At 46.3% G+C, this 50,638-nt stretch overlaps 1 protein-coding gene across 2 annotated transcripts; it reads right to left on the minus strand.

Annotated features, from left to right (window-relative positions):
• Positions 1–1,739: 1,739 nt before the first annotated feature.
• On the minus strand, positions 1,740–45,860 carry KLHDC4 (kelch domain containing 4). 2 transcript variants are annotated; one of them, XM_067539972.1, is made up of 12 exons: positions 45,689–45,860; positions 42,378–42,469; positions 41,215–41,293; positions 38,472–38,570; positions 30,432–30,568; positions 20,671–20,763; positions 19,562–19,721; positions 10,524–10,605; positions 7,527–7,735; positions 6,077–6,485; positions 3,017–3,139; positions 1,740–2,175 (listed from the first exon to the last, which is right to left on the minus strand). In XM_067539972.1, the coding sequence occupies exons 1-12, from the start codon at positions 45,785–45,787 to the stop codon at positions 2,000–2,002; spliced, it is 1,758 nt and encodes a 585-aa protein (XP_067396073.1). In that variant the 5' UTR covers positions 45,788–45,860; the 3' UTR covers positions 1,740–1,999. The 2 variants fall into 2 exon arrangements, with proteins under 2 accessions (XP_067396073.1, XP_067396072.1); XM_067539971.1 differs by lacking the exon at positions 45,689–45,860 and adding an exon at positions 44,911–45,054.
• Positions 45,861–50,638: the final 4,778 nt, after the last annotated feature.

Consider the following 50,638-nt stretch of genomic DNA (forward strand, 5'->3'; position numbering starts at 1 on the left):
ACCTCAAAAGGTGAAATCGATGGCAGTCGGGAGCCTAAATATCTTTGAGGATCTGGGCCTAAACCGTTCAGTGCCGGTGAGAGACAGCAAGCCAATGAGACCCACCTACGTGTGAGTCAGTCAGTGCTTGAGGTGTTTCACCCAGGCTTGAGAAGTTCTTCCAAAGAGAACCGTAGACCCCGGCCACTGTTACCTCCGTCGAGTGTTCCTGTGATGGGAACTGTATGTTGGACAGCCTGTGGTGACACATTTGGTTCACTCACAGACATTAAGACCATTAGGACTATCCAGCCTGACCCCCTGCACAACACAAGCCATATAACCTCAGCCAGTATAGAATTTTCACTTCCACCCGCAGTGCTATCTCAGGATTTGGGCCTGTACCTCTGGCACCATAATCAAGAGCCAGACCCTTTGATCACCAAGCTACCTCTCCTTTTGGTTTTCAAACAAAGCCTCCTCCACTCACGGCAGGGAAGAGAGACCATTAGGCCAAAGTGACACCGTAGGGCAGCTACCACTGGTACACACTGCTGTTGCAGATAACGCCGTAATGGCACCAAGTGGCCGATTACATATCAAAGACAAGGCCTGTACACAGGGTGCTGCATCTGTTGAGCTGGCCTGGATTGTGCTTTAGGGTATTGAGGAGCGGACTACACTGAGACGAGAAGCTCGGCCTCCCTTCCTTTACCCTGCCGTGATGAAATATAGGTAGAACTCCTCGAGCTGGGAATTGTCACGAGGCAGCGGGTCTGGATTCAGGGGAGCTTACACTAGATGGTGAATTTGCTTGTGTAGTCAATCCTCTGCTGAGGGGTGGACACCTCTGATAATGAAGGGATGGTGTCAACTCCACAGTGACTCTCACCCAGCCTTTCCTGGATAAAGCCTTGGTGGTGGGAATGAGAAAGGCACCCATCAAGAGATAGATGAAGAATCCCACTTCAAAAAGCCTCGCAGGGATGTTGGGCATTTTTATACTGATATTTCTAAATTAAAATAAAACCTTCAGAAATGGAAGCAAATGCAGGAGCTAGAGAGAGGTACTTAGGAATGAGCATATGCAAGAGAGGGACCCTGTAAAGTACACCTTCCTGTTCTGTGCTCTTTTATTTATAACACACTGTCCCTCGAGATCCAAATATCTTCTGGAAATAGATGTGGAGAAGGAATTAAACATGGCTAGGTGAGGTTGCAGCCCAGCAGGAAAATAGGCTGCACAATAAAAAGAAGCAGCTCACAGTAGGACTCCAAAGAAAAAATTCTCAGGAACAGGAGGAAAGGAAGGGGGGTGCCTTCCAGAGAGAATCCCACCAAGAAATCATAGGGTTGTAAACTACCACACCAGCTGGTCAGCTCTTGTTGACACCAAGAGAACTGCCAATTCAGTCCAGAGACAGGACTATTAGTGACTGAGCTGTCTGGTCATCATTCCACAGGAGGCTTTCCACTTCGAGTTGTCCAAGCACTTGGGGACAACAGACCCACAACAGGAAAGGGATCTTTGGTTAAAGCTGGAGATGAGTGAACTTGTGGGGGTCCTACATGGAACTGTTTTGCCTATGAGCCTTAAGTGGATGTATAGACTGTTTTGCCAGTAAGAAAAATGAATGATATCAGTGGAGTAATTAAGAGGATGCTGGTGAATTCAAAGGGGACCCCCCCCCAAATTTTTTTGCAAGACCAAAGCAAAGGAATTAAAAGTTAGGCAGGTTAATTGAGAAAAACAAGATGACTCAACCAAGCAACTTTATTCTGAAAACATTTAGAAAAAAATCAGCCCCAGCCCCTGGTCAGACGAGGGATATCTGAGGCGAGGAACCTCAAGCGGTGTTCTGATTGTATTAAGCAGTTTGTCGTCATCCAAATTAAACAGCTGTCACCAAAATTACAAATGTGTGTATTCAAATCTCAGCAGAACACATTCCTGGCCAGCTAGCCATTGTCCCCGTGAGGTGTCTGTACTCACACTGCTTATTCTTCACAGCAGGTGCATCTAGACCGAACCTTCATAAAAAGTCTTTGCCATCGCATGTGCCAATTTCGCCACCTTCTTCTCCTTTGCATCAGGGCCCATATTGTGGCGGGCTAGTTTAATCCAGTATTGCTCAGTCCTGGGCAGATAGTCTGTGTATTTCTCATCAAGCTGAACAGATGGGTGCCGCTCCTCTTCTAGCACACGACAGGAGGGAGACAGAAAGGAAGAGAGAGGTCACAAATAGCTGATGAATGCAATCTGCTCGCTCATGTGCCGGGCCAGGTGAGAGAACGCTGCAGCTAACATATTTTAATGCAACGGTTTAATAGCCTATCAATAGACAGGGAAAATGGTTTTCTCCTCAGGACACAGGCAAACATGGAACAGAACACACAATGGAAATGTGATTATTTCTGGGAAGCACAACTTGCCACTGGATTTTTGCCTTTTTAAATTAAAGGACTAATAGTGTTGGTTTGAAAGACATCCAGGTGCAGGCGTCATGGAAATGTACTATCTCCAAGACCTCAGTCCAGATTGGAAACATGCCCTCTCCTCACTTGTCATCCCCATTCTGAGCCCACACGTAGCGGTGTCAATGAACCTCAGCCCTGACCTGCAAAACTCCCTGCATCTTCTTCTGAGATAAGAGTTGGGAAGTAGCGATCTGAGCACAGGACCGCAAAGCAAGGAGATTTCCGATCCCTGGCACCGCCTCCCTCCGTGAGGACTGACGCTTGTAAAAGTGCCCTGAAGGTGAAAAGCGCTGACCCATTACCTGTTCCCAAATTCCCTGTAGCTTCTCATTGCTGGAAAATCCCAGTGGGCTCAAGCTGTCGTTAAAAGGTTGCTAATAAAGCATGGCAGTTTCAAGTTCTGAAGCCACTTAATAAAATCAGAGACTGAGACGCAAGGCTGAAACCTTTCGAACATCACAAACTAGAGAAAGGCAGCCAAAATTGCAGATGGGGGACAAAAACCACCCCAAACAACTACCAATCCATGTGTTCTTCCCACTCTTTTTTGCATAATTACCTTCATCATCTTCACTCTCTTCATTGGAGCCCTCCTCCTCCTCCTCCTCATCACCTCCCTCTGCACCTTCCACATCATCCCGCTCTTCATCTGACTCGGATTCTTCCAGCCATTCCTGAGTTTCTTCAACAGTAAAACAAACAAACATACAATGAGTAAATAAAACACAATAAGCCCCCTGGGGGTGCCCAGAATTGTTATGGGGAGAATGAGACAGAGCCAGACAAGTGTCCCGTCTTTCCCTTCCTTGTCTACACAGCAGCAGCACAGGGAGGCACTGAGAGAACGCAGAAGCAATGTAGCTTCTCTATAAGGCCACTGATGGAGGAAAAAAGAGAGCGAGTGAGCGGTAGGGAGAACAGGGAAATTCCACCCAAATTATCTAGTTACATGGATGTGAAAATGAGAGGCGGTGCTCCTTAGACCCACCTCAAAATCACATGCCAAGGTTATTCAGTGAGAACCAAGGATCTGGGGTTCAAAGCTTTACCCTCAGAGGTATTTTTGAACTGATTTGGCTGGTACCACAGGGACGCATCGGTAGTTCTGGCTTCTCTGAGGGCCATGGGGACCAGGGTGGATTTAAGTGAAAGCTCAGAATAAACATGTTGTAGGTGGCTTCATTAGGGGAAAGACCTGGATTAACTTTCCGGACGCTGTGCAGAGAAGCCTCAGTCAGTGTTGCCCGCCAGACACTGCCCCACGTTGTTACAGACTCCTAGAGGATAACCAACAGGCAATGGGCTCGTAAAGCTACCCTGAAAATCTGGACCTCCAAAACTACCCTGAAAATCTGGACCTCCAGATCCCTTTGGTGGTGCACAGGAGATGCTACAGTTAGTGTAACCATCACCTACCTCTGGATGGCTGAGAAAGCAAGGGGCAATGAGTTCTGGAAGCATGGGTGGTGTCAGGCAATCATGTGTGGATTCCCCTGCATCATGCTCGTTGTTTTGGCACACCTGTTACCGAAACATGCTCAACACCTGTCCCTCCTGCTGACTGCAAGGTGACCCCACTGATGATTTTATCACCGCCGCACAGTGCACTGGAAATGGGAACCCCTTTATTTCTGGCTGCGGAGTACCACTACCAATGGGAAAAGAGCAGACTTGGGTCATAAAATTTCCCAAATTCCTTACCCTCAGCGCCTTCACCCCCAGCAAAACCTACTTTTATGACTAAAAGCACGCAGGGCACAATGCGGTACCATTGGGAGAGGACTTAAACGTTCTTTCTGATCGGGGGATTAAGTGAAGAATTTGTGATCCCACAATAAACAATCAATAATGCCAGCTGGCTAGAGGTCAAGGGGTAAGGAAAGCTTGGAAATATTGGAGTGAACTTCACCACTATGGCTGCTATCCTCATCATCTCCTGGGACACCAGGGCTTTCTTGTTCTAATCCCGAGAGATGCCCTGAACCAACTGAGCCAGAGAGATTGAGTCAGGTGACATTGTCACCTTTACTGGCTCCAGCTGAATCCCAAACACGACCTGGTTTTGAAACAAGATCAGACTTTAACAGCAGCAGCTACAGCTCCCCTCTGCTAACTTCTTCTCTTTTCCCAAAAGGAGAGTTATTACTATCTTTGATCCCACCTAAGAGACTGTCAGACAAGAGGTTTTTTTTCTTTTAAAACTCTCTCTAAAGGGAACAAGGGCTGTTGTTAAAACGCAAGAGGTTAAAAGGATTTATGATGATGTGTTTGTCGTGGAGCTAAGCAGCCTGAAGTCTCGGTATAGCAAACACTGAACCTTGTTTAAGGCTGTTTAATGTTGGACAGTGACTTGGTTATATTAACACATTAGGACCATTTATTCCATCTAAATTAATACAACAGGCCAGATAAGTACAGACAGAACAATGTGATATGGTATAAAGGTTATACTCAGGGCATTTCCTCTCATGAGCAAGGCAGCCATTCTGCACCAGCGCTAATGAAACCCATACACCACACAGCCCCATGCATTCTGTTCGTGCCACGTTTTTCTAAAAAACTACTCTAAATTTGAATACTTTTTTTTAATTGACATTGTGTGTAGCCCTCCAAAGCCAAGCTCCCGAGTTCCAGGAGTCCAGCTGTACAGCCCACGAAGGGAGAGAAAAAACTTTAAATAAAACAGTTTAGAAACCTCTACAACATTATCAAACACAGCATTATTTGCACACGATAATGTGGTGATTTTAAGGTCGGATATCCTGCCATCTACCAGAGTGGAGTATATCATATTGGACAGGGGGATTATTCACAACCCCCCAGTGGTACAAAAGCCCTTCTTTTTTCACTCTGATGCTTCATGAGATAATTGGATTTTAAACAAGCAGCTAGTCCAGGAATGAGTTTTGTCCGTCCAGCACCTTCAAACAGCACATATTTGGAAGGGAGAGTGGGAAATAAATGTTCTATGGGAGGTAGTTTTTAAAAATGGCAGCTATCTGAAAACTGCTCAGAGGTTTAGAACTTTCGAATACGTCTGGGGGAAGATGGAGCAAGGGGCAGAGTGCACGATAAATGCATTAGTCACCTGGCTATCACCAACACCTACTCTCTGTGGTATAAATATTGTAATTAACTGGCGTGTGTGCACAATTCTGTATGTATGTGCAAACCACTGCCCTCTGCTGGATGGAATCAGACCTCCACACACAGCGCATCATAGGACCTATATAGCTATCGGCTGACTGAGATCCTCCTTAAGCTTACATGTTAAGTGCCTGTGTTTTCAAAGCAGGAGGATCTGAGTTCCATCCCTACCATCCCCAGCATGGTGATAACTGGGAAGTGCCTCGATGCCCAGAGATCTGTAATGACATACATGCCTGCATCACCCTGCCGGGCCACTGTCCCTCTGGAAAAGGCCAGCCTTCTAAGGGTTCATTTCAGCCAGAAAACCACTCCATTTTTTCATGGTGCCACTGCAAATCCCACTTCCCCAAGAGCCCTCCTGGGCGGTGCAGGCGTGACACCTTTTGCTTGCAGGGCTGGCCTAGGCACGCTGGGTGAATGCCGACTACGCTAACTGCCTGAAATGCACATCAATGCGGCCATAACTTACTTGGATCCATCTCCACCAGGACCTTCCACTCCTCCATCTTGTGGAGGTCGATGCTGTAGAGGTCGTTGAGGGTGAACTGGCGGTCCCCCACCTCAAACATCCCGCCGTAGACGTAGAGGACCCCGTGCTTCACCGCCAGCATAGCATTTGAACGTGGGCATGGCTCCACCTGCTGGCCGGAGGCTCCCTCACCACCCTCCTCCTCGTCTTCCGATTCGGACCCCTCCGGTTCCACTTCCGGGGCAGAGACCAGCTGCTTGATCGTCATGACAGTCCCATCCTCTGCCACCACCTCTTTGACAATCTCCACGGGGCCCTGAGGGAGCTGGCCCTCTGCCTCTCCATCCCCGGCACCCTCTGCCTCAGCCTTTTTGCCTCGCCTGCGTTTCTTCTTCTCAGATTTAGGTCCCTATTGATTGAAAATGCATTGGAAATGCAGTCAGAGACTCCTGTACGTGACTGTGAATCTGAGCAACACCATGTAGAGCATGGCTAGCAGCATGTACAGCAGTGCACACAATGCACTTAAATACAATTTGGGGATTCAATTAAAATTCATTAGTGTCATAACTCTCACACACACACTCACACACACACACACACACACACACACACACACACACACACACACACACACACACACACACACACACACACACACACACACACACACACACACACACACCCCCCCCCCCCCCCCTCACTAGTTTGTGGCTGGCTGGCGCAAAAGAAAATAACCCACCATTTTGTGAAATCAAAACACGGTTACTGGGTGCTGAATTACATTGCATTAGCAGGAAGAACTCCAGGTCTTCAGAGTGCTATAGCAAAGGGCTGGAAAACAGTTTGCCAGGAAATCAGAAGCAAACTTGCTCATGAAGTTTTGTCTGTTGTTATATGACTGACTTTCCCTCTTTGAGAGCAGACTGAGAAGCACTGGGGTAAGGAGGAAGGAAGTTGAGTCAGGTCATTTGCACCTCGTTTACTCCTCGAAAACAGTTTGAGTAATGCCCAAACCTGGGGCGACGTGTCTGAAGGTTTAACATTCTATCGCCCCCTTCATCAGCCAGCAGAAGGCTGTTTTCACTGCAAAAAGAGGTGTGTTTTTATATCAGGTTCGCTATCACTCTGTAAAATCTGCCATTATGGTTTTTACCTCAGTGTAACTGATCTAGCTCAACCCTAAACCTCTATGTCCTGGAGTTCACCTTGACTAGCTACAGTGAGATAAAAGCTACATTGGTTTGTTAACACAAGAATGTTATAATGAGATAGCTACCTCAGTGTAACAAACATGCCTTTATTTTGCAAAGAAGTTGAGACTGTAGCTACACTCTGAACAGAATTAGATTTAAAACCATAACCAAGTCGTAAGTCAGAGAAGGGGATGCTTCTGATTCCATGGGCTCAGATAAACAGGGTGGGTTTACTGTGTATATTGTCCCAATACCTTCAGTTGTCCAGGAAACCAGCGGTTCTTTCCCATATCATAGAAATAAATATCACTGAAGAAGTCTCCTTCAATGCTCTCTTCCTCTTCTTCGTCATGCACACCTCCGAACAGAAGAGACCGGTTATTGGGGCCTATTGCTACAGAGAAGCCAGACCTGGGAGTGGGTTTCCCGCCCGATGGGCTAAGCCGATTCCATGCCCACTTGTCTGGTAATGGAAAAAGAGAAGGAAAACAAGAAAGTCAATTCACGAAGGGGGTGGCTGAAAATTCCAGTCCCTTCAAATCTTCAATTCTATAGCAATATCAGCACATATCTCACTGACCTATTTTGGTTTCCTTAGATATTTCACAGGGTCCTCAACGATTTCTTTAAATGCTAATCAGAACAATTTGCATTTGCCAGTTTAATCACCCAGCTAATCCATATGTTCCATTTTCCATTCTTTATTCTTAGAAAGCAATTGTGTATGCAAATAAAAATTACACATCTGCTCTTTAATACAGAAAGCCATCTCTGAGACATGCTTTTCAGAGTGGGGAAGGGAATCGCAGAGCGCATGTGTGTGCGTAAGGAAAGGACGGAGGAGCTCGCATTTCTGTTCATAGCACAGATAATGCACTGGCGGGGCAGGACTAAATTCCTCTGTTTATTTGCAGGCCTAGAATTCCACAAGTGGCCGCAATGCAAACTTTACCCGCAAAGTACATAGCAAGTCGGGTATTGGCCCTAGTATACAAAAAAAAGCTGTCTCTAGGGATGATTGGGAAGGATGCCTCACGCCAGTTCCTTTCCCGGGCCTCTTCTACCAGCAGAGATGGCCCTATGTTGTCAAAGTCGAATGCTGCCTTTTAAGTGCTCTAGTCCTCCAGGGAAGAATACCAGGCTCACCCAACAGAGACTTAAAAAGAGTACTCACGCTTAAAAAGAGTACTCAAGGGTGGAACACAGCCTATGTTTCAAGCCCTGCCCCTCCAAACCTTTTTAACCCAAATTTTTAGCAGCTCCATTCCACCTCTGCAATGCAAAAAGCAAATGTGCAGCAACCTACATAGGACTGAGTGGCCATTGGTAGCAATGCAAAGCAGAATCCCGTAAGCTCACAGCAGTGGGTCACTGAAGACTAAACCTGCCTTATCTTTATGTCTGGGGGGAGAAAAGGGTTTATATGTGGACCGGCAAGGGGACAATTGCTGAAAGGTGCAGGAAGGAAGAATTAAGCCTTGACTTGTCAAACGGACAACCCTATGCAGCTTACTCATTTGGTTATAAACACAGTGGCTAGTGGATAATAAACAGGAAAGATCGTAGTAGCTAGAGATGGGAAACACCTACTAGATACATCAGTCATTCACTCTGTGCACAGGATCTAGATCCTGTACTGACAAGAAAGCAAGCGAGGGCCAGGGTTTCAGAGTTGTTCATACACACCGTCTTGTGGAACAGAAATTCCAAAATTTTGTTTTGAGAAAAAAAATCCAAACAACGTTTTGTTTAGGCCTTAATGAAACTTTTCTGAGGCTCCCGAGATGCCCCGAGCCCCAGCAGCCTGCCAGGTAGGGAGCCTGGGAGCACATACATGCCAGTTCTAACTTGTAACACAGCCATTCCCCTTCCCTAGTCTGGGCCTAGGCCGCCCTATGGACAGAGAATGCCAACTGGGAAAAGCTGCATGGGGGGTTTACTGCATGCACAAATGATGACTCAGGTGAGCAATCACCAAACCCAACAGCGTGAGGATGAGAGTTAACATTTATGCTTTGGTCTCCAGGGCTTGAAAGTGTGGGCTGCCCAGAGGCAGGCTTGAACCAGAGCAGTGGACCTCCCACTGTGGTGGAGGATGGATCCAGAGCCAGATCTGGAGGCAAACGTGCTACCTGGGGCTGAGTCTCCAACGGGCTGAGCCAGAACCAAATTGGGGCATCCCAGAACACTGGAGAACTTTGGATTCAGTCCTAAACCCAGATCTGAGCTTGGGTAACTCAAACTCGGCTCCAGTCCTAACCCACTGTACCTGCTCGCTCGCTCTCCCTGCGTCTCTTTCACCACTAGTACCAATCACAGCCCCGAAACATAGATCAGCATTTGACCTGAGCTGTGCGCAGCAGCACCGCAGGAAGGAGTGGCAACAACACACGCCTACTGCACTCCCCTTCCACAGCTGAATCAGACACCAGCTGCACTCGCATCATTTGACCCTCTCTCTGCTCCAACCCCAGCTTTGCTATTTCACTTACTAAGTTACCCTGTTTCTGTCTTGTCCACCAACTACGTGCTTTAATTAAAGGAGCTGGCCTGCTCCTATGGGCCTGCGAGTCTCTGAACACCAGTGATCCCAGTATGGTTTCCAGTGCCGGGAGAGCAGCAGCATTTAAGGCACCTGCACAAAGACCAGACACCCTCGATGTGCCACACCGCCCATCCCTGCCAGGATTCCCATGCCACTGGCATGGGGGTAGGAGGCTTAGGGGAGGGCAGGCATTCCATAGGATCAATCTCTTACAGAGAGGGGGCACAGCAATTGTGAAATCTACTGCAGCTTTGTGGCCACAGCATCAGATGCCATATAGCCATGGGTGCCTAAGGATTCCTTCTCCATTGTCCTCTACAAAGCTGCCTGCATGCAGCGGTGGGGAAAAGCTTTGTCCCTAAATGCCCCATATATCACTCCAAGAGGGGGAGAAACTTATCTAATCTTCCCATTCAGCTAGGGTTTTCCTTTTCTTTTTTAAGCAAGAATCCTGGTACAAATACTCTAACTGCTCCTGGAAAGAAGAGACATTCAAGTCAACTTGTCCTGGGGAAGTGGTCCATCTGGTCCGCTTAGCATCAAAGCAGATTCAACAACATGGTGATTTTCATAATTGGTGAAATTTCGTTCTGGGTAGTTTATTTTTATTTTTATTATTCAGAGGGAAGGAGAGGACTGGCATATCAAAGAGGCTCAGCATCAACCACAACACAGCCCTGTTCCCTCTTACTGGGTGGCAACTCACCTTCCTCCTTGCCCAGGCCTTCCGTCTTCAGCAGGAACATGTCGGTGTGCAGGGTGCCTTTGTCAACATCTTTCTTAATTCTCTGCAAAAGAAGAGAAGGATAAAAAAAACACCAAATGAAACACACTGAAATGGCCCAACCCACCTGATCCCCCATGGCCTTAAACCCAGCAAAGTCATCTGCACCAGACAGATAGCACTTCACACCCCGTTTACATCGTTACAATGGACAACACAAGGGGCCAGGCAGCAGCCAATTAGGCCAAGTATCTGTACATCCCAGCCTTTACCTAACTCGCTCAATGACTTCCTCCCCAGGGAGGCAGTTGCCATGCAAGACGGAGGCGACAATAAGGAAGTAGCTATGAGTGGTAGTGACAAGTGTTATAAAGAGAGATGGAAGGGCATTTACTTGTGGCATCAAGAAACCCAAGATCTATTCCCTGCCATGCCACAGACGTCCTGTGAGACCCTCAGGCAACTTACAAACTCTGTGCCTCAGTTTCCCCATCTGTGAAAATGGGACAAATGACACCTATTTCACAGGGGTGTCGTGAGCCTAAATTCATCAGCGTTTGTAAGGTGCTTTGGGATTCTGAGTCAGACGGCACAGCAGAAGCTGAAAGTATCATCACATGGATGGTTCCAGTTCCCCTCAACTTCCATTATCGCTCTCCCAGGCCATGTTTAATTACAGTTGCCACAGTTCCCACACAATCAATCAATCAATCACTCAACTTCCCTACAGTTATAACAGGAACTGATTTGAGGACAGCTTTCTGCATGCTGCACCTTGACTACATTTGTCACTGTAAGTGTTCAGAGGTCCCGGAAGCCTTTAGCATCGGCTTTTCCTGCTAAACGGAATAAAACAAGGGACCCAATCCCGGTCCTACGGAAAGCAACAGCAAAACTCCCATTGACTACAGTGGGAGCAGGACCCTGCCTCAGCAGATGTAATTAGAGGCATGGTTTTAAATGCCATTCTTCTCCCCTGCCTTTGTTTCTTATACTCTAAATTCCTGTACTCCCATGCTCATAGCAACATGTGTTATTTAAGAACATAAGAGCGGCCATCCTGGGTCAGACCCATGGTCCATCTAGCCCAGTATCCTGTTTCCGACAGTGGCCAATGCCAGGTGCTTCAGAGGGAATGAACGGAACAGGTCATCATCAAGTGATCCATCCCATCGGCCATTCCCAGCCTCTGGCAAGCAGCAATCCCTGCCTGTCCTGGTTAATAGTCATCGATGGACCGATCCTCCATCAACTTAGCTAGTTCTTTTTTGAAGGTAGCAGCATGCAGTGCCACCGTCGGAGGTCTATTAATAATGTCATTGGCCACCCATCCCTTCAGCTTGAGCTCCTTCTTACTCCTACTTCTCATCCCCTTAGGAGTGGTGGCATTCAGCATGCTGCATACAACAGATTCATTCTGCAAACAAGGTCCAGGGAGTGCAATGGGAAATGGGCCCAAGCCAGACTGGTCTGGTCCGACATTCAGGAGTGTTCAGATCCAGGAAGTTTACCTCAGGCCCATCTCAGAGAACACACTGAACGTAACACAACTCCGTCTCCTACAGCATGCAAAACACCTTTTAGATTCAAAGAGTCCAAGGCCAGGAAGGATCATCGTGATGATCCACTGCTCTGGCCTCCTGTATAACACAGCACTTCCATAGCACTTCCCCGGAATAATTCCTAGAGGAGATCTCTTAGAAAAACATCCCATCTGGGTTTAAAAATTGCCAGTGATGGAGACTCCACCACAACTCTTGGTAAGTTGTTCCAATGATTAATGACCCTGACTGGTAAAAACGACACCTTATTTCCAGTCGGAATTTATCTAGCTTCCACTCCCTGCCATTGGATGGTGTTAGCCCTGTCTCTGCCAGACGGAAGAGCCCATTATCAAATATTTGTCCCCATACAAGTACGTACATGAGTTCAATGACACAGGTACAACAATGATAATAGACTCACGATAGTACACGATAGTATGGTTATTGTGATAGGGTCAAATATTGAACTGTTGGGAGAGAGGAAAGAGCAGGGCAGAGAGAGAGAGGAAACTGCCGTGTTTTCAGCTGAGGTTTGAAAGGGGAGGGAGTGTTAGGAGGGTGTGCGGAGACCCAGGGTGGCTGGTGCTAGGACAACAAAGGGAGCAGCGGGATGAGCTCCGGCAGGTGGGCTGAAGGAAGATGGAGGAAGGTTTTTAAAAACCCCAGGGCCAAATTCTGCCCTTAAGTCTGTCCACCCCAGCTCCTGCTGAATTCAGCGGGAGCCTCACACGTACCCGCAGGTGGAATTTGATTCTAAGGAGCTGATTCGAATCCCACTGCAATGAATGGGAGTTTTTCCATTGACGTCGGTGCGCTCTAGATCAAGAGGGCAGTTTGAACCGCAATGTCTTAGCCCAATGCGTCCCTGTCCTTCCCCTATCCGCTTAAGAATTGGGGGGGGGAAACGTGGGTGTGTGACTCATTGCTTTAACTCCCGTCCTCGGACCTCCCGCTGCTGTTTGGACACGGGGATTTAGCCACCTCTCCCCCTACCCCAAGAGACTCCCTTGACCGCTCTTCCACCACTTTTGTTGGAAATGGCATCACACCACATAAGAGGCCCAGAGGGAGTCCCTGGGGTGCTCTGATCCCGATTCGGCTCTCACAGACTCCAATGGAAACAGCGCAGGCGCCTTGGTATTTGTGTCCCGAAGGGTGAAAGGAAGGCAGTGATGACCACTGCAGTCCTGCTTTGTTACACATGGGTTACAGAGACTCACGGCAGTTGCAGTCTGAACCTCCACCAGTTTCCCCCGCCCAGCGGCCGGAGGCGGCATTTCCTCCAAGGGCATGGGGCAGATCAGACTCCTACCTCAACTCAGCCCATGGCTTCTTCAGAGCAGGCAATATGTTAATTTACACATGGGCTGGGATTTTCAAAGCACTCAGCACAGGCCAAACTGTGCTGTGAGTGCTTTACCGCTGACTTCAATGGAAGCAGAGGTAGGCCAACACTAAGTGCTTTTGAAAAATCCCAGCCATGATGGCTCTGGGGCGTGAATTCCTGTCCACAAACTCATGCAGACCCTCAAGACAGACTGAAACCTTGGTTCCAGATGCCGAACAGCGAGTATTCTGTCTGCTGCTGCTGCATCCCCAGCTCCTATACAACTGCGTGAGAATAAAGAGATTGTCGCCCGCAGGTGTTTAAGAATTCCTGTCCAAGAAATGCACTCTGCTCTGGATTCAACAGGCCTGAGGGTCCCCTACCTTGAATTTCAGCACAACAGTAGAAGTCGCCCAAGAAATACAGATGTACACTTGACATCCTAACCTCTCCTTGTCCGCCACACGCACTGGTGCTCAGAGAGCATGCCAGGAATTGTATCATTTGCCAGACATGCCGCATTGTGTGGGTTCACTGAATGGCAACCCTGTTCCTGCAAGGATTCTCCTCCTTTGGGGTGGTGCCCTGATGGTTGCAGTGCCCTATATACAACAAAAGCATCCAGGTCCAAACACAATAGCCATTATTCCTGCTGCAGAACCTGAATTGAGCGAGGTAGGGACCCATAGGGGCAGAAAATCTGTAAGAACAAACATCAATGAAATTTGTATCTTGTGACAAAGAGGGGAAACTGCACCAGCCTCCTTCTGCCCACATCAGCTCTTATCGAGAGACAAAAAACAAAACAAAAACCAGCAACACAGCAAATTTCTGACGATGTATATTTCTTGGGTGTAATTAGGGAGCTCTGTACTCCAGGTATCAGCATTAAGAGGGCTGGGAGCTTTCCACTTTGAACAATCTAGTAACCATCTCCCTGGGAAGAGCTTCCAGTGCAAAAACAAAACAAAAAAAGCAAGAGAAAGAAATGTTCCCTGCAAGGAAACACCCTGCAAACACCAATTCAACTAACACCATAAGTGTACACACCAGCCTCTAATCATAATAAAGAATTTGTGTTGTTTTCTTTACAGTCCAAGCTATATTCTGGCTGCTTTTTTACATATGAGCACAAGAGAGAGTGTGTGTGTGTGTGTGTGTGTGTTCACGTGTAGGGGGACACATAATGATGAGGGGCGTAGATCTGCTAACAGCACGGCTGTTAAGCACAGCAAGCTGAACAGTAGAGGGAGGAGAGGAATTATATGTTCTGAGTGCTGCCTGCTCCAATATCATAAAGGCTATGAGGAAGAACTGGGTTATTTCTCATCTGAAAACCATGTGGCTCCCTGTAGTAAACACACAGTGTATGAAATATGAGAATGCTTCATGGACTGAAAAAAATCGATGAGGTGGAATGGGAGTTACAATTCCTTGTTTTCAAAGAGATTCCTTCCCCCCATACACACACTTTCAAATCACTTATTAAATGCACAGACACCAAGCAAGATTGCAAAGCACTATTATTCAACAGCAACATAATTACCCTCTAACCTGGCAATATTAAGCACCATCCTTATAACACACAGGTCCACATTTTTACAGGGGCTTCCAACCTTATGCTAATTTCCCACTCCACTTCATTATATAATGTTGACATCCTACTCCTTGTTTTGCAAAGAATTCAGGGAACGCTATGGTTAAGTCACGGAAACTGATTTTGCACTTAAAATCATTTGAGACAGAGATCAAAGACCATTGTTGAAAATTCAACCCACAGGAGTGTTGACCAGGATGGGGACAGAACCTTTTGATATTCATGAGATGCTGTAACTGATGACAATCACATTTTGTCCCTGTAAACATTTGAACAAGTGAGCGCCCAGTCTCTCTTTAAACAGAGGCATTTGAAAGCTATCCCTTAAATGCACTATGGCATGCTTTGGTGCATTCAAAAATCTCTCTCCCAGAAGGTGCCCTAATGCAGTTTCTAGCCAATTTTCACTGGCAAAGCGTAGCAATATCCGCTTCCTGACGTCTCTCAACTGCATTCAGAGTTCTAGTCAGGCACACTCTGCTATGGTTGCCTAGCAATAGCACACTCTCATTACTTTAAACAGCCCGAGATGCAAAAGCTGCAGCACTCTTTCTCTGACACACAAAAATAAGAAAACCCAAAAAATGGGAACGTCTTAAAAATAAGATCAGTGGGTGAAGAATGAATATAAATCATCTAACAGGATTTTTTGTGCAACCAGAAATAGCTGATAAAATCCCCTTAAGTTACTTTTCAAGGCATGAGGAAGACAGTAGCCAAAGAGGTAGCCCCTGCTATTTTCAGCCTGCATGAAAATGAAAGAGAACATTTGCAAAAATACACTTGAATACAGGGATACTATGAAGATATATAGTGCACATCAGATAGTAGGTGCATTGTTCCCAGTGTTATTGATAAAATCGCAGATTAGTAAGGCTGAAAGAATTTTGAAATTCCTATTTACTTTTCACTGTTTACCTGCTGGCCGTTTGCAATCTGCACTTCACTCATCTTGGAGGAGGAGTGAAGAGGTTCAGGAGTTGGAGCAGGGGGGGTGAGAGTCAACAGACCTGGGTTCTAGTCCTAGTCTTGGCTCTGCCACTGACCTCCTATGTGGCCTTAGACAAGTCACTTAATCCTCTCTGTCTCAGTGTCCCCATAATACTGCTTCGCTGCATCAGACACATGCCACAGCAAACAACATTGAGGCTGCAGCTAGGATTGTAACAGCAATAGGATTCATCATCCAGGCTGATGAACTCCCTGCATTACAGGAGCACCCTTAAGCCCATGGGCCCCTACATTATCCAAGAGCCTTGCAAAATATGCACTTCTGGCCCTCCAGCCCAAACGCCATCTAGCGCTGCTTAACACCAGCAAAACATGGCACAGATCAAATTCCCTGCCTGCCTCCAACACCTGCCCTCCAGCTCATGGCAGGGTGGGTGAGACAAGGGGACGGGCTGAGGGGGGGGGAAGGATTGTCTGGGGAGGGAAACGTTCCTGGTCAAATGTGGGAAATGAAAGATGAGCAGCATCCCACACGTGACTTCACTTAGGGCTCCACAAAGCTTGGCGTGGAACAGCAGCGTGGATGACAGAGAAGGCTGGAGTTCCCGCCTTAACAGTGCAACTCCTGGCTTTGAGGCAGACCGTTCTTTCCCCCAGCAATGCATACGGCCGCATGGCAGAGCTATTTGGAGATGGCGCTAATTCGGAGACGCCATTACAATTTATACTTACTTTCTTTAAACACGATATGTAATCTACACACTGGAACTGGGCCCGGAGACGTCCATGCAAACTGCACCCACTTACACCAGATCTGACCTTGGCCCAGCGTCTCTTTAAAAGAAAAATCTCCAGCTGACTTTGTGCATGGTGCTCCGTTTGGTCACTTGGCTCGTTATGTATGCAGGGGGCAGAGCCTCCTTCTGTCTAGCTCAAATTTTCTCATAGTACTCCTCACTGCAGTCTCTCTTGCTCACTAGCTGAGGCAGGAACCGTGTCTTGCTCAGTGCCCGTCCCGCGTTGAGCCGTGCTGCTGGTTTTCAACACGCCCCTAACCTGCACCCGTCCCATTGTCTCTGGCAGCCTGTACTCAAATTATTCCAAACACCACACAGTTTGTTGACTGACTTCACGCTAAATCTAGAGAGACTCAACTCCATAATCAGCTGTCAGCAGAGATACCGAGTACTGAACGACCATTCACATTAACGGGGCTGTAATTTTACCGAATCTTAACAAATGCAACTATCAGGACAGCTCTGAGAATTGTCACCTTGGCATCTCATGGCAGCTACAAGCCAGACACATTCATTCTGTCCACTGCATTGGGCCCAACACAGGGATGTGCAGGCAGACCGGCCATGCAGAGGGATGGTCTCTGCTCCCCTCTGGACTACACAGAACGGGGTTCCATGACCGTCATGAACAGGGCCATGTGCCATGACAGGCCTCTGGTTTTACCGACCGAATACCTACAGCGAGTGTGCAGAGCAGCAGCTGCCACCGTTTTAGCCTAAAAGCTGTCAGTTGGGTGAAAGATGAATTGCGCTCTGTTCTAATCACTGCTTGTACTCGGCACAAAGGCCGGCGGCTTGGGCTTTACCCAGGAGGGTTGAATTTCAGCCAGATGTTCTCTCACAGCTCCTAACACTCTTCATTTCCCAAATTCCTAAAAGAAAAGTAACCCAGAAACACTGCACTGCAGCTCAGCTCGGTAAAGCGGCCCGTGTTAACCAAATGAAACTCACAGGCTTTACATTTCCATGGGCTGCAGTGCACCACCCCGTCCCAGCTGCCTTCAGGAGCTGGCAGAACCACACCCAGCAAGCAGGTTCTGCTGCTCTTCAGTCTTCGAAGCAATAGGGGAGGAAAAGCCAGGAGTAGGATAAAATATATTCAGGTGGAAAATCTTTCATATTGCCACAACTACTCAAACAAATGTGCATCCAAGAAGATGCAGCCATGAGCGCAGGGCCGAGAGGAGGCACAACTGTTTCTAAATATAAAGATGGAATATTTTCCCTCTCTTTGCTCATTTATTCAGATCGGAAGAACACTGCATCCTCCTCCCCCAATGCTGCACTGCTGGAAGAGATGCCCTTCTGCTGAGATACGAAACCCAGACCCTGCTGCTACCGTCTGCATTATAAACATTAAAAGCGTTTGCAGGAGCCTTTTGCTCAGGGCTGCCAAAGAACCATTCACTTCCTGCCTCCCAGCGTGGAGACAGGGACACTTGGACAATGAGGACGTATGATCCAAAGGGCGGCCCTGTATAAATTACCTTGATTAACAGGGCACGAAGGAGAGCAAAGGAAGCCCGGTGCTGATCAAAGGTCTCCTTTTGGCTGATTGAGTTTGCAGACTAGCCCTTAACCCCTTCAGTGCTGTGAGAAAGTACATGCATCCTGGCCACTACTGCCTTATTGCCATGAGTGCTGGAATGCAGCTGTCTTAGTGGCAACAGGGCCAAGCAGAAACACTTTCCTATCTGAGTCCGGGAGGGCAAGACATGCCTGGGCACAGGCTGGGCATTTATGTTTGCTTTAGGGTGGCATGAGAGGGCCGGAAGGGATTATCAAGGAAAGAAATCCTATCTGCCACGAGCTGAAAAATAATGGGAAATATTGGTATTGACGCCTCCTATGTTCTGCCCCGTCGCCTACTACTAAGTCCGAAAAAAACCCAATTTTGGCAGCTGTGGCCTTCGGTGTGTGTATCTAATAGACTGAGACATGACCCGTTCAGGGCGAGCGAACTCGCCGATCGCTGGCTGTTCCCGGTACGAGGCAGGAAAAGACCACGGATCAGACACTAGCCACTGAGGACACTCTATTTAAAAACGATAGTGGAATGTATTAGACACTGACAGCAAACTTCGGTTCCGGAATCCTATGGCTCCGGCTAGGCCCCGCCACCCTGCGTCTCGTTCCCTCACTTACAATCCCGGTCTCGGAAAAACATGTCGTTCGTTTACAGAAGACGACGTAGGCGCTGCCAGACTGTCAGACCCCACGTCCCAGCCACTCCAGTGTCCTGTCAACAACGCAGCCAGTAGCAGGTGCTTCACGGGAGGTGGGAAACCCCTCCGGTAGACAATTATGGGCTAACCTGCCGGGTGGGGTGGTCTCTTCTGAACGCAGGGCTGTGAGTGGTTGGCACATGCTCTGAGATTTTATTTCCAATCTTTTGTCTACCTCTCTTAGGTCCTTATAGGAGCCCCATTACTGTAATATCTGAGCACCTCATATCACCAATGTATTTAGACTGAACACCCTGGGGAGGCAGGGTGGTGCAATTATCCTCATTGTACGGATGGGGAACTGACACACACAGAGGCTAAGTGACTTGCCCAAGGCTACACGGGCAGAGCGGGGAATTGAACCAACATCTCCCAAATTCTAGACTAGTGCCTGAGCCACTGGGCTATCCATCCTCTCCAAATAAGCAAATCAACAGTGCTAGCACCATGCGGGCTTGGACACTTATAGGTCTGCTTTTTGATTTCTACTATAGCACTTTCATTTGTGTTTTATGCCAATTATTATGTTTAGCAAACAGAAAAAAGGTTGCCCCAATTCCACCAAGAAGTGCCTCTCACCTGTTTGGAGTAGCCACCATAGATGATTATATTGCCCTCTACAGTGGTAGCCATTTGGCAGCCAGACCTTGGAGCAGGACCAATCCCTGACAGAGACAGCTTGGTCCAGGTGAAAGTGTCCAGGTTGAAGGCATACACATCGTTGTAATAGACGTAATCTCTAGTTAGGGCACACAAAGAAAGACTGCCCTTTAGCACAGGACAAAACATTATTGCAGGGGCACAATGGGGAAGTTCTGAAGGGGGGCGGGACAAAAAGTAATTTAGCCCCTCGTGGGCTGCGCCTTTTTAAAGCGGGTCCATTTCCTCTGCAGCGGTGAACTAAGGGCATGATGTACAACGTAAAATTGGAATTTGCCAGGGCAAAAAGCACCAGTGCAAGCACTGATGTATGTGTCAAAAAGCTATCTTAGCAGGCGGCAAAAACCCTCTTCCAGATTGTCTGCTCTGTATTAATCATTATTTCCCAACTAGTCCCAGCAGAACCGCAGCATCCCACTGATTTAAACCAGAAAGAGAGGGAGCAAAAAAGATCTAACACATTCAGATGAACTATTTTAACCAGAACCAACAAAAGAGTGTAATACTCAAAACACCCATAAACTAAGACTCAGAGGTTTTAAGATCCGAAGGGACCATCATGATCATTTAGTCTGGCCTCCTGCACACGGCAGGGCTATTCTTCATTTAATTTAATTTACCTATCTTAACGAAGAGGAGGTTGATTGTGCTCTACAAGTACCTGCTTGGAGAGATGATTTCTGAGGGTAAAGAGCTCTTTAATCTAGCAGGCAAAGGCATAACAAGATCCAGCAGCTGAAAGCTGAAGTTTGGCAAACGGAAATACGGTCTAAATCTTTAATAGTGACGCTAATTAATCCCTGGAACAACTTAACACGGAACACGGTGGACTCTCTATCGTTTGATATCTTTAAAACAAGATTGGATGTCTAAAAGACTGGACGTTCCAGCTCAGCTACAAACTATCGGGCTTGATGCAGGAATTAATACGGTGAAATTCTCTGGCCTGTGCCATGCCGGAGGTCAGACGAGGTGATTGTAATGATGCCTTCTGACCTTAGAAATCTACGAATCCTGCAACAACCAACCTTGCGCTCTCATGGAATCCTCCAAAGACGATTAACTGTCTCTTGCAGGCTACCATTCGGTGTCCACTTCTTCCCGAGGGCCCTCCTGTTACCCTGAAAAGCAAGTGATTGCACTGATCAGTGAGGGTTCCTTTTACTGATTTTTTCAGAGTTCGTTCTTATTTAAAGACTTCGGCAACAGCCGGCTGAACTCGTTCAGCTTCTCTTTTAATGGCAGGGAGAACATGGAGAATTTTGCTACCTTAATAAAATGTACATTTTCTTGCAAAAATGTGTGTTCTTGCACCATTCAGTGTTTGCATAATAGGTATTTTGCAGTAATCGTTTCATTCCTCATGATAAATCATCTAGTCTCTGTGCTACCCAAGATCTAGAAGCCTTCTCAGTTATGACTCAGGCAGCTAATTTTCCAGGAGAGTTTAATGAATAGCAGCTAACTCCCACGATTTATAGAAAGACAGAGATGACAGCATGACGTAATGATCTGAGCGCAGGACTGGAAGTCAGGAACTCCTGAATTCTAGTCCTGGTTCCGACACTGACTCCCTCCTGAGGCCTTGGGCAAGTCACTTATCTTCAGTTTATCCACATGTACCACGGGTATAATACCTGACTAACAGGAAAAGCCAGGATGCTTACATACTGTTTTTGTAAATCACTTTGAATTTCTCACATTAAGGCACTATAGTGGTGCAAAGTGTTGTTATTATTTTAGACATTAAATGAGCAGTTGGATACAGATGTTTTGTTCTTTTCAAGCCTTCGTGACCTTTCAGTTAACATGCAGCTTCCACATCCTGGAATGAGCCCAAGTCCCCATCTGTCAATCTCCAAAAGCTACAGGAAGGACCCAGCCAAATGAAAGCAACATTTTCCAAAGAGCAATAAAGATTTCCCACATGAACAAAAGCGAACCCTTATTTGATTTGATAGTCACATTAGAGATAGGCCTGAACCAACACTCCCAAACTTTGGGGAGCTCTCGATACAGCTTTGTGCTTCAGGCCCAGCATTAATTTAGAGTTCTCCCTTATTTGTTCTTTGCCTCTCTGGTAAATCCTATGTATATTAATCCCTGCTAAGGCACCAGTCCTGCGAACATGTATGTGATTAGCACTACTTAACTCAATGGGACTCCTCAAATAGGTAAAGTTAACTCATGAGTCTGTTTGCAGGATTGGGGCCTAAATTAATACAAAACTACAAGCCACTTGTTTATCAATGGTTGAAAGAATCCACTGCTACCCTTTAATTGGCATTATATAACTATAAAAGCCAAGGTAGATTTCCACTGATAGTGCAAATTACCCCCAAAATTCTGCTCAAAATGGGAATCTCACACTAGTCATAATAAAAACCTCATCAGAGGAGTAGGGTATGGGTAAGAAATGAATTAAAATTGCTCTCATGTATTTTGATTCTAGCAGGAGGAGGTGTGGTTTTCTAGGCTTACGTTGTTGCTGACATCTCTGAGATGCCGGTATTAATTTGATCGTGCATTAAAATCACTATTTTCTTTCTCTCTGATAAAGAAATTGGCGGTAGGTTTCCCCTGAGCACAGTGCCTTTTTATTTTTCTAAGGGGGATTTTAAATCAATGTTTACAATAAAATAAAATAAAACGCTGCTTTCAAGGCAATTTTGGTCCCATAGATATTCTATGGTTCTACTGTCGGTGTTCTCTCTGAAGCCGATTACCATTTCTGAATGATAAAAAGCGTATTCATTGATTTTCATGACTGTTCTTAATAAACAAGCACAGACAACTGTGCAATCAACTCCCTATTTTCCAAACAATTAAAATTCCAATCAGGGGCCTGATCCAAAACCCAGTGAAGTCAACTGAAAGTCAGCTCCCATTGACCTGAACTGGGCTTTGGATCAGAAGATTTTTCTTCCCCTCCCTAAAAGTTGCAATTTACAATGCAAAACAGATGCTAAAATGTGGTTAATGGAATTAGCAGGCACCTTGCTGGAACGAGTCTTGAATGAATGTCTGCAACATTTGATTTAAAACAGAAATACTCTTGGGCCACAATAATTATATAAAAAATACTTTTATACTGAAATTCCATGTCAGGCTCCGAGTCCCTCCTTCTCCATTTCAAAACATGGCACTGGAGAAAGCCAGGGCTGAAAAAAAAACAAAACAAAACAAACCATTCTCTTCCATTTAAATTGCAAAGGGAATTGGCTAAATCAGAGGCATATCGCAAGGGATATAAAGAGAACAGCATTGCACAAAAAATTTATAATAAATTGGTCCCCAAAAGGATTTCTGCATTTAGGAGTCAAGATCTCTCCCAGTTTCAGGTATCTCCCATGCTCAGTAAAATGCAGTGTAATTTAACAAAATGGCAGGATTTAACCCCAATGGAGGAAAATGTATCAGTTTAAACTGAAAATTTCACCCACCTTTTATATTTTGTAAGGGTTAAATAACACTTGAAATAAGCATAAACACCCCCATAAACCTAGACCAGGAATATTTATATAAAGCCCAATGTTGTTTTTAAACTTCACAGACATATGGGATCTCTCAACCCTAATGGTTTTTTATCCATGTTTCTCACCACTGCTAACACCAGAGCAGCTCCAGCGTTGGAGCATTAGAGTATATGAGCCCCTGATGCTTTAACCACTGTCTCATCTAACCCTGCATGTTTCCATTATACTGATGATGATGTCTCGAGAAGTCTATACATCTCCCATTCAGAGGATCTCAGAGGGGTTCTACACACTAACGAACCTAGCTTCACACCTACCCAATGAGGTAAAAGATATTTACCTCAATTTACAAGAGGAAACTGAGGCATGGCCATTCCGAGTCCGATTTTCAAAAGTTTATGTTGCAAATATGTACACAAAAGGCCTGTTGATTTGCACACACAAATTCCATAACTCTGTTCACATCCATAACTATTGAATGCACAAGTAATCTGTTGTGCATCTAATTTATAATTTGCACATGCAAGTACCACAGTGGTGCATGAAATCACAACAAATTAGGTGCATATTTGCGTGCTTAATCTACTGAAAACTAGCCCCGTAAATGACATGCTCATGCTCACAAAAGAAGTCTGTGCAGAGGTAGACACAGTTTGGCTTCCTGTCTATACCTTCACCACAAGATCATCCTTCCACCTTTCCTTGTGGGAGCTGGACCTTCTGGCTCCAATGCTGCCAAGAGGCACTTGAGCAGGGAGAGCGGTCAGTCAGACAATGCCGGCCTGAAACGTACCTGAAGCACCAATGACTGATTCATAGATTCTAAAGTCAGAAAGGACCATCTTGTCTGACCTCCTGTATATCACAAGCCAGAGAACGTCCCTAAAATAATTCCTAGATCCAATCTTTTAGAAGAAACATCCAATCTTGATTTTAAAATAGTCAGTGATGGAGAATCCACCACGACCACTGGTAAATTGTTCTAATGGTTAATTATTTTCACTGTTAAAAATTTACACCTTATTTCCAGTCTGAATTCATTTAGCTTCAACTTCCAGCCATTGGATCATGTCATATCTTTCTCTGTTAGATTGAATAGCCCATGATTAAACATTTGTTCCCCATGTAGTTACTTACAAACTGTGATCAAGTCAACCCTTAACTTTCTCTTTGTTAAGCTAAAAAGATGAGCTCTTTGAGTCTATCGCTGTATGGCATTTCTCTAATCCTTTAATCATTCTCATGGCTCTTCTCTGAACTCGCTCCAATTTATCCCACATCCTTGCATTGCATGCACCTGAACTAAACACAACAGCCCAGCAGCAGCTGCACGACGGGGGACTGGCTCCAGCTTGCTCTGGAAACAGTGTTAAGCAATCGCTCCTCAAAGGCTATCTTGAAATATTTATAGCATCACATTTCACAAAACGGCGAGGCACATCAGTCTGCTGGTTCAAATACTCCAGTGAAGGGGGCCGCAGGTGAGACCGATTTCTATATAGGGCGGGGGCTGCCCTCCTCTCAAGTGCTAACCCTACTTTGGGGGGTTCGTTGGCTCACTTTGGGGTGTGAACTGGGCCACGTAGAGAGTCGTCTGCCTAGAAAGGAATGCTCCCTCCAGGAAGAAAATGGGTTAAAACTTTATTTTGCTGTAGAGTGGGCGACCACAAATGCCGAGGTTGGGGCCTCTGGGCTCTGCTGTAACACAAATAAATAACAACAAGGTGGTTTCAACGTCGCTGCTGGAATTTTTAAAATGTGCGCGCAAAATGCAAACAAGTAAAATGGCTGCAATAATTACACTTTGTCGAACAGCTGCATGTGTCCAGTCGTGACTATCTGCTGTGTGGTGACACGCACCAATGGGGTTAGGATCATGCGCTCCATTTACCCATCAGCCTTTGCAAAGCAGTGGGGCTCTGTGTCTTCCTCTTTTCAAAACTATTATAGTGTCAATTAGCCGACACGTCACAAGCTTTCAGTGACATTGCTAAAGGCCTGGTAGCACAAAGGGTTTAGTCAAAGGGGACCGCTTAGTGGTTTAAAGCCTAAGCTTCCCCGACTGAAATAACTAGATTTCCTAGAAGCACAAGTTCAAATCCCAGCAGGATCATCTCAATGGTTCACCCTGTATAGGTTCACACATTCAGAACCTTGTGGTTTTTTCAATGGGGACCTTAAAGACTAAGCTCTTGTCTGTTCTACCTCTGTGTTAGATTCCCAGGCGTGTATTATAACAATATCTCACTCTTATCCAACGCTTTCCATCCGTAGATTAGAAAGGACAGCGGTATCATTATCCCCCTTTTACTGACGGGGAAACTGAGGCACAGAATAGCAGGCAACGTGTTACCTGTGACCTTGACTAAAATTTCATCTCCCTCGCCCCCAATGTCTAATTTACCATGCGTCAGTCTCCACCTCAGAGGTGGCTGCATTTCAATAGTGCTGCATGTAGACTAGAGTATGTGAAGCGGGTTGGGATTATTTGATGATGATCTGTATCACAGATCATACTCTGATTATTATATGTTATAATTATTATGCAGTCACACTTAGAGACCTAAATCAAATTCAGGGCCCCATCGTGCTAGAGACAGAGGTCCCAAGACAGGACAGACAGAAGGTGGAAGAAAAGTAGCAGTATTAGCTCCATTTTACAGAGGGGGAGCTGAAGTACAAAGAGACTGAGTGAAATGCCGAGGGGTTGACAGGAAGTTTGTGGAACAGGCCAGGAACTGGACTCTGAAGCCCCAGGAGCCTTATATACAGGACCAGTGGTTCCCAATCTTTTTGGCTCGAGGGCCACAGATATCATTTTTTCAACCCTGAAGGGCCAGCAGTCTCCGCCAGAAGCTCCTCCTTTCTCCCCCCAAATTGCAGCCAGATGAAAGGAGTTTAGCGAGGAGCCTCCTCGCTGATCTCCCCTCCTTCTGGCTCCAGCAGGAACCCCAGCACCTATGGGCCTAGGTGGAGTGCTTTGCCATGCTCCCTACTACAGCAAGGGGGAGGGGAACACTGATCTCCCATCCTCTTGGGGTCCTGTTAGACCCACGGAAACATGCTCCGCCTGGGTCCTTAGGCAGTGGCTCCCGTCTGCAGCCAGCAGGAGGGGAGCCGCGAGCCACTCTGAAAGTCCCCACAGGCCACTTTTGGCCCCTGGGCCACAGGTTGGGAACCACTGCACAAGACTATTATTGGGCGGGATGAAAAGGGTGGAAATCCATTGCTCCAAGATGGTGCTAGGAAGCCGTGCAGTCCAGCAAATACTGAATGCACCTCACGTATGATGGACAGAACTGTCGGTGTGCACTTGTATCACCGGAAACCAGAACACGGTAGGGTCATCTCAATAAATCAATTTTTGGCACAATTTGGAATCTGTCTTCCATTTTTTCCCAGCTCTCTCTCTCTCTCTCTTTTTTTTTTTGTTTTTGTTTGAAGATGAATATACAGAAAGGGTGGAGAAACAGCTATCTACAGCAGGGGTTGTTTGTTGCTCAATCCTTTTCCACAGCAGTGCTCACCCAATACCAGCTACTATTCCAGTGGCATTGATTAATCAAATCGACAGTGTCGAAGTTCTGGCAGAAGGCAACCTTGGGATCTTGTTTCACTGGATAAATTTGCCCCCTGCAATTACTCATCTCCATGCATTCATTCATGGCTATACAGTGTGTGTGTTAAATTGACATTGAACCCACTAACTGAAGCCTCAAACACAAGAGCCAATAGTGAACCTGACTCCAACGTAGCCGCACTGGACCAGCAACTCCACAATCACCACACTCATTCATGTTTTTGACACACAACTGCAGCAGGTATTCAGGTACTCTGCAAACACACAGACTCCAATAGGTACTGGCTTCTAGTCACAATGAATTGGTTATGCCTGGCATCAGCCGTCCCAATGTGGATGCCATCTGGCAACCACTTAAGCAGGTGTGTAACTTTGGATTACACCACATCGTCACAATGGATCAGTTATGCCTGGCATCAGCTGCCCCCAATGTGCATGCCATCTGGCAACCACTTACGCAGGCGTGTAACTTTACTCACAGTAGCATTCCCATAGATTTCAGCGGAAAAGCTCACATAAATAAAACACACACGGGTGCAGGATCAGGGCCCTACAGGGCAGACCAAAGTTCCAAAGAAAGCAAGTACGACATGTTTCACGCCTCCAACAAAATCCTAACACAGCAGATTTGATCTGCTTTGTCCATCCTTCTCCTGCAGACTGTAATCAAGATGCCACATGAAACAGCACAAAGACAGCAGAAACTTGATTTTCACACTCAGTCGGGTTAGCATTAAAACAAAGACCTCCCCCTCCTAGCCTCCTCCGCGAAATCGCTCATTAACGCAGATCTTGGACTCTTCCCAAGGAGGAGGCAGAGATGCATTTTGGGGGTTTTTTTGTGTTGTTGTTTTTTTTTAAACATCAGGATCACAGCGTATGTGCTATCCTGAAATGCCAACCAGAGTGAAAGACAGGCCATGGCAACATCAGATCCCAGGGAGAAGGTATTGTGAATGTTCAGGGTTTCAGGACTTGTGAAATGTTAATGGGATGCAATGATTATCCACATGTACAGAAACAGGAACAGCATTGGTTTAATTATGAAATCTTTACCTCTCTATTTATAATCATATATTAGAGGACAACAAAATGTCCTCACAGCCAAGTGACTTGCAACGAGGCAGTACCACAAGCAACAAAGCGACATCTACAAACAAGAGGAAGTACTTTTTCACACCGCGCACAACTAACCTGTGGGATGGTGAGATGGCCCACAGTACAACTGGGTTCAAGAGAGAACTGGACAAGTTCCTGGAGGACAGGTCCATCAATGGCTATTAGCCACGATGGTCAGGGATGCGAGCCCAGGCTTGGAGTGACCCTAAACTTCTGACTACCAGAAGCAATCAGTGGTAGACAGGGGTGGATCACTCCAAATTGCTTTGATCTATACACTAGTACAGGCCACTGTCAGAGACAGGGTACTGGGCAAGACAGACCATGGTCTGACCCAGCTCTTCTGTTCTTATGTGAGAATTTGCCATAGGGGAGGTATCATGCTCCCCCAGCAAGAAGAGGTACCTAGTACTTCTGCTCATCAACACTGAAATGAGCTCAACGCTGGAATTTCAATACGGGCCCAATCCTACATGGTGCTGAGTGCCCGCAACTCCCCTTGACTTCAAGGGATACGTACTTGTCATTATGCAAAAACTATCTCCCCCCGGGCATGTTTGCTGATCAGAACCATGCAAGGGAAGTTTGAAACCAAGATCTCTTTCCATCATACAATGCACATGGGTTTGTCACAGGGGGGACGGGGAGGGGCAGGGGGCTGGAAGATCTAACAAATCTCATGGCACGTCAAGAGCTAAGCATCAAAGGTCAAGTAAATGCAGGAGTAGGGTCTGACCCTGCAAGGCGCTGAGCACCTCCTGAAGTCAATGAGAATTGAGGGCACGTTATATCTGACAGGATCGGGCCCCTAATGAAATCTAAACTTGAAATTCATCCCCGCTGCCTGCAGAAGCTCATGCTAGGAACCGCTTCTTGCAAAGTCAGCTACACTCATTGGGTACTGCAGGCTTGCCCCTGGGGCTGCCCAACAAGTTACCTAGGAACCCTAGGCCGCTGCCACTGATTCCATCTTAAAATCATAGAGTCATAGAAAATTAGGGTTAGAAGGGACCTCAGGAGGTATCTACTCCAACCCCTGCTCAAAGCAGGACCAACCCCAACTAAATCATCCCAGCCAGGGCTTTGTCAAGCCATACCTTAAAAACCTCTAAGGATGGAGATTCCACCACCTCCTAGGTAACCCGTTCCAGTGCTTCACCACCCTCCTAGTGACAAAGTTTCTGCTAATATCCAACCTAGACCTCCCCCACTGCAACTTGAGACCACTGCTCCTTGTTTTGTCACATCTACTACTCTTACCAGAGTAGTAACCCACAGACATCTGGCTTTTGGGTTGGGTTGGGCTGGGTGGTCGAGCTGGGTGGAAGAGCAAGCAATGCACTTGCCTCGATTTTGCAAACTCGTATGAGCAAAACCGGTCGATCAGTTTGTAGGGGCCCCAATGGCCACCCTACCTGCTTTTTTATACCTTCCCAGGAGGAAAAACCACCATTTTTGAGGAGTTGGCTCAACAACGACTCCCAGCAAATTAACTAAGTAATTCACTGGAGTACACTGCACTTCCCCTTCTCATAATAAACTCTGTCTGTTGTTCGACAAACACCTCCAGGTCTAGAAGTAATTAGAGCAAGGCTGGCATCCCGGCCCTAGCCCTAGGTGCTGGCCGTCTGAAAGTTAAATAACTCCCCTCAGCCTCCAGTGGACTGTTGAAAATGAGAACCGCTTGGATTCTGATCGAGCGGCGAAATGTCTGAAGGCCACGCCAGGAAGCACCCCTGTAACTGCTCCATTGCATTATCACTGACAGCCTCTGCACGTCATGCACCATCCATCCCCAGGGTTTCTAAGGGCTACATTAATACTAGCAACTCAGGTATCTGACATCCTCTTGGGAAGCAGGGAAGTATTATTACCCCCATTTTACAGATGGGGAAACAGGGCTGGCCACCCAGCAAGCCAGTCTCAAAATCAGGAAAGAAACAAAGTCTCTTGAGTCCCCGGCCCCGACCACCCTCCTACTATACGTGTAAAGATATAGTAAGAGACAGTCCTTGCCCTGAGGAGCTTACACTCTACGTAGACAGGACAGACAAAAGAAAGATTATTATCCCCATTTTACAGATGGGGAACTGAGACATGGAGAAAGTAAGTGACATGCCCAGGGTCACAGAGAGGGTCTGTGGTAGAGTCAGGGATTGACTGTACCAGAGCTGCTGTACCTCAGTCAAGCACCTTATCCACAAGGCCACCCTCATTCTTGGAGTCCTGCAAATCCGCGGATACTCGCTTTATATCCGCAGATATCCACATCCGCAAAGCCTCTCCAAGAGCCTGGATGGATGGAGCGATGAAAGGGAATTGCATTAAAATGTGATGGATGTCGCTGTCCAAGGTGGGAGGGAGAACAAGCCATAAGACACACGGCTGGTCATGGCAGAACTTCTGCCCACTGAGACCGTGCCTCTTATTTTCTGTTTATTCCTGGATGTTCGGAGTCACAGATCATCGCTACCTTTTCAAGCACATGCACCACGAGAAATCATCGGAGTCTACAAAGATAGACATGACGACTGCTGGGAAATCACGCAGCCACACAAGCAAATGCAAGCTCCCACTAAAGTCAACAGAGTTCATTTCAGAACAGCTCACTTACTTGATCTGCTCCCAAGTCTTGGTGGCCAAATGCAGGACCCAGAGATCTTTGTAGTGGTAAAACTGCTCCCCGTCGGGAGAAGCAAACTCCCCGCCAAATACCCATAGCTGCCCGCCACTCTGGGGCACGACTGCAGCCTGCCAGGAAAGAGAGAAAGGACATGGTCATATAGCCTTTAAAAAGCCAGGAACACAGGAATTTAGTCAGTCAAACATGCAGCTGCTTCTGGAATATGACATAGCAGACAAGTAGCAGTGACTGTCGCTGCATTGCTTGAAAATGGTCGCTCTTAAGGCCCTGGTGTCTGGGGAAGAGTGGCATACAGAAAGAGGGAGTTCCTCCTACCTTCTTAGATGTAGATAATATGCCGTAAAAGGGCAGGCAAGCTCATGAGAGGAACAACCATGACAGGAAAGATGGTCTACTGACCTGAGAACTAGCCTAGGATTTGGGAGACCCAGGCACCATTTCATGCTCTGCCACAGACTTCCTAGGTGACCTTGGGAAAGTTATTTAGCTTCTTTGTGCTGTGGTTCCCCATCTGTAAAATGGGGACAGAAGCAATGCCTTCCCTTTACAGAGGTGTGTGATGATAAATACATTAAAGACTGTGAGGCACTCCAATACTATGATGATGAAGGCCAGATAAGTAGGCAGACAGCACTTATTATTAATTTGACACAACTGACCCTGGTACAGAGCCTTTTGCAGCTAATGTGCTATACATAAATCACAACAATCATCCACAGATTTCAACAGACAGATTACCACCCAACATATTACCAAGAGATCTGGGCCCAAACCAAAAACCCCAAATCTGAACCTTCCCAAAATCTGCAGACTTGAGAAATAAAACTTTCATTCTAGCAGGGAGAATTTCACTGGCTTGACCAGTGGTTACAGGTAAGCACTAGAAACAAGAGATGGCAGAGGAGGGTTCAGAGGATAAAAAAAAAAAAAAAAAAAAAAAGGAGCTTACAATACAGGGAGGAGGGAGAAGAAACTGACGCCCAAGAGCTCAGTGTTACTGAAGTAGGTGGGTAAGGAAGAAAGAGAGACAGAAAAAGAGACACAAAGCATGGAATAAATCCTGATTGAATGTGCACCTTTAACCATCCCCTAAGATGGCTGGGACCTCTGGAAAGTGACACATTAAAAAGAAACACCTCTGTATGTGTATTTCCAACACCCTCATCACTGTATTCTGAGCGGATACAACATTAGGATAATGGCATCTCTCCCCAATAAGAACCTGCTCTACACTCCCCCCCAAAAACCCAGTTAACATCATGGAAGCACATTTTTAAATGTCAGGTTTATGTAATTGTGCATCTACTCTTGCATGAGCCTAATTTATACATGCAGAGAGGTAATGCACATGAAAATCATGAGTTGGCAGGCAAATATATTGCAACGTAGATCCCTAACTGGCTATATGCTTGTGCAAACCCATGATTTTCACAGGAATCCAGTATTTGCAAACAGAAGTCGGATCAGTACAAAAGCATGCATGTCACTGTGTGCCCCACTTTGAAGATATGGCTCCAGGTCAATTAAAAAGCCAAGATCTCAGATTCATAAACACGAGGTAGCATTTGTTTGTGGCCACTCTCATTTGAAGACCTATTGGCTGTAAGGTGGAACGGCAGGATGCCATGCCCAGGGGAGGTTCTGCGTCAGAGGCTGCAGATATGTAGAGCCCTGCAAACCTGTGGATATCCGCTTCATATCGGCGGACCACTTTTTGCGGAATGTGGCTCAGAGGCGGATGGCGACGGAGGTCGTGGATTCCATGACTTACCGGGACCCTGGGACTTCCGGAGCAGGGCTGGAGCAGCTGTCAGCCCTGGCCTGCCGCCAAACAGCTGATCAATGGAGGTGGTCCCCAGGCTGGCCACCCATCAGCTGTTTGGCTGCAGCCAGCTGATCAGCAATAGGGAGAGAGGGGGATAGCTGGCCACCAAAGAGCTGACTGGCAGCTCCAGGCTGCTGCTGAGGGTGTGGATGCAGACGCAGACAGAGATAAAACACAGAGTGCAGATCCTGGGTCAGAGACAAGTTTAATCTGGCAGATGCGGATCAGGTGCAGATCCACATTTTTGTATCCACGCAGGGCTCTACTGATTCGCACAGATGAATCCAGAGACACACTTCTGTTTATTCTAACTTCTAGCTAATGAGGAATGTGCTTTAAAAACATAGCTGCAGGGAAGACAACAAATTAGTCAGTGAACAGTGCTGAATTTTCTCCCAAGTAACAATAATTAAATATCAAACAGAAAATACACCACAAAACTCTCCAGGTAAAATTAAAACAAAAAATGACATGAGAAGTTGTCTTTGCAATTCCCTGGCATGCCGCCTGTTAAATTAAGAAGTAATTGTTAGATTGCCACTTGCTGGACATGGTCAGTTCAAACAGGCAGGCTTAGCAATGCTTGCATTAGTAAAAATGATGTCCTTTTAACAAAAGAAAACCCTAACTTCTGGCAATTGAATGCATTTGTTCTATGACATCATATTCCACGTCTATTTAAAAATATTATTTGAAATTCGTTTCCCAGATTTATGTTCTGATTTATAAAAAATGCAGCAACTAGTAACTATGATAAATATCACGCATATGAGTGATGCATTAATTTTGATCCCAGCCCATTTGGAAATGTAAAAGCTTTGTCTGCTGTGTCTGATTAACAATTTTATGTACTCATTAGTTAAGAGACTTATAGAAGACTAGAGTTGGAAGGGACCTCAGGAGGCCATCTTCTAGTCCAACCCCCTTCTCAAAGCAGCCTCAGCTCAATCATCCCAGCCAGGGCTTTGTCAAGCCGCAGCTTAAAAACCTCTAAAAATGGAGATTCCACCACCTCCCTAGATAACCCATTCCAGTGCTTTACCACCCTCCTAGTGAAAAACTTTTTCCTAATATCCAACCTAGACCTCCCCCACTGCAACTTGAGACCATTGCTCCTTGTTCTGTCATCTACTACCACTGAGAACAGCCTAGCTCCATCCTCCCTGGAACCTCCTTTCAGGTAGTTAAAGACTGCTATCAAATCCCCCCTCATTCTTCTCTTTTAAACAAGCCTAGTTCCCTCAGCCTCTCCTCATAAGTCTTGTGCTCCAGCCCCCTAATCATTTTTGTTGCCCTCCGCTGGACTCTCTCCAGCTTGTTCACATCCTTTTTGTAGTGGGGGGCCCAAAACTGGACACAATACTCCAAATGCAGCCTCACCAGTGCCTAATAGAGGGGAATAATCACTTCCCTCGATCTGCTGGCAATGCTCCTACTAATGCAGCCCAATATACTATTAGCCTTCTTGGCAACCAGGGCACACTGCTGACTCATATTCAGCTTCTTATCCACTGTAACCCCAAGGTCCCTTTCTGCAGAACTGCTGTCTAGCTCGTCGGTCTCCAGTCTGTAGCTGTGCATGGGATTCTTCCGTCCTAAGTGGAGGACTCTGCACTTGTCACATCTACAATCTGGAATATACAACCTTAAATATTCTAATACCTTACCTATAGATCTCACTCAACATCATCTATTTTAACATTTTTCTTGGGAGCTTTTAAAGTAGTGTAATTACATTTCACCACAAACTGCTTTGTCTGTCTGTCTAGTGTAATGATTCTGGGAAAACAAAGGGCCCAGTCCTGCAAGCACTTACTCCTGGGTGCAGTACTTACTACTACGAGTAGTCCCGTTGAAGTTACTGGGACGACTCAGAGTAGTAAATACTACCACACTTAGGAGTGAGCATTTGCAGGATAGCACCCTTAGATGTGAAAGGAAACATCCAAGAAACCTAAAGACTTTGATGCAAATCTTCCTTCTAGGGTCACCCATCCTTGATAATTCTGCCTATGGAAAATGCTAGCGTACTCATCACAGTGCAAAATGGGAAATGAATCCATGTTTTAGAATCCTGTTTCCCTGCAGCGCTTTCACCTGGTGGTGTAATTTCAACACAGACTCTTGGGGCAAGGATCAGGTCAACCTCTATATCAGTACAGCAGCCAGCACAATGGGCCTGATCCTGACTGGAGCCTTTGGGCACCACAGTAATCTAAATATTAAATCATAAGAATTTCACACGCTGTGCAAAGTTGGATGAGGTCAAGACTTGAATAGGAAGCCCAGGCACTGTGGGAAACAGAGTTGACAGTTCAGTGGCACTTTGTTCCTTCTGAATCAGTAGCCGAGTCTGCCAATGAAACCTACAAAAAATCTGACTGTAGCTTCGGTTGATGGCATGCTGGGACCACAGCCTGTCATGCTGATCAATATTGCCTCATGGTTCCCTTGTACTCTCCCCTAGGTTGGTCTGTCTCCATCTGTTGTCTCTTGTATTATGCTCAGATTCTAAGCTCTTTGGGACAGGAATTATCTTTTTCTTCTGTGTTTGTACAACGTCTAGCACAATCGGCTGCTGGTCCATGATTGGCGCTCCCAGGTGCTTCAGTAATACAATAAAAAATAATAACACTTGATCCAACATGCCAGCGGCACTGTGCAGCTGTCTTTCAGATGAGACATACACCAACGTCCTGACCGCTTGTGGCAATCAGAGGTCCCTTGTTTGTTTGGGTTAACCAGCTTTGATAAAACAGGTATTTATCCTGGTGTCCTGCCCACGTTTCATACAGAGCAGTGCATCCTGTCTAAATTCCATCCTGCTTTTCATTTTGTGCCCTAAACTGCTCAACGCTTACAAAAACCTGTCCCACATAGCAGTGGATGCATTTCAGTGACACTGCAAACTCTTTACCTCGTTTGTAAAACACTTTGAGATCCAGCTGAAGGACTCTTCAGAAGTGCAAAGTTTTATTAAGCAACTTTGGGGGCTTTAAACCAACCAAGATATATATTTGCTGGGAGCAGCAAATCTAAGGTGAGAGCCCTTGGTGGACCCCAGAGGAGGAATACAGGTGCAGTTACCCTGACGCCGTGACAGTGTCCATCTGCCCAGGAAAGACCACATACATAAAGGGGTGAACGAAGTGACGAATGAATGGTCTAGCTGTATGGGCTGTGTACTTGGCGTTGCATGCTCGCTTCACTTCAGTAGCCATAGTGCAGGTCCAGGCAGACAAGCCCCATGGAACACTCCGTCCTTCTGCCTTAGGTATTTATAGAACCCCAATCCCCATAGCACCTCCAGGTATAAGATTTAGGTTGCTAAAGAGAAGAATGTGCACAGTGACTCATTCGTTCATATCATGTGTAATCTGGGGCTTTGATGCCCCCAGAGAAGCCATCCCAGGTTTTACACTGAGCCCAATGCAGACTAGGATAGGACTTTGAGAGTTTAGGAAGTGCTTTGTCATGCAGTGGAGACATGCTCCATAAAACTCAACCTTACGAATCTTCCTGTTGAGACTCAATGTCTTGATTTAAGCAGTTCATAGTTACCTGGGATGCAACGTTACCTAACCATGTTAAACGGAAATCAACAGCCCAGGCTTGCCACAGAACTAGGTGCACCAGTTGCTCAGAAAACACAAGCGCTTTGTGCAGGTTTCTCGTGGTCTCATGCATTCGCAATTCCCTCTGCCATCCGGTCCCCCAGCCCAGAGGGAATCACTGCAGGGTTTGCAATGGAAACCGAGAGACACCTGAGCCCTGCTATCAAAAAGCCTTTATAGGCTAAAGAATTAGACCCTGTAGAAAGTCTTTCAGAGATTTTCTGGATGAGGCTGAATTACATGAACCACTGACTTTTATGAGCCTGGTGCCCAAAGGATACAGATAATAGTGACTATGTTAATGCACAGTGAATCCAAAAGAAAACAAAATTGCACTGAAACAGCCTTAAGGTTCTGGAAAATCATAAGAACGGCCATACTGGGTCAATCCAATGGTCCATCTAGCCCAGTATCCTGTCTTCCAACAGTGGCCAATGCCAGATGCTTCAGAGGGAATGAACAGAATAGGGCAGTCATCTGCTGTCCAATCCCAGCTTCTGGCAGTCACATGTTTAAGGACACCCAGAGCATGGGGTTGTCTTCCTGAGCATCTTGGCTAATAGCTAATTGTATGTAGAGTTGGGATTATGTTTTCCAATGTGCATTACTTTGCATTTATCAACATTGAATTTCATCTGCCATTTTGTTGCCCAGTCACCCAGTTTTGTGAGTCCCTTTTGTAACTCTTTGCCGTCTACTTTGGACATAACTATCTTGAGTAATTTTGTGTCATCTGCAAACTTTACTACCTCACTGTTTACACCCTCTTTCCGATCATTTATGAATATGCTGAAGAGCATTAGTCCCAGTATAGATCCTCGGGGGACCCTGCTATTTACCTCTCCATTGTGAAAACTGGCTATTTATTCCTACCCTTTGTTTCCTATCTTTCAACCAGTTACTGATCCATGAAAGGGCCTTCCTTCTTTTCCCAGGGCTGCTTACTTTGTTTAAGAGCCTTTGGTGAGGGACCTTATCATAGGCTTCTGAAAGTCCACTGTATCAACTGGATCATCTTGTTCACATGCTTGTTGGCACCCTCAAAGAATTCTAATGGACTGGTGAGGCATGATTTCCCTTTACCAAGGCCTTGTTGACTCTTCCCCAACAAATCATATTCACCTGTGTGTCTGATAATTCTGTTCTTTATATAGTTTCAACCAAGTTGCCTGGTACTGAAGTTAGGCTTGTCAGCCTGTAATTGCTAAGATCACCTCTGGAGCCTTTTTTTAAAAATCAGTGTTACATTAGCTATCCTCCACTCATCTGGTAGAGGCCGATTTAAGTGATAGGTGACATGCCAAAGATAATAGTTCTGCAATTTCACATTTGAGTTCCTTCAGAAATCTTGGGTCCTGGTGACTTCTTACTGTTTACTTTGTTCCAAAACCTATTCTATTGGCACCTCAATCTGGGACAGTTCCTCAGCTTTGTCACCTAAAAAGAATGGCTCAGGTGGGGGGGATCTCCCTCAGATCCTCTGCAGTGAAGACCAATGAAAAGAATTAATTTAGCTTCTCCGCAGCAGCCTTAACTTCCTTGAGCTCTCTTTTAGCACCTTGATTTTCCAGTGACCCTACTGATTGTTTGGCAGATTTATTGTTTCTGATGCACTAAAAATAATTTGGCTGTCAGTTTTGATGTCTTTTGCTAGCTGCTCTACCAATTCTTTCTTGGCCTGCCTAATTATACTTTTACTTGCCAGAGTTTCTATTTTCCTCAGTAGAATCTGACTTCCAATTTTTAAAGGATGCTTTTCAGCCTCTAACCGCCTCTTTTCCTCAGTTGTTTACCCACAGCAGTATTTTTCTGGTCCTCTTACCATTTTCTTTTCTTTTCTTTTCTTTGGTTGTTTTCTTATTTTGTTCTTGGGAGCATACATTTAGCGTGAGTCTTTGTCACAGCGTCAGGGTAACTGCACCGGTATTCCTCCTCCACGCTCGCAGTGGGATGGCAGCCTCACGTGTCCCGGATGGGAGCCCCTGCACCACCACAGCTGGAAGTCAGCCTCCCGTGCCCCTGTTCGGAGCCTGGAGGCAGCCACCCACCTCCTGGGCTCACAGCTGGGCAGCAGCTGCTCGCAGATTGTCTGAGTCCCAGGGGCTCACAGCAGCAACCGCCCGTGCCCTGGATCACAGCCAGAAGCCAGCTTGCAGCCTCCTGCACCTGGCTCGAAGCACCCGCACCCTGCAATACCTGTGCCCTGGGCTTGCCCCACAAGCCAGGTGGCAGGCCTCCTGCTACCCAGCTCATAGCTGGGAGCCCAGCGGCTTGCAGAGCCGGGCTCCAGTCCCCTCTCACCCCCTTTACCGCTCTAAGGAGACACAGTGTCTACACTGACACTGTGTCTCCTTAGCTCTGCCAACAAAAGCCCTGCACCTCTGGTAGAGGTGGTTTTATTTTGTCAGAAAAACGGTGCAGTTTGGTCGGCAGGGAGGTGACTGCAGTGCATACACCAGCACTGTTCTGTCGACAAAAGCTGACTTTTACTCGACAAAACTCTCTAGCGTAGACCGGGCCTTGGAAGAATTCTAAGAGCTATTCCGTTGCCTGGGAGGCCAAATGCTTTACCTGATGTGCACAACGCCTGGGAGGAGGATTTGGGATGTCTACTTTACTCCAGCTGTTCTTCCGGATGTTGTAAATATACAGCTCATTGTACAGGAATGTCTGTGGGAGGGAAAAGGAAAATAGGTATCACCAGAGCTCACCCTTTAACTTTTGCCCAACAGGAGTGTATCAAATCATCAACTAGCACAGACCCCTCCAGGAAGACAGCGACCTAGTTATTAAACATTAGGGGGAAAGGTACGTGCCACCCCCTACGACAAAGCAATGGCTGGCCTGCCTCCACTAGATGATGGAGGAATGCTACAGTCCTTTTCTGCTCCCAAGAGATAGATGAGGCCCAGCCTGCTGGGTCCACAGCATCATGCCGCTCTCATGCCAGGGGGTCAGAGTGCCATTGGCAGGATTGAGCTTAGGGCTTGCGAGACCCTGTGCTAAGTAAGACGTGTATGGAGCCATCCTATCCCCATTGCTTTGGTGAAATGGTCCCTTCCCCATCTCCCTGCCAGCAGAACCTTCAGTCTGCAATGAGCCTCCACCACCTACCTGAGGCCCTGCAGTCATTGCTGACCTACACGCAGCTTACGTGGGCCGAGAGCGGATGGGGAACAGCTTTCTGAGCCAATGATCCTGCTTAGGGAAGTCGGTCCGCGGTGCCACCTGCTGGTGCCCAGGTCAGACAGTACCACTGCGGGGAAAATCAGGGATGGCTCCCTGGCGGGTGGATTGGGTGTACATCTGAGATGCAAAGCCCCTGAAAGATGGAGCCCAACACAGCTGCACAGCCTCAGGCTGTCCATGATAAGAGGGTCAACAAACATGCGGATAAGGGTGATATAGTGGATCTAGTGTACTTGGACTTTCTGAAAGCCTTTGACAAGGTCCCTCACCAAAAGCTCTTAAGCAAAGTAAGCGGTCATGGGATAAGAGGGAAGGTCCTCTCCTGGATCAGTAACTGGTTAAAAGATAGGAAACAAAGGGTAGGAATAAATGGTCAGTTTTTAGCACGGAGAGAGGTAAATAGTGGTGTCCCCCTGGGGTCTGTACTGTTCAACATATTCATAAGTGATCTGAAAAAGGGGGTAAACAGTGAGGTGGCAAAATTTGCAGATGATACAAAATAACTCAAGATAGTTAAGTCCAAAGCAGACTGTGACGAGTTACGAAGGGATCTCACTAAACTGGGTGACCGGGCAACAAAATGGCAGATGAAATTCATTGCCAATTGGAAAACATAATCCTAACTGTACATACAAAATAATGCGGTCTAAACTAGCTGTTACCACTCAAGAAAGGTATCTTGGAGTCATGGTGGATAGTTCTCTGAAAACATCCACTCAGTGTGCAGCATCAGTGAAAAAAAAGCTAACAATGTTAGGAACCATTAGGAAATGGATGGATAATCGGACAGAAAATATCATAATGCCACTATATAAATCCATGGAATGCCCACATTTTGAATTCTATGTGCAGATTTGGCCACCCCATCTCAAAAAAGATATATTAGAACTGGAAAAGGTACAGAGAAGGGCAACAAAAATTATTAGGGGCATGGAACAGCTTCCACATGAAGAAAAATTAAAAAGACCAGGGCTGTTCAGCTTGGAAAAGAGATGACTAAGAGGGGACATGATAGAGATCCATGAAGTCTTGACTGGTGTGGAGAAAGTGAATAAGGAAATGTTATTTACTCCTTCACATAACACAAGAACTAGGGGTCACCCAGTGAAATTAATAGGCAGCAGGTTTAAAAACAAACAAAAAGAAGTATTTCTTCACACAACGCACAGTCAACCCATGTAACTCGCTGCCAGGGGATGTTGTGAAGGCCAAAACTATAACTGGGTTCAAAAAAGAACTAGATAAATTCATGGAGGATAGGTCCATCCATGGCTATTAGCCAGGATGGGCAGGGATGCAACACCACGCTCTAAGATTCCCTAAACATCTGACTGCCAGAAGCTGGGACTGGACGACAGGGGATAGGTCACTTGACAATTGCCCGGTTCTGTTCATTCCCTCTGAAGCACCTGACACGGGCCACTGTCGGAAGACAGGATACTGGGCTGGATGGACCATTTGTCTCAGCCAGTACGGCTGTTCTTATGAGTACTATAAAGAGGGTGCTCAACTAGGAGACTGAAAGCAAGGGGAAACGACTGAAGAGCGCCAGCATAGGCTCGGGTAGTACTGAATCAAAGCCCAGTGACTAGCTTCCAGGACCGAGCATGGAAAGCTGGGGCCTGCCTGATAACACAAGGAGCTTCCCATCTCCAGGAATATGGTAAATAATTGCTACGTGCAAGATTCACAGGCAAGTGCTGTTGAGGGACCAGCAGTACTTACCCCCACCATCTGGGTTACCAGAAGCATCTTATTTTCATGGTGGGGCAAATGGGGCAAACACAGAGTACAACAGGAAACAAAGATCAGGGGCAAATATGGTCAATATCAAATCTAGAGAAATGATGATGCCCTGAAATATTGATGCTTACGTAATCACTCTGACCCCTTAATGGACCTCGGTGCTCCTCGGTCCAGCCGACACAGCTCAGCTCAGGCATGAGACAGCATTAGCATGGAATTAAAAGGCTACTTTGCTCTCATTCTGGGACAAATGCATATTTTATGACCTCAGCTTGGAATTTTTGCTTCAGATGAAACCCATGCAAATTACAGGCCAGGCAAGAAGGGGGTGGGGGGGGGTGGGGGGGGCAAAGGATAGATAAATGGAAGAATACTTTACTTTTTGGCCATTGAAATATTCACCTCCAAAAAGGATCAGTTCGTCTCTCTCGGGGTGAGCAGACAAGGAGGCATTTAGCCTGCGTCAGAGAGAGACGGGCAGACATTAGCACATAGCAGAACCATTTGTAACTCAGCTCAGAGGAGACTCACTACAGCTCTGGATACATAATGTGACAAGTGCTAGCACCTCTCCCATCCAGGCCCAAGGGCCTCTCCATTACCCCCGACAGCTACGAGTTTCTGACATTTTTTTTATTTCCAAGCCAAAAAACTTCCTGAAGAAATTAACTTTTCGGAAACTTCCAGAAAGGCTCATCTCAAATCTTCTCCTATTTTAGGAACACACGTTATACTGTCATTTACCATGGCCTTTGACATGGTTTTAATTTTAATGCTGATGGATGAGGAGCAAAGATTAGCTTCGTCATGGCACACAGCAATGGCTCTAATTGGGCTGTCTCATTTTAAGTTATCTGCATCATTCTTCCACAGACCCATTATTCACTTAAGCCTTCTCTTCCCCCGGTTCCCCAGTATGTAACAGGAGCTGGACAGCATCTAGCACTTCACGGATTCAGGCCCTCAGAGCACCTCATTGTTAACTGACCCTCACACATATTGGTGAGGTAGGCGGGAGTATTCCTTACAGAGGGGAAACAGATGCAGAAAGGTCAAGTGTCTTCCAAGGGTTTACACTGAATTAGTGGCAGCTTCAGGACAAGAACCACGCAGTGCCAGAATGCTGGTCCTATGCTCCCGGTCACTGATGTATCTTGTATCTCCCTATGCACCTTCTCATTACAACTTTACCTCCAGCGTGCCACCCTCAGCTTTCCAGCCCAAGTCACAAGGTTTCCCTTTATTTTTAATGTTATGCCCTCCAAAGCCCTCTGATCTAACCCCCAGCTTTACTAAGATTCCCCACTTTGGCTCTTTTTAGCAAGCTGAAGGGGAGATAAAAAGTTGCTGTTAGCAGGGAGGTGTTGCCAATCCCTTTGATGCTCCAAGGACCAAATACCCTATACATTTTTATCCCTCCATGAAAGCATTTTAGCCTGATACGACGCCCTCCACTCTCAGGATATACCTTAGGTCAAACAAGTTTCATTAATACCAGCACTTGCTGGATAACAACAGTCAAGGTTCCAGGTGATCTCTTACCTTGGTGAGGGTGGGGGACAGGTTGTCTCAATTATCTGGGTCTTTTTAGCATCTAATGTCTGGAATTCTGCTATCAAGGCTTCAAGATCCTCCTGGAAGTAAACAACCAGTTGGGCATGAGTTTCTAGGCATACATTTGTCATGCAGATGCCACATAAAACTACATTAGCCACTAGTTCGATTTTCCTAACGTTTGATTAGGTTCGCCTGATCAAACTACGAGGCAACAAAGTTGTATATTTTTTCATCCTACACTAAGGGCAGGTCTCCACTACTAAATATTGCTGAATTTGGAAGCAGGCTGTATCAGGATTCCATGGTGAGTGCACAGATCCTAACCCTAAAGAGGTATCATGTTTCACCTTTGCTGGTAAGCAGTTCTGTCGCACAATCGGTAGTTGAAACTTAGCACAGGGCAGCTGTTTCAGCGTTTGTGAAACTGATGTGCAGATATAAGTGTACAGATGTTAACAACCTACTCTTCGTCTTTATTGGCCTGACTCCAGTGCAAGCAGAAAGATGAAGTGTAAATTTGAAATAGAAAACAGTTTATTTGGAGAAACAACTTCACGTGTTATCTTTTATTCCTTCTGTTTCTGTAAATTAAAAAACAGAAGACACACAACCCCAAAGCTCCCAGATTATGCAAGAGTAAGAAACAAAACTCTTTCCCACCCTAACTCCCTTCCTCTTTAGATAAGAGTGTGAAAATTATAACCATCCATGTACCCTGGGATGATATAGTTGGGGTTGGTCTTGCTGTGAGCAAGGGGTTGGACTAGACGATCTCCTGAGGTCCCTTCCAACCCTAGCCTTCTATGAGTCTTCTAGCGCAGTGAAGTCTATAATTATTAGTTTATTAGTATAGCATCTTAGTAATTAAAAATTACACTCAACTGAATAGGTACAAACTTTAAAATTGTCACAGTACGAAAGATAAGCAGCACAGACTCAACCCTTCTTCTACCGTACAAATTACACTTTTAAAACACCCCATAAAGCAAAAATGAAATTATAAAAGTTCAGAATCACTTCATCCAGTTAAGGCCATAAAGAAAATAGATTTCACACAACCCTTTTCTTGTTTGTGCCACTGACCAAGCAGATAAGAAAACTGCCCATATAACTGAAGCATTACTACTACAGAACAAATAGTCTAAGCCCTGGTCTACACTTACCTGGAGATTCGGCAGCAGTCAATGGGAGTTACACAAACTACGCAGTCACCTGCGTAACTCCCATTGACTGCTCTGCTTCCCTTCTGCATGTCATCCTCACTGCACTGCGCCACTTGGATTTACTGGGTGGATTTACTGTGTCGACTTCCTGATCAATTGAGTGGGTCTCCACTGACCGCTCTATCGATCCAGGCAGATCGATCTGATGGCAGCGACTTTGCCACCGTCAGTATAGACATACCCCAAGTTTTGAGTTGATGAGTCAAAGACTTTTGGGCCAAGATTTGAGAAATAAATGGCTATACAAATTACAAGGTAACGTGGCCAATCTTCAACCTGGCCAGACCCACACAGGCAAAAACATCTGTATGTCTCAAAACAGCATACCTCCCCTCCAGATAAGCCAATTGTGTTGTTTGAAAATGGAGCACCGTAAGGTGCTGAGCACTGTAGACCATCCCAGTGAAACACTTAAACACATGCTTAACTTTAAGCACGTGAACAATCCTATTGACTTCAGTAAGACTTGCTTAGCCTTAAACACCTGCTTAAGTCTTTCACTGGGTCGGACAAGAGTGCATCGCACTTTGCAAGGCTGAGCCCATAATTCTTCTTCCTGGTTGGGATTTACACCTTTCAAATATTTGCAGGGGGTTACGCCACTTCCTTACATGTGACTGAGCCAAGTTACGCGCATTTAGGCCTCGAATAAGGTCTTTTATGCATTTAAATTAAATAAAATCTAGCTTTTTTCATCTGTCCCTGCAACTCAGCTTTTCTGATCCCAACTATTCCTATTTATTGCCATTCTTTGAGTTCCCTCCCGTTAGTCAATTCAAATGGAAACATTTAAAAAACACAAAAAAAAGCCCCTATAGCGTTTATAGCTCAACTCTCCCAGCACTGCACTGGCAAACAAACAGCTCGTCCAGTGGGGCCCAGGTCCTGCAATTTGCTGCAAGCCAGCAGACTGCTGATCCTGCACACAGACACAATAAAAGAGTGGGGCAGAGAACGGGCGCAGCCGTTCATCCATACGCAATGAATTGCGGGGAGGGGGAGGGGGTGCCTCAGATGTGCAGGATTCGTGTGAGATGAGTAAGGGAAATGCTTAATTTCTCAATCAGATCTTTGACCTGGCAATGTCTTTTTAACACACCCCTTTTTTGCACCATTGCTACCTTTGGGATTTAACTTTAAGGACTAGATTAGCTCTTCCATCAAGTGTGTGGCAGCCACAGCTTCCAGGAAGAGTTTTTAAGACGTGTGCGGACAGCTTAATAACCACAGCTCGGGCACAGAGTGGAGGAATACACTCCCGGACTTCGGCAATAACGTGAACAAGAGGCCTTTACCTTTAACGAGAAACTTTTCTCCTCTGCGTCGCTCGTAAAGCTTATATTACACAGAGCAGAACCCAGACAGAACGAGAATAAATGCAACCGTTCTGTTTTGAATTTCATTTCTGTGACATGCTTTCCGTTGCATTGCTATGTCCTCTCCCTTGCAAAGAAATCCCTGGGGGAGGAGGATTAATATATATTGCGTCTGTAACCCAAACCCTGGTGTGATGAGATTTTGCAGGCGGGAGCTCTTCCGAGGAAGGCAGCTCTAATAAAACACCACGTGGGAGGGAAGTCTTGTAGGTAGTCAAAAACCAAGTGCTGGGGCCCAGCCTAGGTGTGTTTGCTTGCTGTGTTAGCAGCATGCATGCTCTGTTTGGTGGGGTGGGAGGGAGAATCAGCTCACCCTGCCCCACCCCTCCAGCACACACCTGCCTACAATAGTTAATTGAAAAGTTTGACAATTTATTCTTAGTGGATGCATTCGCCCCACCGCTCCCTGCATCCTCCACTTTCTTTCTACTGTGTCAAACAGCAGCAAAATCCCAGTAACCTCAACACCTCCCATTAAAGATCAGCTTCTTCGCACATGCCTAGGAAAAGCCTGGCTCCCCTGTAGGGGATCAGGAGTTCAAAGACTCAGGCTGCATCTGCTGGCTCTCAAGACTCTGCTCAGAGTCACTCTCACAGCTGCAGCCCAGAATGACCCCCCACAACACCTAGGGTCCTCCCTGACAGCACCCCACCTGCAGCTCCCTGCTCCCTGACCGGCCCCAGCACCTCCACTCACCTCCTCCTTCTTAGCTCTCTTGGAGACTTTTTTCTCCATCTTAGCTGCTGTTTTCTCTGCCCCTTTCACCTTCTTCTCCTTCTTGCTTTTCTTGCCCATGCTTTCAGCTTGCTTGGTGGGGGGGTGTGTAGGGGGGAGGCACTCAACAGAGCCCCACTGCCAGCATGCACTGTGCACCCTGCTCCTGGAGCACTCACATGGCCACACACAGCAGACAATCACTTCCTAGGCTAGGCAGTCAGAGGTGATTTCCTGCCTGCCTGGGGTGGAAGGAGCTCACCAAGCACGGCTTGTGAATGCCATCTGCTGGGCTGGCTGGCTTCTGACATCAGCTTGCGGCAGCCATGCATGGAGCTGACCAAAGTCGTGGTGCAGCTGTCCTAGGAGCAGGCTTTGCTTCCTGGCCCAAAGGGAGAGGGACAAGGCCGGCCCTAGGCTTGTGCAAAATACAGCATCCCATGTGTATGGTCGGTCACTCTGTGCAAGCCCTTCCTGCGATGCACCCAGGGGTTCTCCCACCCGCTAGCCCCTGCACTTCGAATGAAAGGGACCCAGGCAATATAAAGATCAAACACCCCTCAAACAGCATTTCCTTGCCGTGGTTACAAGTCACTCCTAAGGCGACTATAACTGAAAGGGATTCATTAGAGGAAAAAAAACCAACACATCCCTTCCTGCTGTGTGTGTGTTTGTGCATTTGCCAGACTTTGTGTGTAATTAGTTTCACTGCCATGCTGTTTAGGCCGGCAAAACTAGACTCTCTTGATTAACTTTACTTACGTGGGCCATCCTGTAAAGCAACGGAGGTTTCTGGCGTAAGCGAAGTCAAGCACACACAGACCGTAAGTCCCAACCGCCCTCCGTTTCACAGGCTTGTCCCGCTTTGACCAGGGCCCAAATTATGGGGGGGGGAAGGAGGCGGGTCCTGAATGCCAACTGGCTTCATATAATTTAAACAGTAGTGAAAAATAAGACAAAAGGGAGGTAGCCCCAAAAAGTAGTAAAGGACCCTCCCCCCTTGTGATTCAAGCCCTAGCTTTGATCTCCAAAACCCCTGGTCCCAAGAGAAGGGCAGTTTGCCCTGGGCACTCCAACTGAGAGGGACGTTGTGACCTGGTACACGGGGGTCACAGCACCACTCAGATTTGCCCCATACATGTAGGGGGCAATGGGCCAAATCTGAGTGGCGCTGTGACCCACATTAGCCACCTGAAATGTTAGGAGGTGTGGTTTGCCAACCCCAACTGCTCAAAAATCGTGAGCCAGACATCAACTGCATATTAGACTTGCTTAAAAACGATGGGATTTAACAGAAATAATAAATGTGGGGTTCTTTTCATTTACCTTCCTGTTTCTTTGGGGGTCATTTGGATCATGTCTTTGAGCTGTTCTCTACAACCACGAGGGCTAGAAACTCAGTATTTCCAAGCCAGTCTCATAATTTTGGGGGACCTTATTTATGATTTTTGAAATCTTGGGGTTGGAGTTTTGAAAAATCCAGTGCTTCAAAGTGTTACTTTGGTGATAGGAACCAACTAGTAATTATTAGGATTGTTATTAGCTCTGTATTTCACACTGGCATTGAGCCCCATTAGAATCTTATCAAGATCTAATTGAAGAAAAAAAAAGATCATTTTGACTTTCCTTAGATTAAATTTCTTAAATTAAACTGGTTTTGAACACTGTGAGAATCAGTTTCTCTTTAAATCCAAGGCGGTGTGATTTTCTTTCCATGAGGTTCCAGTGTAAAATATGCTTATGTAATTGATTTTCACTTTCAGAAAAAAAAGTAAAGTTATTATATTTTCACTGCAAATAAATTTTCAAAAACCTGAGGCACGGCTGCTTTCCACCACTGTCTAATCTGTCTGTCTGCCAGTGTTTTTCTCTCATACCCATCGCTCTTATATCTAAATGCTGACACAGCTAATAAGCTAAGTACTTACGCACATACCTTAGAAACTGCAGGATCGTTCAGATTTTTTTGAATATCTGCCTAAAACCTGAGTCTGAGTTTTCTCAAGACATTAAAATAAAAAGAGAGAGAGAAAAGAACTGTAAAAAAAATCTTTAGAGCAGCAGACAACACATCCTGCTAAGCATTTGTTTGGCTGGCAGTCTTGAAAATGCCAGGGTAATAATTAAAGCTAGTGTAAGTCATCAGTAAGTATATACCAGGAAAGTGAACAGAGAATTTGGGAGGTTTAGAAGGAGCGAATGAGGCAAATCCACAGGGCATGTAAACTGTCATCAATCCATTCAATGGATAATGACTTTTCTTTCTCTCAGAAGGAAATCAGTCACCAGTGGGTAAAATCCTGGCCACACTGAAGTCAATGGGAGTTTTGCGACTCTCTTCGCTGTGGCCAGGCTTTCACCTAATATATTTTAGGGAGATGTTGAAGGAAAGAAAGGCTACACTCTAAGGAAACAGGCTTGAGATATTTAAATCTTTGAAGTTTGTAAGACAAGCAGCTGCCTCTCTAGAGCCCTCATGTGGCCACAGGTTGCTCTAGACTCATAGAATATTAGGGTTGGAAGGGACCTCAGGAGGTCATCTAATCCAATCCCCTGCTCAAAGCAGAACCAACCCCAACTAAATCATCCCAGCCACAGCCAGGCCCTGTCAAGCCATGCCTTAAAAACCTCTGAGGATGGAGATTCCACCCCTTCTCTAGGTAACCCATTCCAGTGCTTCACCACCCTCCTAATGAAAAAGTTTTTCCTAATATCCAAGCTAGACCTCCCCCACTGCAACTTGAGACCATTTCTCCTAGTTCTGTCATCTGCCATGTCTTAGAATGGCCTAGCTCCATCCTCCCTGGAACCCCCCTTCAGGTAGTTGAATGCCGCTGTCAAATCCCCTTCACTCTTCTCTTCTGCAGACTAAATAAGCCTAGTTACCTCAGCCTCTCCTCATAAGTCCTGTGCTCCGGGCCCCTCATCATTTTCATTGCCCTCTGCCAGACTCTCTCCAATTGTTCCACACCCTTCCTATAGTGGGGGGCCCAAAACTGGACACAATACTCCAAAGGAGGCCTCACTAGTGCTGACTAGAGGGGAATAATCACTTCCCGCGATCTGCTGGCAATGCTCCTCCTAATGCAGACCAATAAGCCATTCTCCTTCTTGGCAGTAAGGGCACACTGCTGATTCATATCCAGATTCTTGTCCACTGTAATCCCCAGGTCCTTTTCTGCAGAACTGCTGCCTAGCCAGTTGGTCCCCAGTCTGTAGCTGTGCATGGGATTCTTCCATCCTAAGTGCAGGACTCTGCACTTGTCCTTGTTGAACCTCATCCAGCTCCTTTTAGCCCAATCCTCCAATTTGTCTAGGTCACTCTGTATCCCATCCCTACCCTCCAGTGTATCTACCACTCCCCCCACCTTAGAGTCATCTGCAAACTTGCTGAGGCAAACTCTACTGGCAGCCAGCCTCAGTTTCCCCTCTTAGGCTGTTCAAATAATGGCTCTCTTTGGGAACTAGGTATATTACTATAAAACAAACCATAAATAAAACTCAATCACAAAACAAAGTCCATTCATAAATCCACACAACCCAATGTTTCTTTTCTTCCTCCCAGGCTTCCTGCCTGGCACCCCTGAACTCCCTCCACTGCTTGCACATGGTCTCCCATAGGCTTCCCTGCCTGGTGAGCTTTGTTCACTCTTTCCTACTTCTCGAGGTTTTTCTCCAGCTGACTCAGGGCCCTGCAGAATCTTCTTACTCCCAACATCTATAGCCATAGCTGAATTTTCCCGGTCTTCCCCCTTTTACCATCACTACCTGCTCTTTTTGTACTGCGAACACGTGATTCCCCTCCCGTGTGGCTCATCTGGTGACCAGGATTGGCTTAGCCCAGGCCTTCCAGCCCATGGGGCAAGTCACCCTGTGGCAAGGTTTAAGGAGATCTTTAGCACCCACAACTGAAATTGCATTCGCAAAACCTTATTTCCCATATTTAATTTCTGAATTAGCTTCATTTGTTGAGATGAGGATTCAAGAGTCATTTGAAATTAACCAGGGTGGGTAGAACATGCATGGTGCAAACTCTCCCATATCTGACTCCAGAGAGGACACAAGTTTATAAAAAAATAATCTTACTGTTCTTTGAAATTGTAAAGTACTATACAAGAGCTAGACATTTTTATCGGTCAGCATGCTTTAAGGCATAAACTGGTCACTGTGGATCAAGGAGAAATTCGCCCCCTCCCTCCCCACACGCACACACACACACACACTTCCCCATGTCATATTACATTGCACAAAAGTCCAGCTGCAGTAATGAAGGTAGGGGTAAAGGATTTGCCTTCCTTGAAAGAGTCTGTTAAAGGCCACATCTGGAGATAGGAGACTAACTGTTCTGATACAGGAATTCCGATGATCCTGTGCTAGGAGCCCAGGCTCTCTCAACTGTTTTGAGATGAGAGACGTTCTTTGCACAAACAGGTCCGCTCTCATGCACCCCAAACAAACACATCCGTGAGCAGTCACACTCCCCACCGCCACACACACACATGCTCCCAGCGTTCACCCAAACATACACACACACAGCTGGCAGACAGATGTGCACACACAGACACTGCCAGAGACATGAACACACAGATGTTCCCCCGCCCAGATACCCACCCAATTGCCTTTGTTTTGTTAACAATCTGCTGACAGGGAATATTACAGAGGCTTCAGTTTGACGGTGTTGGCAAATTTCGTTCTGTGATGTGAAATGCTCTGTGTTATCGTATCTGTCAGCCTGGCCCAGATTGACCCATAGAAAGAACTTGCGCTTTCACTTTGTTATTTTTTACCGTCTGGAATATGTTCATTCAACAGGATGGTTAAACCCTGCTGCATCAGCAAAGTAAAGAATAACACACATAGAGCCTTCATGTCTGGGCCACTTTTAATAACTGCACTGAAGATCAGAGGAGGCTCAATAGCTTTTTCCCACAG

This window comes from Emydura macquarii, unplaced genomic scaffold (genome assembly GCF_026122565.2).
Source record: "Emydura macquarii macquarii isolate MOO-44397 ecotype Brisbane River unplaced genomic scaffold, CSIRO-AGI_Emac_v2 contig_561, whole genome shotgun sequence".
NCBI lineage: Eukaryota > Metazoa > Chordata > Testudines > Chelidae > Emydura > Emydura macquarii.

Excerpts from the sequence above, each read along its gene's own strand:
- KLHDC4 (XM_067539971.1), bottom strand. The coding sequence starts at position 45,018 with ATGAAATTCAAAACAGAACGGTTGCATTTATTCTCGTTCTGTCTGGGT. Across the intron at positions 42,470-44,910 it reads AGAAAAGTTTCTCGTTAAAG|GAGGATCTTGAAGCCTTGAT; the intron begins GTAAAGGCCTCT and ends GTTTACTTCCAG. Across the intron at positions 6,486-7,526 it reads GGTTTCCTGGACAACTGAAG|GGACCTAAATCTGAGAAGAA; the intron begins GTATTGGGACAA and ends TTCAATCAATAG.